Source organism: Myotis yumanensis, unplaced genomic scaffold (genome assembly GCF_028538775.1).
Source record: "Myotis yumanensis isolate MYYU_CA2020_CCGP unplaced genomic scaffold, mMyoYum1.0.hap1 SCAF_1, whole genome shotgun sequence".
Classification (NCBI taxonomy): Eukaryota; Metazoa; Chordata; class Mammalia; order Chiroptera; family Vespertilionidae; genus Myotis; species Myotis yumanensis.
Window position 1 is genome coordinate 133,707,570 of NW_027223752.1, and position 72,089 is coordinate 133,779,658.

The window sequence follows — 72,089 nt, forward strand, 5'->3', positions numbered from 1 at the left end:
GGTGGGCAGCCAAACCTGAGTTCAGTAGCAAGTGGACAAATAAGAATATGAGCATTTTCTTCACCTGCCTTGCCAGGAGCTCCAAATTCTGTCAGAGGTAGACACACTCGAGTCTCCAGCTACCAGGCTCACTGCAGAATTTGTCTTTAGGTGTAGACAACCTAGCCAAAGGGATAGCCCCCCTTTATTTAAGACAAACCATCTTCTACTGAATCAAAGGTGTTGGTGATAGTATACAAGCAGAGTGCTTTAGTCAAATTAGTGATATGGTGTCTATACCTCTTTATCACCACAACCATTCTTTTTCTTCTTCTTTCTCTCCCCCTTCACCACCTCCTCCTTTAAAAACAAACAAACAAACAATTAGTGAGAATCTGTATTTAAATAGAACTCTGAGTAGCATGGCTTCAGGAACATGTTGATAGTCTCTGAGGGTGGCATTTTGGTTCCTGATTCCCCTGGTTAGAATTCAATTGTTCCTGGATTTATTCCTATATTATTTTTTTGTCTCTGTGGAAACATTCATTTAGCGTGTTATGAAAACTTGTTGTCTCTAAATAGATTGGTAACTACTCGAAGGCACATCTTAGCTACCAATGTAATCACTGCAAGGCTTGTCACTGTGCTATGAACAAAGCGTCAAAAGTGTTTGTGGATAACCGAAGAGAAACCAAGATGGCGGCATAGATTAACGCTGGAGTTTGCTGCCTCGAACAACCACTTCAAAAATACAACTAAAAGACGGAACGGACATCATCCAGAACCACAGGAAGGCTGGCTGAATGGAAGTTCTACAACTAGGAGGAACCGAGAATCAGAGGAGGCGCAGTGCTGAAGTAAAATACTAAGGTGCGGAGTGCATGCGGCGCGGGCTGGTGGCTGAGGGCGCGGTTGACTGTTTCAATCCGGAGGGAGCCTCAGACTCAGAGCTCCAGATCCGGGCGAGTCTCTAGGGACCCAGACTCAAACGGGAGAAGCAGGACTGTCTGGCTATGGTCCCTCCGAGGTTTGCAGCGGTTGCTGGGACAGAGAGGCAGGGCCCCTGGGGACGGACTGAGAGCAGCCATAACTGCTCCCTCCTCCGCCCTATTGATCCTGTGGGACCCGCCCCGCCCAAGCCCTGCACAGAGCCATTTGCTGGATAGCCTCAGGCAAAGGCTAGATTAGCACCTCCCTAGAGGACACAAGTTCTTCCACTGCAAACCCAGCTGATTATCACAGCCAGTCGGCCTGGAGGTCAAATCCCTCTAGTATTAACTATAACAATCAAGGCTTAACTACAACAAGACTGCGCACAAAGACCACTAGGGGGTGTACCAAGAAAGCGTAAAAAAATGCGGAGACAAAGAAACAGGACAAAACTATCAAGGGAGGATATTGAGTTCAGAACCACACTTTTGAGGTCTCTCGAGAGGCTTCTAGAGTCTGTCGATAAACTTGATGAGATATACAGGAAATCTAATGAGACCCTCGATGGTGTGATAAAGGACCATCTAGAAAGTAAGCATACACTGACTGAAATAAAGAATATTATACAGACTCCCAACAGCAGACCAGAGGAGGGCAAGAATCAAGTCAAAGATTTGAAATTCGAAGAAGCGAGAAACACCCAACCGGAAAAGCAAAATGAAAAAAGAACCCAAAAATACGAAGATAGTGTAAGGAGCCTCTGGGACAGCTTCAAACGTACCAACATCAGAATTATGGGGGTACCAGAAGATGAGAGAGAGCAAGATATTGAAAACCTATTTGAAGAAATAATGACAGAAAACTTCCCCCACCTGGTGAAAGAAATAGACTTACAGGTCCAGGAAGTGCAGAGAAACCCAAACAAAAGGAATCCAAAGAGGACCACACCAAGACACATCATCATTAAAATGCCAAGAGCAAAAGACAAAGAGAGAATCTTAAAAGCAGCAAGAGAAAGAAACTCAGTTACCTACAAGGGAATACCCATACGACTGTCAGCTGATTTCTCAACAGAAACTTTGCAGGCCAGAAGGGAGTGGCAAGAAATATTCCAAGTGATGAATAGCAAGAACCTACAACCAAGATTACTTTATCCAGCAAAGCTATCATTCAGAATTGAAGGTCAGATAAAGAGCTTCACAGATAAGAAAAGCTAAAGGAGTTCATCACCACCAAACCAGTATTATATGAAATGCTGAAAGGTATCCTTTAAGAAGAGGAAGAAGAAGAAAAAGGTAAAGATACAAATTATGAACAACAAATATGCATCTATCAACAAGTGAATCTAAGAATCAAGTGAATAAATAACCTGATGTACAGAATGAACTGGTGATTATAATAGAATCAGGGGCATAGAAAGGGAATGGACTGACTATTCTTGGGGGGAAAGGGGTGTGGGAGATGCGGGAAGAGACTGGACAAAAATCGTGCACCTATGGATGAGGACAGTGGGTGGGGAGTGAGGGCGGAGGGTGGGGTGGGAGCTGGAAGGAGGGGAGTTATGGGGGGGAAAAGAGGAACAAATGTAATAATCTGAACAATAAAGATTTTAAAGAAGTGTTTGTGATCATTAATATTGTGGTGTGTGAGATGTGCTGGGAAGGGCACAATACATGCCTTTGTGACTATTTGGTGAGTCAATACTTTAACAAATCTTTTTATAAAGTGGTTTTGATGCTTAAAAATTTCCAAACCATCCCCCCCCTCACGCTACCATTTTTTTTCTTTTATACAACTTTCAAAAAATAAGAAGGGCGGAGGAGAGGGGAGGGAGGCTAGCAGCTAATCTATCCTTGGGATCTTTACTTATCTGCCCCAAGAACATGCATCCGAGCTGTGATACTCAGAGATCGTGTATTTATTTGCTCAGTTTGGAGTTATAAATGGAAGCGGGAATTAATAGTTATTGAATCTACCACGAGTGAGATACAATTTTTTTCTCATACCATCCTCATGGCTATTCCATACTGTTGATGCTGGGAAGAGAAGAAGGGAAACTAAGCTCGGTTTCAGGCTGTCAGTGAATAAGCAGGAAGAGAAACACAGTCTGATTTCAAGAGAAGCTCTGCATCTTCCACCCCCCACCCCGCCCCCAACCCCATGCATCCCCCTTTGCATCATTGGGTGGAGCCGCCTGCTACAGTGCTCTTTCCCTTCGCGCTACTCTCCCTGCACAGGCACGGATAACTCTTCACCAAAACTACACCGTGCTGTGTCAATGGTTTCTGGCAGAAGCCACACGCCCAGCCACACCGTCGATCTAACCCAGCCGCCCAGCTCCAGGCTCTGCAGCGGCCTCGCTCGACAGCAACGCAGTTCTGACATTTAAATCCTCAGGTCGCGGGCCGCGGAAACGCTCCTAGGCACCGCCCCCTTCGCAGGGCTCCTATGATTGGGCGAGGCTGAGCCCGGCTGGCCAATGGTGAGGCGACAGCAGCTTCCCGGAAGTGGCGGCGGGGTCCGGCATTCCGCGGCCTCGCGGCAGGCTAGCTGGCGGACCCAGCCCTCCGCGGGTGGCTGGCGCTATGAGTTCCTTCCAGGGGCAGATGGCCGAGTACCCGAGCATCTCCATAGATCGCTTCGACAGGGAGAATCTGAGGGCGCGCGCCTACTTCCTGTCGCACTGCCACAAGGGTGAGCGAGCGCGGCGTGCCGCCCACTCCCTGGGGACCCGGGCTGCGCGGGTTCGGGCCCCCACCCCGGGGAAGTGGCCCGGGAGCTGGAGAGGAGGGACGTCGGGGGCCCGGGGCCTGGAGCGAGGGGCTGCGGGCTTTGGCAGGCCAGGAGGGAGACTAGCAACTGCGCCTCGCCCCAGTCCGGCTCTTCAGCCTCGGAGCTTTCTTTTCTCATCTGTGCATCTGCCGGCTGCGCACTGAACCCAGGCAGTTTGATCTGGAGGCGCTCCTTGCGGCCAGTAGTCAGAGGTTGGCGAGGATTAGCTGGTTCTCCCACCTCCTCGCTACTATGTTAGGAAGGAGAAGGTGATGGAATTCCGCCACACTCCCCAGACATTAACAGGCAGGCACATCTCACCCTGAAATCAAACACCCTGCCAGCAAACTCGCCAACTGCAAGCCATCTCCCCGCCACCCCCACCCCCCAAAAAAACACCACCCCCTCCCTTAGATGGTTTGCCCACATCCAACAGAAAAGGTTCATTTTCGTTTACCTTGTAGATGGCCAGGTCAGTCAACCAGGATGCTAAGATTTCACAGCTGGAGGCGGTTAGGGATGAAGCCTGAAGCTTCAACCCCTAATGATATGGCCTCCAGACTAGACGCTCCAGGCAGGGCAGAGGGTCTCTAAAACATGCTAGCCAGTCTCCAGAGGTGGCATACCGCTCATTTCACAGCCGTTGTCCGTCTTTAATATCTATCATGCTGATTAATGAGTCACTAACTTCACCAACGAAAACAGTTTTAACATCATTATGCTAATTAGCACAGCCTTTGGCCTGGATGAGGGGTGAAGGTGAGCTTGGGTACTCTGGTAGCTGCTGGTAGGAGTGTGGGCTTGCAGAGTAGCTTGAGAAGGATATCCCGCCCACTCCTGAAGGTTGAATCAGGGCATAACAAACATATACACATGCATATTATACGGGGTAATTTTAAAGTAAATTACAGATACTGGGCATTGTCCTTCCTCACCAGTTGGTGTGAAGACCAACTGTTGTCTTGTGTGTGGAATCAGTCAGTCACTTTAATCTGGTGTAAATTGTTGACATTAAATACTTTGGAGAAACACTTCTTTCTTGCACAAAGCCGCCAATTATCTATCTTTTTAAAAAATATATTTTATTGATTTTTTACAGAGAGGAAGGGAGAGGGATAGAGAGTTAGAAACATCGATGAGAGAGAAACATCGATCAGCTGCCTCCTGCACACCTCCTACTGGGGATGTGCCCACAACCAAGGTACATGCCCTTGACCGGAATCGAACCTGGTACCCTTCAGTCCGCAGGCCAACGCTCTATCCACCGAGCCAAACCAGTTAGGGCCAATTATCTATCTTTAATGAGGAAAATCTGAAGCTCCTCTCCATTTGCTAAATAGCTCTGTGAGCCTCTTTAATAAGGGTCTTCTGCTTATTCTTGAGAATAACTTTTTTGGGGTCTTTTTTTTTTTTTTCATTGAGAATCTGCTGCTGGATGCAGATGCCCCTGTTTTTACCTTTTGTGTTAAGTCTCACTGGAGTTTCTGAATGTGTTAGCTGTGATTAAATTATGGCAAAGGGGCTTGCCTTTGGGTTCTCGAATTATGTGTGGGTCTGTTTACTCAACCAGGGGTGTAAACTCATCGAGGGCAAGCACTCAACTTCTGCTTTTGGTGTTTTCCTATGTTGCCTTCTGGTGGTTTTTAACCGTTTTGGGAAAGAGATGTTTTTGAATGTTCTGTGGATCCCCCTCCACCAATTCACATGTTGAAGCCTTTAACCCCAATATGATTGTATTTGGAGATAGGGCATTTAGGAAGTAATAAGGTGAAATGAGGTCCTAAGGGTGGGGTCTTAATTTGAAGAGGAAGAAATCTCTCTCTCTCCCCCCCCCCCCCCCCCACACACACACGGAAAAGTCACGTGAGCAGACAGCAAGAAGGTCTGCAAGCCAGAAAGAGAGGTCTTATTAGAATCCAGCCTTGGACTTCAGCCTCTAGAACTCTGACAAATAAATTTCTGCTGTTTAAACCCCCAGTCTATTGTATTCTGTTATGACAGTCAGGGCTAGTCACCCAGTGTTGGGGAGAACCCCTCTGGAGACAACTTATGATTTATTCTGGTCAAGGAAGGAAGAAAAGGCCCCAGAAAGGAGTCTCTGGGTGCACTTCTAACTGCACAAAGCAGGGCTGTCATAACAGAATACCATAGACTGGGGGGTTTAAACAACAGCCCTTTGGTGCAAATGTTACCTGTGTTTCAATGTCATCTTTCTGTGTCGGTTAATTTGGCAGGCTAATACATAATATCTGATAAAATCTATGAGCCACTTTGCTAGAAAAGTTGCACGTAAACATGTTAATATCACATTTTGATACAATTTGGGGTAGGCGATGATCCACTTGATGCTAGTTTATGGGCCATCTGGAACCCAGTGCTGTACTTGGAGTGGGATAGACTTTACTAACCATCACTGAGGCCTGGAAGAAGGCAGGGGACCCATGGCCTGAGAGAGTCACCCAGTACTGGGGAGGACCCCTTCAGGGGACAACTTATGATGATTTATTCTGGTCAAGGAAGAAAGAAAAGGCCCCACAGAGGAGTCTCTGGGTGCACTTCTAACAGCACAAAGCAAATTCACTCAGGCTCTACTGGCCACTCGTCAGGAAGGGACCTGGAGAGTGGGTGGGGGTCTTGCTAAAACAGCTGGAGAGTGCTGCCTACTGACTTAGTTTCAGAGCAGGAGCAGAGTTCTGAGTCTGCCTCCTTTTTGCCATGACATAAACTCTCTGGAAACCCCAATTACTGAGATGCCTGCCCTCCGTGCACCCGTTGGTCCTAAACACCTGGGCCAGGAGTGATCTGAGAAGATTCACCCTCCAAGGAGGCAGGTGGGTTGTCCTTTGGAGGCACCTGTCCAGTGAAGGCCTGCCACGTGAGGTGTGGTGACTGCCTTGTGTTCACTGGAGTCAACGATCACCACCTATGAACTGAGGCATGTGTGTAGGTGGTAATTAGGATTATTAGAATTTGTTTGATCTAACTAAACAATTTAGAAGTATTTGGTCATTGTTATCTAGGCCTTTGCATGCTCAAGGTCAGAGTCTATTAGAATGCACTCTGTATTGAATGTGCTATTTGGTGTAAATGTTACCTGTGTTTAAATGTCATCTTTCTGTGCCTGTTAATTTGGGAGACTGTGGAACAAGTCTGCGTGGATAGACATAGCCCACTTTTCAACCCAGCAGTCACAGTAGGCGTGAAGATAACACAACTCTTCTTATTCTGGGCTAAGCCTGGAGGATTTCCTAGAGAATTCTGTGGAAGCAAGCTTGAATTTTAAGATGGACTAACTTAAGGGATAAATTGAATGTGTCACAGAGAGCAAGGACTGAGGGTGATTGGATTGAAATGAAAGAAGGGGGTAAAGGAAGTTGCTGGAAGGAGTTCTGAATGAGACCCTGGTCACTCTTTTTCTGTGGCTGTTCAGAGTGATTTAGATTCCGCCCTAAGACTCAGGGAACCATTCTCCTTTTAAATGGCTTCTGATGGCTCAGAGGAAGAGATGGTCAACTTTTAGTGGTTCCTGTCCTATGTTCAGACTGATTCTTCACCTGCAGAAGAGTCAATAGCCTATATGATAAAAGTGAACCTGTCATGTATTTTCTCTTAAAAGGAAGTAAAAAAGAGCAGACAACTGAATTTCCTTGGGCTAAGTAAGACTTTGAAAATATAATGTGTTTATGTTTTTTTATTTTTTTGTTTTTAGATCACATGAAAGGGTTAAGAGCCCCTGCCTTGAAAAGAAGGTTGGAGTGCAGGTAATTTTTTTGCTACTTATTTGTGTATGTGTCTGTCTTTATCCATTTTAATTGAGCCATAAAACCTATACTGAAGAGTACATATGTTATAAGGGTACAATCTGAAGAACTTTTACAAGTGAAGCTTCCACCCAAATCAAGAAATAGAACAGAACCAGTATCCCCGTTCGTCCTCCCAGTCAGCCCCCTCTCCCTAAGGTCACCTCAGTTTTGACTTTTGTCATCATGGGTTAGCTCTGACTTTTGAACTTTAAGTAAATAGAATCATACTGAACAGACTTTTCTCTTTCACTTAACATCTTTGTATGACTCACCCATACTTTTGCGTGCAGCAGCAATCTGTTCGTTTTTATAAGAGAGTGTATGTGTAAGTCGTTGTCTCAGTGTAAGGAATCATATAATATTGTTGGATTTTTCTTAAAGCTGAACTATTGTATTCTTTCCATCAGCCATTCTCTAAATCTAAATTCCAGATTCCCAAGATACCTATTTGGGAAGGGCCCCATTGACTTTTTGACTTTTGAACCAACCAGTGGATGTCAGGCTAAGTGCTATCTGCTAAGGGATATCAATAGTCTATGTTCTTGATAATGACTGTTATATTTATTGAATATTTATATATATTCAGGGCACTGCATGTTTATCAGTTCAGCAGTTCCTTTGAGTGCCTGTGATGAGTCGAGCACTGTGCTGGATGTTGAGGACACAATAGTGAGCAACCCAGATGAAAATCCCTGTCTTCTTGGGGCTGACATCCTCCTTGGAGCCTTTTGATAACCTTTTGAATAAATATTCCTACTATTTAGATATTTTATTATTATTATTATTGTTATAGATATTATTTCTATTTTACAGATGAGGAAACTGAGGAACCAGAGAGGTTAAATTAGTTGCCCAAGGTCACACAGCCAGTAGGTGGCAGGACCAGGATTTCAACCAGGTCTGTCTGATTTTAGAGCCTGTGTATTAGTTACCTATTGCTGTGTAATAAATTACCCTAAAACATAGTGACTTAAACCAACTAATAATGCATTCTCTCAGTTTCTGTGGGTCAGGAATTCATGGGGCACAGTGAGGATGGCTGGTTTCTGCCTGACTGGGGCTGACCTGAAGGCTCATTCTTTCCATGTGTGACACCTGGGCTGAGAAGACTCAAATGCCTAGGGCTTCTTGGGCATGCCTGTGTCCAAAAAAATCTCTTCAGCATATTGTTTCAGGATAGCTGGACTTCTCCTCCTCCTCCCCCTCCCCCCTCTCCCTTCCCTTCCCCCCTCTCTTCCTCCTCCTCTTCCCCCTTCTCCTCCTCCTCTTCCCCCATCCCTCTTCTTCTTCCCCCTTCCTTTCCACCTCCTCCTTCCCTTCCTCCTCCTTCCCTTCCCCCTCATTCCCTTCCTCCTCCTCCTCCTCCTCCTTCTTTTTTTTTTAATGCTCTTCCAAAGACATGTTTATTGATTTTCAGAGAGAGAGGTAGGAAGGGAAAGAGATAGAGAGAGAAAAACATTGATGTGAGAGAGAAACCTCCATTGGTTACCTCTCCTATGCACCCTAACAGGGGATTGAACCTTCAGCCTATGTATGTGCCCTGGCTGTGGAATCGAACCTGCCACCTTTCAGTGCACAGGGCGACACTCCCACCAACTGAGCCATACTGGCCAGGGCAGGATAGCTGGATTCCTTAAATGGAAACTAAGAAAAAAAAAAAAAAAAAAAGAGTGTATGTCCCAGGAGAGAGTTAGCAGGCAGCCATATCGCCCAGAGATCTATCCTCAAAAGTCCTGCAATATTGCTTCCATCATGTTCTGTTGCTTAAGACAGTTACAGAGTCCTACCCAGGTTCAGGGGGAGATTAATATAGAGACCTCCTGTCATTTGAGGAATTTCCATGTCCATTTTGTGAGAAGATTGTATGGATGGGGATATATATTAGTGTGAGCATATTTGGAAAATACGGTCTGCCACAGATTATATTCCTAACCTTTAAGTTATACTGTTGAATTTTTAAAATTTATCATGAAATTGACCTCTGCTCACTTAAAAAACAAACAAAAAACTCTCAAACAAAATAGAATAGACTTATATGAAGCAAAATACAGAAGTCTTCTGTTCCCCCGCCCCCCCCATACACCCTTTCCATTTCCCATTTGATGGTATCTTTCTAGACATACCTGATCATGTACAATAATGCATCTTTAACATAAAATTGATGAGGGCCAACCTTTTGAGGAGATCAGAGGACACTGTTTTTTCTGTCTGCTTCTTCCCCATCCCTTTACACTCTGGATGGGACCAAGATAGTTACTGGGGTGCTGGCATGTTGGGAACTACACTTAACACTTCGTGTGCCAGTTCACATTTTGAATTATTCGAGATGAACTAATATATGATGAAATGTATTATCTAGTCACCAAAATGTCTCATTTTGGATCCTACTGAAGTAGCTTTTTTTCCTTTCTCTTTCAGCTTGAAGGTTTACTTGTACTGTTCGCCTGTTACTAAAGAGTTGTTGTTAACTAGCCCGAAATACAGGTTTTGGGAGAAAAGAATTGTAAGTTTTATTTTTTGAATGATGCCAATTTTTTTTTTTTACCGGGAAATATTTTTTGAGGTAGATAGAACAAAACATTGGAATTATTCAAAGCCAAATTCCTCGCACACTACGTTCATTATAATATTAATATTTAGCCTTTTGTAATTAAGAAGTTTAAAAGAGGTCAACATTTTATATTTCAGTTTGCTTTTCTTATCCCTCAATAGTTTAATCTTGGTTCTTAGTTTTTTTTTTGTGGTTGTTTTTTTTTCTATATTTTATTGATTTTTTACAGAGAGGAAGGGAGAGAGATAGAGAGTTAGAAACATCGATGAGAGAGAAACATCGATCAGCTGCCTCCTGCACATCTCCCACTGGGGATGTGCCCGCAACCCAGGTACATGCCCTTGACCGGAATCGAACCTGGGATCTTTCAGTCCGCAAGTGGCCGCTCTATCCACTGAGCTAAACCGGTTTCGGCGAATCTTGGTTCTTAGTTTTATCTCTTTGAATTTCTGGCTAAGTTGCATTTTAATACTCTAAAGTGTAAAATGGTCATTAACATAATTAATAAATCATTTATTTAGACCATGGGATAGTTTAGGAAAAATAAATAAAACTTGTGGGTTATAATAAAAAATGGTTAAGAAACAGAATAAAAATGGAATGAGTAATTTTGAATCTGGCAGAATAAAATGGATCTAATTAATGGAAGGGAGATACAGTAAAGGGGAGAAAAACAGAAGTATGCTACTTAGAAAATGTGAAGATGCCAGGAAAAGTTTTGTTATAACAATAATTACTATAAATATCAATGGATTTAATTTAATTATTGATCGAAAGACAAATTCTCAGTTGAGGTTAAAAAATAAGAAAGATCCACTAGCCTTTGTCTACAAGAGATATAGTTGAAACAAAAAGGATAAATGCAGGTTAAAATGGGAATAAAAAGGGAAAACCTATACTAAACAGTTAGACTCTAAAAATGCCAGAGTGGCAATTTTTATGTCAAAGAAAGTAGAATTGAAAGGAAAAAAAATTCCTAAGTTTCAAAGAGGATGTTATTTACTGTTAAAAGGAACAATGGGTCAAGAAGATAAGAAGGTACATGCAATTGACAAGGTAACATCAAACCAGATAAAGTAATAATGATCACCCATATTGATTAGAGGAAAAGAACCACAGTAAGTGAATAGAACTAGGGCTCATTATGTGGGTTAAACCCTAAGTAATTGTGGGAACTGGCAGAGAAGTCTGAACAAGTGTCATAATCTGTTTGTTGTTGGACTGCTGACAGCTTTCAATTTCCCCCTCCACACTCTCTGAAAAGCAATGGGGCAAATAGCCTTGGGTGAGGATTCACAACAACAAAAAGATGCATATAAAAATACAGAATACTAAAAGGAAATTAATAACAGCAATGCATTTTTTGACAGTTGTTATAAGGTATTGTATTTGATAATTTAGACAAAGTGGATAGATATCTGGAAAAGTAGGAAAATACCAAATTGAGGCAAGAAAAGTGGAAAACTTGAATAAATCAGTAACCATCCAAGAAATTAAAACAATTTTTAAAGATCTTTTCTTAAATGAAGCCCCAGGCCCAGATAGTTTTATAAATGCATTTGCCAAATATTAGAGAACAAATAATCCCTATACTCGATGAATTGTTATAGGAGTAATAAAAAGATAAGCCACTCAACCCTGCTGCCAAAATCCTATATAATAAAAGCATAGTATGCAAATTTTCCCTTCTACTGGAGTTCTTCCAGGAGTTAAACCAGGGGAAGGGAGGGAGGCCCCAGCAATGGCAGGCGACCAGGGGAAGGGAGGGAAAACCTGGCCGGCAGACAGCAGCCACTAGGTACCCTACAAGTGCATGAATTTTGTGCACTGGGCCTCTAGTCCTATATAATAAAAACCTAATATGCTAAATGTCCAGTCAGCTGGTTGGCCGTTCAGCCAATCAAAGTGTAATATGCTAATGTTATGCTAAGGCCACTCAACCACTCGCTATGACGTGCACTGACCACCAGGGGGCAGGCACTCCGACCAGTAGGTTAGCTTGCTGCTGGGGTCCGGCCGATCGGGACTGAGTGAGATGGGCCAGACACGCCCTGGAGCCCTCCACAGTCCCTCCCGGGCTGGCCAACCTCCCGCATCCCTCTCTGGCCCCAATCGTGCACCGGTGGGGTCCCTAGGCCTGGCCTGTACCCTCTCGCAATCTGGGACCCCTTGGGGAATGTTGGAGAGCCAGTTTTAGCCCAACAGCGGAACCACCGGTCACTATGACGTGCACTGACCACCAGCGGGCAGATGCTCAATGCAGGAGCTGGCCCCCTGGTGGTCAGTGTGCTCCCACAGTGGGAGCGCTGCTCAGCCAGAAGCCGGGCTCACCGCTGGCGAGCGCAGCAGCAGTGGTGGGAGCCTCTCCCACCTCCGTGGCAGCACTAAGCTGTCAGTGGGACATCCCCCGAGGGGTCCCAGACTGCGAGAGGGCATAGACCAGGCTGAGGGACTCCCCCCGAGTGCATGAATTTCGTGCACGGGCCTCTAGTAGATAATAATAGTACATTGGGGGGAAAAGGCCATTGCATATGTAAACATAAAAAGGTGAATAATTATGTTCATTCATTCATCATCTATTTATTGAATGCCTTTCCGTGTCAGCTATTGTTCTAGTAAAATGTGCAAGTACACCTTGGAGCACTCTGTAGCAGCTCAGATATGTGAATTCGGCCAACATATCAGGGATGGATCCACAGTGTTCTGTAGCACAAAACCTAAACACATAGAACACATAACTGTGTTTTACAAAGACTCAGGTTCAAGGGATGAGGAGGTGAAGGGAAGAAGATTGAATTCGTGGAAATACAATGGCTGTCAAAGGAGATATGAGTTTATAAGGCACTTAATATATGTTACCACATTAACCTCAAGAAAGGTATTATTTTAGCTTTATCATGTTTTCAAGACGTTTAAAACATTTATTTTAGTGAATGTTATAGAGAGCCTACAACTTCTTCTCTTAGTCCCCTTTCTATGTTTGAGATGGCAAAGGCCTACAAAGCAATGAAAAACTGTGGAAATATATAATGTGATATATACATGACCTCTTATTTTATTTTAATAGATATCAATTGAAATTGAAACTCCTACCCAGATATCCTTAGTTGATGAAGCATCAGGCGAGGTAACTAAATTTTAAATGTCATGTTTTTGAAAATTAATACTTAGTGCTAAAATGATTATTTACCTTTAGCCTTGATTTTGAATGCTCATTTAACCATAAATAAAAATTATAATAATTGAGTGAGTTTGTGGGAAAGTACACCATGTATAACATACTTATTCTTTACCTCCCAAGGACTGGATATGACTTCTGTCAGAACGACTCCTTTCTAATATTACATGCTAATGATGGGAATGCCAGTTGTTGATATTACTATGGGATGTCATTGTCACATTTAATAAGCTTATTATAAATGTTCAGGATATAAAATGGTGCTTAATATTTTTGCAGCAAATTTATGTATATTGTGATTTTTTTCCTGAATCATTGCATTTTCTTTTTCATCTTTATCTTTTTCTCTTTTCTTTCCCCTACCCCCCTGAATAATTTTCCTATTCTGGAAAAAAAATCTGGTCCAAGTTGATCTATTTATTTTTTGTCCTTAAATTTAGAAGCAGGTGCTTTTGTGTTTGAGTGTATTATTTTAATAATAAATAGGACTATGGACCTACCTTTTATTTGGTGTTTTTTAAAAATATATATTTTTAATGACTTCAGAGAGGAAGGGAGAGGGAGAGAGAGATAAAAACATCCATGATGAGAGAGAATCATTGATTGGCTGCCTCCTGCACACCCCACACTGGGGATCGAGCCTGCAACCGGGGCATGTGCCCTGATCGGGAATCAAACCGTAACCTCCTGGTTCATAGGTTAACACTCAACCACTGAGCCACACTGGCTGGACTTATTTTGCTGTTTTTACCTGAAATTATATCTAGAGCTAGGAGGTATTTTCCTAATATTTGGCAAATCTAGTGAATATTTGTTCCACAGCCCGATTATAACCTGCTTTGTTGACATGGTGAACTCTGAGAGGGGTCCTTTGTTGTGCGACTGTGATCAGACAAGCCCTGACTTTTCACATTTCCTCTTGGAGAGGACCAGGCATTTGAAGCACTCCTCATCAAAGCATCGTCCTGAGGGAGGACTGCACGGCCAGTTTAGGGTGGGTTAAAAGGATGGCCTGAACCTTTCTCAGTGCCAACCTGAGATCAGTTAGCTGACATGTTTTGGACACTTAATCTCATTGCCTTGCTACCTTGTGACATATGTTGGTGAAAGGCTTTCTTAAAATTGGGCCCTAGGCAGCAGATAGCTCTCGTTGAGCAGAATCTTCTGTCCACTCAGGCAGTTTCTTTTCGTGCTCTGTGGCTTTTGTGTGTTGTGTTTCCAGCTCTAACCAGGAGACCCTGTTTTAAAGGGGCCTTGGGAATGAATGAAGTTAGTCTTATGGGAGAAGCTGGTGTGTCCAGAGTTCTGCCCACCATTCCCCCTACTCCGCCCCCACTCTGCCCTGAGGACTGAGAGGCAGTATTGCACATCAGGCTCAGCTCCAACAGGATGGTGTGCAGTATGGTGACTTGGGACCAGGCTACACCACTCACTCTTTCTTTTCTTTTTTCTTTTCTTTTCTTTTCTTTCTTTCTTTTCGTTTTCTTTTCTTTCTTTTCTTTCTTTCTTTCTTTCTTTCTTTCTTTCTTTCTTTCTTTCTTTCTTCCCTCCCTCCCTCCCTCCCTCCCTCCCTCCCTTCCTTCCTTCCTTCCTTTTCTTTCCAAATAACAGCTTTATGAGATATAATTCACATACCTTACAATTCACCCCACTTAAGGTGTACATTTCAATGGTTTTAACTATATTTACAGACATATATCCATCATCATAATCAATTTAGAATATTTTCATCACTCATAAAGAAACCCTGTACCCATTAGCAGTTACTCCCTAATTCTTCCTCCCTTCAGCCCCTGGCAACTACTATTTTACTTGAAATCTCTATAGATTTGCTTATTCTGGAAATTTCATATAAATTGCATCAGACAAATGTGACTTCTTTCACTTTACCTAATGCTTTCAAAGTTTATCCATGTTGTAGTATATATGAGTATTTCATTTCTTTTTATGGCCAAATACTATCCCATTGTATGGATAGACCACATTTTGTTTATTCATTCATCATTTGCTAGACCTGTGGACTGTTTCTTCTCTTTGGCTAGTATGAATAATGCTGCTATGAACATTCATGTACAGGTTTCTGTGTGGACCTAAGTGTTCATTTCTTTTGTGTATGTACACAAGTGTTCATTTGCTGTATCATATTGTAACTCAACGTTTAACTATTTTGTGGCAAGGATTTCACTTGTTTCCAGAGTTTGGAGAGAGAGAGGAAATGAGGAGAAAAGGCACATTCTTAAGAAGTACTTGAATATGTTCTATTAAGGAGAGATTTATTTAGCTGGGTCCTAATGATAACTTATTTTCTTTTTCTTTTTAGAAGGAAGAGATTGTTGTGACTCTCTTACCAGCTGGTCATTGCCCAGGATCAGTTATGTAAGGGAACTCATCTATTTTGCCATTTTATTATATGTAGAATTGTCTAATATTTATAGAAATACATTTTTAAGGTTTAGCAACTAATATGTATAGGGAGATTTGATTATTTTTATGGCACTTTCTTTAATCTTTGTTTCCAAATTGAACTTGGGGGGCTGAGGTGAATATCAAGTTTGAAATGTGGGTTTCTTTATCATGGAAGTCTTCAATAGCTATTTCTCCATTAGTTTTACATTTTCCTATCACATGGATTTTTCTCTCCATGAAAAGGAATGATCTCAATATATAGTTGAGAGTGCTGACATATTTCTGGGGACATCTATTGCAAACTCAATGGAATCTTCGTGTGCCATTTTTTTCTACCCCATGGAATAGGTGGCAGCTGAGTGCCTGGTGTGGTTTAGAGATTATTGAAATTCCATTAACACTAGGTCATAGTGGTGTGTTTGGCAGGAAACATTTGCTGTGGAATTAGTATTTGCTTTATTAGGGTTTTGTATGAGACTGAGAAATCACTAATATATATTTTCTTCACAGGTTTTTATTTCAGGGTGATAATGGAACTGTCTTGTACACAGGAGACTTCAGATTGGCCAAAGGAGAAGCTGCCAGAATGGAGCTTCTGCATTGCGGGGGCAGGTACTGGGCTTTGTGTAAGGCTGCACCATTGGAAAAGTTTTATTGCCCGTTTGCCCCAAATACAAGCCTTTGCTTTTCTTAGAAATCAAACTTGATTGTAATATTTGTAATAGCAAAGCTAATTTTTATTCTTGAAACATTTTTCTTCAACATTCTGTGTGTTAATTGGTGTAGTAGATAAGTGAATTTGTCAAAGTTCACTGAACCATGTGTGCAAAATCTGTATATTTTATTGTATGGAAATCACTTCTCAGCAAAGTTGTTTTAACAAAATACTCCAAATGGAATAGAACATCATGTAAAATAACTGAGGATTTAAACTTTCTAGATGATTATTTCACATTAGCTTAACATCAGTTTTTTTTTCCCCCAGAGTGAAAGACATCCAAAGTGTGTACTTAGATACTACTTTCTGCGATCCCAAATTTTATCAAATTCCTAGTCGAGTAAGTCTCTCTGGAGAAATGGGGTGAGAACCTGGGCATGGCATATTTCTAGTAGAAAGTTTGTGGGATAACAAATCAGGTCATAATTGTTCCCATTGGCATTAATATTTGGGAATATTGGGAATGGAAAGAAAAGATAAGTGTGCTATTCTTTTCTTTTTAATACTTTCATAATCTCAGATTTATTTGTTGTTGAATTTATTGGGGTAACATTGGTTAATAAAATTGTACACGATTTGGGTATACAGTTCTACAACACATTATCTATATTTTGTAATATGTGTTTACCACCCCAAGCCAAGTCTCCTTCCATCATCATTTAATCCCCCCTTACCCTCTTCTTCCTCCCCCCATTCATAACCATACTGTTGTCTGTGTTCATGAGTCTTTTTTTCTTTTCTTAGTGTCTTCACTCTTCTCATGCAGCTCCCAAACCCTGCTCCTCTGACAGCTGTCTGTCTGTCATGAGTTTGTCTCCACTTTGTTAGTTTATTTTGTTCATTAGATTCCACATAGAAGTGAAATCATGTGGTACTTGTTTTTCTCTGAATGGCTTATTTCACTGGGTAAGTGATATTCTTAAAATTGTTAAATGCCTTTTAATAAAACACCCTGCCAGGGAGAGTGTCTGAGTGGAATTTTGGAGCTGGTTCGGAGCTGGATCACTCGGAGTCCATACCATGTTGTGTGGCTGAACTGCAAAGCAGCGTACGGGTATGAGTATCTGTTCACCAACCTTAGTGAAGAATTTGGACTCCAGGTACGGTGGAAGCTTTCTTTTCTGCTGGTCCTTTTCATTCTCCCCACTTCACCTTTCCTCCCCCTCCCAACCCCACCAAAACTGAAAACAAAGATGGAAACAGCCTGTCAATACATACGTGTGGCCCAGGTTGGCAGCCGCTCTGAAGTAACGTCATCTTTATTTATTCATGTCCACATGCGAGGACTTGGCAGTGATCCAGATAGCTGAGAAGCGCCCTTTGGTGAAATGTCCCATAGAGGAAGTATTTTTTCAAAATCCACGGCCCATGAAATAAATTTAGTGATTATGACCAGCATTGTGAATAAGCTTGAACTAGAGAATATTCGAGTATATTGCTTGCAGTCAGAGTAATTATTATTTTATGAACATTTACGGAGGGAATCAGACACAATACACATGTATGTATGTGTATGTGTACTGAGTTACTGTGGAAAACATATTTCTTACTGTGGGTCATGGTAAAACATGTCTAAAACACCTGTCCCAGAACACTGAGTCTCTGTGGACCTGTATCTGATCAGGCTGCGGGTGAGTTTTCCTTCCCTTCCAGATGGTCCAGTGCTGGGCTCTTGGGACTCTGGGCAGAGAACCCGGTGTGTGTGTGGTGAGTGCTGCTGGGCAGGGAGCCCCTTCCTGCTTGTGCCACATGGAGCCTGTGGCTTCTGCTCTTGTCCCCTAAGACAAGGTGGAGTTTTGGTAATGGTGCTGAATAAACGAAGTGCCGGATTACTTGGGTATTTAAGTTCTACCTCGCTTTCTATCTGTTAATATAGATCCCCCAGCTAACTTGTGCAAAGAACTTAAGGATTATATATAATGTAATCTATACTAATATGCTAATCAGGGCGGACGTCTTCCGGACGACCATCTGGATGTCCTTCTGGACAAAGCTGCAGCAGCTGCCTGAGGCTCAGGCAAGCCGCGGATGGCAGCTGCAGCTGTGAGGGCCAGCCCACGGCTCAGGCAGCCGCATCCGGTTGCGAGACCCGAGGCTCAGGCAGCCATGGTAGCCGCCAGTGGCAGCAGCAGCGGGGTGATGGCAGTGCCTTCCCCTGATTGGCCAGGTCGCCTCCGACAGAGGGAGGCCAGACTGCGGCTTAGGCTGGGGGCCAAGGCAGAGGCAGTTAGAGGCGATTAGACTGGCAGGGGGGCAGTTAGGTACAATCAGGCCAGCAGGCAGGCAGAGGCGGTTAGGGGCGATCAGGCAGGCAGGCAGGCAGGCAGGCGAGTGGTTAGGAGCCAGCAGTCCCGGATTGCGAGAGGCATGTCCGTCAGGATTGGGCCCAAATTGGCAGAGTGGTTAGGGGCGATCAGGCAGGCAGGCAGGCAAGTGGTTAGGAGCCAGCAGTCCTGGATTGTGAGAGGGATGTCCGACTGCCGGTTTAGGCCCTGTGGGATCGGGCCTAAACTGGCAGTCGGACATCCCCCGAGGGGTTCCAGATTGGAGAGGGTACAGGTCAGGCTGAGGGAACCCCCACCCCCCACCCCCATGCACAAATTTTGTGCACCAGGCCTCCAGTTTACCAGAATAAAAAGATCCAGTCTTTTTGCATTTGAAATTTTAAAATTCTTCCCTCCCTTCCTGCCTTCATGAGTCTTAACTTCCTAAGTCCTTCTTTCCTTAATTTATTCCTTCCTTAAATCCTTCTGTCCAAATATATTGGTGTAAAGTTGCCAGTTCTCCATTTTAGGAAGGATTTGCATTCATCTGAGATTTTTGGTGTTAAAATTGCCTTTTTTTCCCTTCATAACTATTTTCTTTTATTTATTTTTTTACAACGAGCTGAGCCTTTCAGTGAGGCCATCAAGTAAATATTTTGCATCCACAAAGGGCTGTGTAGCAACACCATTCAGATATAGTAATATACTTAAATCTTATAACAGACATGACCGATTTAAAAAAAAAACTGTTAGAAATATGTGTCTGAATGGAATTAAGGTGCTGCAGACAAAAATAATTCTTGTTGTAATCCTCAAGTGAGAAATCCAGGTTTTTTAAAATTTATTTTTACAGTTGAGAGTATTACAGATGTCCCCCATTTTCCTCCCTTGGCCCCTCTCCATCTGGCTTCTGCCCTATTCCAGGCCTTCACTGAACTGTTGTCTGTGTCCATGGGCTGTGCTTATATGCATGTACATTCTTTGGTTAATCTCTTCTTGATCCCCCCTCCTTAAAATGGCCTTTTAAATTAGAATCACATAAATTATCCACTATTTTCCTCCTCATGTCCTTTCTTGGCAGAATATACCGGTAATAACTATTTACCAGTCTGAGATTTGTTTTGTAAATTTTAGCGGGGTGTTAAATTGAGCAGGCTGGAAGCTTCTGTTCTGTATGCCTTGCAGGGAGAAACCTTGGGCTGAGAAGGGCTTGGGGATGGGGGAGAGCAGCCCTTCTCTGAACCTCAGTCAACCTGCAGGGAGTCCTCTCTTAATCTCTTTTGGGGAATAGAAACCATTTCAGATCAGGATTTTAAAAAGGGAGAGCAGTGAGGCTTTTGACTAGGGAACCTCAACGATGATCTATGGCAACTTTTTCAGGCTTCTTTATTATTGTGAGGATGAAAGTTTCTATATCATTCCCTCCCGCGCGCCCTTCTTTTTTTTTTTTTTTATCTTCTTCTTGGAGAGGCCAGAAAAGCAAATTCATTGTTACTTCTTAGTCCTTAATAAACAGATAGGGAGTGGAATAGGCCACAGGGTAAGTGTTTATGCTTGGATTCTTTTTATACCTGTCTTGGTATTAATTGCCACAGCAATTTGGCATTATTCTAATCTGTTTTGTTCAAAATGACAATACTTTTTTTGGTGCCATTTCATAATCTTTATATCAACTCAGGTACAGTAGGTTCTTGAATAATGTTTCTTTCAATGTTTCATTATAATGTCAATGAGATGCCTTAGGAACTGAACTCTTGTTTTATATCAGCTAGTACCGTGGTCGGCAAACCGCGGCTCACAAGCCACATGCGGCTCTTAGGCTCCTTGAGTGTGGCTCTTCCACAAAATACCACGTGCGGGCGCTCACGTACAATGCGATTGAAACTTCGTGGCTCATGCGCAGAAGTCGGTATTTGTGGAAGAGCCGGTATTTTGTGGAAGAGCCACACTCAAGGGCCCAAAGAGCCGCATGTGACTTGCGAGCCGCGGTTTGCCGACCACTGAGCTAGTCTATGGTAAAAAATGGTTTTGTTATATGTCATTTTGCACAGTTCTAAGAAGCTACTGATGATGTTAAGAACTAGCTAGAAGCTTTAGGTAAAACTAATACATTGGCATTAATACTTTAAAATGTATTAACCTTAAAATTCTAAAGGTGACCAAGGTTTTTTTGTTTTCTCTGCTTCTGTCCTCCCTGTTTTCATCCAGTAAAGAGGTGTGTGGTAAGGGAGGATGGGTCCCTGCTTCCTAGTCCAGCTCTCTTCCCCCTGCCAAGTATGTTGTGTGCCTATGTTCATGAGTGATTCTTTTTTTGTTTTGTTAATCCTTACCCGAGAATACATTTTTTTCCCCACTGATATTTAGAGAGAGTGGAAGAGTGGAAGGGAGGGTGAGAGACAAAGAGAGAAACATTGATTGAGAGAGACACATCGATTGGTTGCCTCCCGCACGTGCCCCAACTGGGGCTGGAGATTGGGCCTGCAACCAAGATACGTACCTTTGACCAGATTCGAACCTGACCATTCAGTCCAAGGGCCAATGCTCTATCCACTGAGCAAAACTGGCTAGGGCACATTCTTGATTGCTTTTATCTGCTGCATTCACTGCTGTATACCCAATCTATAATAATAAAAGCATAATATGCCAATTAGACCAGATGCCCTTCCAGACTACCTTCCAGAGGAAGCCGGGGCTGCAAGGGAAGCCCAGGTCCTGGGTGCCAGAGGGAAGCCCGTGCTGGCAGCGGGGGGAAGGAAGGCCTACTCTTGCACGAATTTCATGCATTTAGAATAAAGCTTGATATATAGTAGGTGTACAATAGATATTAATTGAATGACTCAGTGGACCGAAGGACTGAAATCCACCAATTGAATCTCCAGAATTTTTTCTTACCACGAACAATAGGTTGTAACACTGACTGGTGGGAAAATGACCTTTGTCCTTTGCCTGTTGACATCCTGACAGAATCCTGATGTGCACTGAAATGCCAAAAACTAGGTTTCAAGAAAGAGGAGTTCCATAACTGGATGATTTATCCCTGCATAATTACTCTTGAGTAATGTATTTGCAGGAATTATAGTTCAAATAATTTTCTTATATAATTTTCCTCAGGTCCATGTGAATAAATTAGACATGTTTCGAAACATGCCTGACATTCTCCACCATCTTACCACAGACCGCAGCACTCAGATCCATGCTTGTCGCCATCCAAAGGTACAGAGTAAATTGCCTTTTATAGTGCTTTTATTTACTTATACATTTTAAAATAATTCTTTATTGTTGAAAGTATTACATTTGTCCTCTTTTTTCCCCCATTGACACCCTTCAGCCTGCCCCCGTCCCCTGCCCCAGGCCCTCACCTCTGCATTGTCTGTGCCCATGGGTTATGCATATATGCATACAAGGTCCTTGGTTGATTACCTCCCACCCAAACACCCTCCCCTGCCTTCCCTCTGAGATTCCACACTCTGAGATTCCACACTCCGTTCCATGCTTCAATGTCTCTGGAACCACTCCGTTCATTAGTTTATTTTTTTACCTATATTCCACATGTGATACTTGTCTTTCTCTGACTAACTTATTTTCCTTAGCATGGTACTCTCCAAGTCCCTCCATGCTGTCTCAAAGGGTACAAGATTCTTCTTTTTTACTGCTGCATAGTACTCCATGGTATAAATGTACCATAGCTTTTTTATCCACTCATCTACTGATGGGCACTTGGGCTGTTTCCAGATCTTAGCTATTGTAAATTGTGCTGCTATGAACATAGGGGTACTTACATTCTTTCTGATTGGTATTTCGGGTTTCTTAGGATATATTCCTAGAAGTGGGATCACTGGGTCAAATGGTAGTTCCATATTTAATTTTTTGAGGAAACTTCATACTGTTTTCCATAATGGCTACACTAGTGTGCATTCCCACCAGTAGTGTACTGGGGTTCCCTTTTCTCCACATCCACGCCAGCATTTGTCATTTGTTAATTTGTTGATGGTAGCCATTCTGATAGGTGTGAGGTGATACCTCATTGTTGTTTTAATTTGCATCTCTCTGATGATCAATGACTTTGAGCATTTTTTTATAAATGCTCAAAGTCATTGATCATTGTATGTTGGTCATTGTATGTTCTCTTTGGAGAAGTGTGTCTATTTAGGTCCTTTGCCCATTTTTTAATTGGATTGTCTGTCTTCCTTCTGTTAAGTTGTATGAGTTCCTTATATATTTTGGATATTAACCCTTTATCAGATGTATCATAGTCAAATATATTCTCCCATGCAGTGGGCTCCCTTTTCGCTTTCTTGATGGTTTCTTTGGCTGTGCAGAAGCTTTTTATTTTGATGTATCCCATTTATTTATTTTCTCCTTAGTTTTCTTTGCCCTAGGAGATGTATTTGTAAACATATTGCTACGAGAGATATCTAAGATTTTGCTACCTATGGTTTCTTCTAGGATTTTTATGGTTTCCCATCTTACATTTAAGTCTTTTATCCATTTTGAGTTTATTCTTGTGTATGGTCTAAGTTGGTGGTCTAGTTTCATTTTTTTGCATGTATCTGTCCAATTTTCCCAACACCATTTATTGAAGAGACTGTCTTGACTTCATTGTATGTTCTTGCCTACTTTGTCAAATATTAATTGAGCATAATGACTTGAATCAATTTGTTCTGTTCCATTGATCTATATACCTGTTCTTGTGCCAGTACCAAGCAGTTTTTATTACAGTGGCTTTGTAGTATAACTTGAAATCTGGTATTGTGGTTCCTCCAACTTTCTTGTTCTTTCTCAAGATTGCTGTGGCTATTTGAGGTCGTTTTTGGTTTTATATAAATTTTGGGGATATTTGTTCTGGATCTGTGAGATATGTTGTTGGTATTTTAATAGGGATTGCACTGAATCTGTAGATTGCCTTGGGTAGTATGGACATTTTAATGATGTTGATTCTACAAATCCATGAACATGGTATATTCTTCACTTGTTTATATCTTCTTCTGTCTCTTTCTTCCAATATCCTGTAGTTTTCCAATACAGTATTTTGCCTCCTTGGTTAAGTTTATTCCTAAGTATTTTAATTTTTTTTTTTTGTTGCAATGGTAAAAGGGATTGCTTGTTTAGTTTCTCTTTCTGAGAAGTCATTATTGGGGTATAAAAAAGCCATTGATTTTTGTGTGTTGATTTTGTATCCTGCTACATTGCCAAATTCATTTATTAAATCTAGTAGCTTTTTGGTGGAGGCTTTAGGGTTTCTGTGTACAATATCATGTCAAATGCAAATAATGAGTGTTTTACTTCTTCCTTTCCAATTTGGATGCCTTTTATTTCTTCTTTTGTCTGCTCACTGTGGCTAGGACTTCCAGTACTATTTTAAATAAGAGTGGTGAAAGCGGACATCCCTGTCTTATTCCTGTTCTTAATGGAAATGGTTTTAGTCTTTGCCCATTGGATATGATGTTCACTGTAGGTTTATCATATATGGCCTTCTATTTCTACTTTGCTGAGAGTTTTTGTCAAAAATGAGTGTTGGATTTTTTTCTAACACTTTTTCTGCATCTATTGATATGGTCATTGATTTTTTTCTTTCAATTTGTTTCTTTCAATTTATCATGTTTATTGATTTGCAAATATTGTACCAACCTTGCACCTTTGGAATAAATCCCACTTGATCATGGTGTATGATCTTTTTAATATATTGCTGGATCTGATTTGATATTTTGTTGAGGATTTTAGTATCTATCTTCATCAGGGATATTGGCCTGTAATTCTCTTTCTTTGTAGTGTTTATCTGGTTTTGGAATTAGGGTAATGCTAGCCTCATATAAAGTGCTTGGAAGTGTTCCTTCCTCTTGGATTTTTTTGAATAGTTTGAGGAGTATAGGTGTTAGTTCTTCTTTGAATGTTTGGTCAAACTCCCCAAACTGTCCAAACCCAGGCTTTTGTTTGCTGGGAGTTTTTTATTACTGCTTCTGTTTCATCTGTTGTTATTGACCTGTTCAGGTTTTCTGATTCAGTTTTAGGAGATTGTAGTTTTCTAGGAATTTGTCCATTTCATCCACATTGTCCAGCTTGTTGGCATATAGTTCATAATATTTTCTTACAATCCTTTGTATTTCTGTGGTGTCAAGTGGTTACTTCTTCACTTTTGTTTTTGATTTTATTTATTTGGGTCCTCTTTCTATGTTTCTTGATGAGTCTGGCTAATGGTTCATCAATTTTGTTTATCTTTTCAAAGAACCAGCTCTTGGTTTCATTGATTTTTTTGTATTTTTTTTTTTAGTCTCTATGTCATTTATTTCGGCTCTAATCTTTATTCTTTCCTTCCTTCTACTTACTTTGGGCTTTCCTTCTTATTCTCTTTGTAGTTCTTCAAGTTGTAGAGTTAGTTTATTGTTGCTTTTTTATTTTTTGAGGTAGGCTGGTAGTGCTATGAACTTCCCTCTCGGGACTGTTTTTGCTGTGTCCCAGAGATTTTGGGTTGTTGTGTGTTCATTTTCACTTGTTTCCAGGATGTGTTTTTTATTTCTTGTTCTCGTTGCTAACCCATTCATTGTTTAATAACATGCTATTTAGTCTCCATGTGTTTGAATGTTTTTACTGTAGTTGATTTCTAATTTCATTCCACTGTAATCTGAGAAGATGCTTGATATGATTTCAATCATCTTTTTAAAAAATATTTGTATTGATTTCAGAGAGAAATGGAGAGGGAGAGGGAGAGAGAAACATCAGTGATGAGAGAGAATCATTGATCGGCTGCCTCTGCACACCCCCTACTGGGGATTAAGCCTGCAACCCAGACATGTGCCCTGGATCAGAATCAAACCCGGGACCCTTCAGTCCACAGTCCGACACTCTGTCCACTGAGCCAAACCTGCTAGGACGATTTCAATCTTCTTGAAATTGTAGAGACTTGTTTTGTGTCCTAACATGTGGTCTATCTTTGTGAATGATCCATGTGCACTTGAGAACAATGTATATTCTGCAGCTTTGGGGTGAAATGTTCTATAAATGTCAATTAAGTCCATCTGATCCAGTGTGTCCTTTAGAGTCACTATTTCCTTGTTAAGTTTTTGTCTGGAAGATCTACCCAGTGAAGTGAGCAGGGTGTTAAAGTCCCCTACTATGACTATATTGTCGATCTCCGTTAAAGTCCTCTAGAACAGCGGTTCTCAACCTGTGGGTCGCGACCCCTAAAAAATACATCCTGCATATCAGATATTTACATTACAACTCATAACAGTAGCAAAATTACATTTATGAAGTAGCAACAAAAATAATTTTATGGTTGGGGGTCACCACAACATGAGGAACTGTATTATAGGGTCGCGACATTAGGAAGGTTGAGAACCACTGCTCTAGAAGTTTTTTTTTATATATTTAGGTGCTCCTCTATTGGGTGCATAGATTTTTACCAGGGTTATATTCTCTTGTTAAATCAATCCCGTTAGTATTATGTAGTGACCTTTGTTGTCTCTTGTGATTGCCTTCATTTTGAGGTCTTTTTTGTCTGATATGAGTATTGCTACTCTGGTTATTTTTTCTTTTCATTTGCATGGAAAATTTTTTTCTATCCCTTCACTCATCCTGTGTATGTCTTTTGTTTTGAGGTGGGTTTCTTGTAGACAGCATATAATTGGATCATGTTTTTATATCCATTCAGCTACTCTACACCTTTTGATTGGAACATTTAATCCATTTACATTTAAGGTTATTATTGATAGGTATTTATTTATTGCCATTTTAATTCTGTATGCCTAGATTTCTCTATTTCTTCTTCTCATTACAGCAGTCCCTTTAGCATTTCTTGTAATGGTGGCTTGGTGATATACTGCTTTAGCCTTTTTTTTGTTGTCTGGGAAGCTCTTTATTTGACCGTCTATTTTGAATGATAGCCTTGCTGGATATAATCATCACGGTCTCAGATCCTTGCTTTCCATTACCTTGAGTACTTCTTGCCATTTCCTTCTGGCCTGTAGGGTTTATGATGAGAAATCAGGTGTCAGCCTTATGAGGCTCCTTTGGAGGTAATAGTTTGCTTTTCTCTTGCTGTCTTTAAGATCCTCTCTTTGTCTTTAATTTTTGGCATTTTAATTGTGATGTGTCTGGGTGTGGGCCTGTTTGTGTTCTTCTTGCTTGGGGTTCTCTGTGCCTCCTGGACTTGTGTGACTTTTTCCTTTATCAGGTTAGGGAAGTTTTCTGCCATTATTTCTTCAAACACGTTCTGTATCTCTCTCCTTTTCTGACTCTTCTGGCACACATGCTATTTGAATATTATTACATTTCACATTGTCTCACAGCTCCCTTAAGCTATCCTCCTGTTTTTTAATTGTTTTTTTTTCTTTTTGGTTCTCCAATTGAGTGATTTTTTTTTAACACAGTCTTCTAATTCACTGATTTGACCCTCAGCTTCCCATTATCTGCTGTGTATTCCTCCCAATGTGTCTTTATTTGTGCTGTGTCGTTCTTTATTTCTGTTTTCATAGTTACTACATTTTTTCTCATGCTGTTGAGCATCTTTACCATCATTATTCTGAACTTTGTATCAGATAAATTTCTTATCTCCATTTCATTTATCTCTTCTTCTGGAGAATTCTCTTGTTCTTTCATTTGGGGGTTATTTCATTGTCTCCTCATTTTGGCTGCCTGTTTGGGTTTGTGACTGTGTATTAGGTAGATCTGCTACATGTATCATTCTCTAGTGTGGGACAGTGTTAAACACTGCTTATGACTAATTAGATCAGGCAAAGATTCAAAGCCTCAGGAGCATGCTCTGTCTACAGACTGATAGAATTTTGTCTTGAATTACCCTCAGGCAATCATCCACAGGTATGGCAAGAGTTTTTTTTCAATAGGGTAGGGCAATTGCTTCTGCCTGGAGGCTAATTGTTATTCTCAGTCTCTTAACACAGTGGTCGGCAAACTATGGTTCGCGAGCCACATGCGGCTGTTTGGCCCCTTGAGTGTGTCTCTTCCACAGAATACTGACTTCTGTGCATGGGCCACGAAGTTTCAGTTGCACTGTACATGCGCGCCCGCACGTGGTATTTTGTGGAAGAGCCACACTCAAGGGGCCAAACAGCCGCATGTGGCTCACGAACCGCAGTTTGCCGACCACTATCTTAACACATTGCGGACGGATCATGAGAATTCTCGCTTCATATTACACAGTGTTTTACAAAGTATCATACTTTAAAAAGATATTAGCTTGTAAGAACATGTAATAAATAATTTTAAAATGCAATGGATATTTAATTTTAGAGCATGCCTTTAACATTTATGTAAAACGTTTTTTGTATTTGTTCAATAGAAGCTTATCTGGCCACTGGGTAAAGCTAGCAAAAAAATTACTGGTCTGCAATGTGTTAATGGGCCTAACAACTCTCCACTGTGGGGCAAGGTGTTTTCCAATAGGGTGGATCAACTGTCTTCCCCCCAGGCAATGTCGCCTGTATAGCAAATGTCCATGAGAAAGACGACGTCCAGAGTGTGAGGAATGACTCAGCACAGGAAACCCGGGTGTCTGCCCTTTGAGCTCTAACTCCAGGGCCCCCAGTCCTGGCTTCTGCTCACCCAGCTGCATTACACTCTGCCCTACCTTTGTCAGCGCACAAGATGGGTGGCTCCACAAGGAATTGTGTGTGTTGGCCCTTTAAGCGTGTGCCTTGAGTTTCCAGCCGTCTCTCCCTGTCAGACAGCAACCCTGCTGCTTTTCACAGCTAGATGTTATGTGGCTACCCTTCTCAGTTCTGGTGCTCTCTGCTGTGGGGCCCTGGGTGGGGATTAGACCCCAGAGTTCTCAGTGGTAACCCCCCACAGTTGAGATATCTCTCCAGACCTTCAGTTGCTGTCTGTGGGCACCCATCAACCCTTTTGCAGTGGTATTTATGATTAAAATTTTTCTCTAAATTTTAAAGTATCTTAGCATTCAAATGCTGAGTACTTTTTATTTTAGTAAAAGCTGCCTCTATATATTTAGTTAATAACCATGATAGCAGTCTTGGTTTCATTGGCCAAAAATCTAATGTGAAGTTGCTCTGCCCTAAAATAAAGCATAATTAAATTTTTAAAATTCTTTTAAAAAATATGATCTTAATGATTTTTAGAGAGAGAGGAAGAGAGAGGGATAGATAGAAACATTGATGAGAGAGAGCATCAGTCAATCGGCTGCCTCCTGCACATCTCTTACTGGGGATTGAGCCCATAACCCTGGCATGTGCCCTGACTGGGAATCTAACCAGTTACCTCTTGGTTCCTGGGTTGACCTCTAACCACTGAGCCACAAAAGTTAGGGGGGAAAAAAGCTTCTCCACAGAATGGAATATTCTTCAGACTATTGTAGGAGAGCTATAAGAAATTACTTTGATGATAGGTAGACTGCATGTTATAATTTGCATTCATGAGTTTTTCTTTAAATTTTTATTTATTGATTTATTAAAGGGAGGGAGGGAGGGGAAGAGAGAGGGGGAAAAACATCAGTTTGTTGTTCCAGTTATTTATGCATTCATTGGTTGATTCTTATATATGCCCTGACTGGAGATCAAACGCAGGACCGTGCTCTAACCAACTGAGCTAACCAGCCAGGGCAGTTTATTTCATCATTTTGTTTGTGTATATATGCATATACATATACACAGCCAGAGAATTCGTGGATGAATAGAAAAATGTAGATACACACCGAAACTCCTTTTTCTGTTGGACTTAGTCTTTGGTCCCCTAACATCCCATAAATCTTTTAATTGGCCAATTTCTTTTTTCACTCTGAGTTTTCTCACATCCCACAAAGTAGCTTAATTTGTAACTGCTACACCTGTAATTTTCCACACGGCTACTTGCTTTGAAGAACTTCTAGCAGCTTAGATTTCTTAAGTTACATAATGTCACAAATATTGAGCAGAGCACAGCTCACAGAGCCCAGCTCACAGAGCCCTGTGACATCTAATACAAAGCCTCAGAGGAAGCAGCAGTAAAGGCACTGGATGGCCCTTGCTGGTTTGGCTCAGTGGATAGAGTGTCAGCCTGCAGACTCAAGGGTCCCAGGTTCGATTCCAGTCAAGGGCATGTACCTTGGTTGCGGGCACATCCCCAGTAGGGAGTGTGCAGGAGGCAGCTGATTGATGTTTCTCTCTCATGGATGTTTCTAACTCTCTACCCCTCTCCCTTCCTCTCTGTAAAAAATCAATAAAATATATTTAAAAATAAAAAATAAAGGCACTGGATGATGTGTGATCCGAATGGAGTGCATGTGGTTTTGAAGAATCCTGATCTAAAATAATGTCTTTGGGACAATAGTTCCATTGTTTTTCAACCTTTTAACACATTGTTTGCGGGTAGTTTTAATTGTGCAATTTTTTGCGCAAATGGTAACATTCAGTAAAATTATGATAACTTTAGTTTTACATATTTTTTTTCAATGAAACTTTTTGTGATTTACTATAAAATGTATACTGAATTATTTTTCTTAAATTTTAAACAGACAAATACTGGAAAACTCACTGGAAATTGAAATAAAAGTAATAAAATATGTAGAAATTCCGATTTATTGAAAATATTTTGAAAAGAAGGACAAAACGTATAAATACGTTTCCCACATACAATGTGTTAAAAACACTTTTTTTTCCCAACTTTATTTTGAAAAATTTAAAAACTATAAAGTCATGAGACTGGATTCACCAGTTTGTTAACACTTTGCCACATTTGCACTCTCGCCCCCCATCTCTCTCCCTCCCTCCCTTCCTCTCTTTCTGTACCAGCACTGCCTCACTCCACCTCCAACCCATTTGAGAGTCAGTTGCAGACTTTATGGTACTTTACCCTAAACCTTCAGCATGTATCATTGGAGAAAAGATTCTTGTATAACTACAATACGCTTCCCACACTCACAACATTTAACACGGTTATGATACGACTAGAGGCCCGGTGCATGAAAATTCATGCACTGGAGGGGGCGTTCCCTCAGCCCGGCCTGCCCCCTCTCACAGTCCAGGAGCCCTCAGGGGTGGGAGGCAACCTGGCGATCAGGGGAAGGTGATGCCCTCATCACACCTCTGCTGCTGCCACTGCTGGCAGCACAAGCCTCAGCCGGCCCTGGTTACCTGAGCCTTGGGCACCACTGGACGGCTGGGCAACCGCCATCCGAGGCTTGCCTGTGCCTCAGGCCAGCCATGGGCACCTGGGAGGCTGAGGGGACTGGGAGATTCCAGAGACAGGTGTGCGGGGCACGCCCAGCCTTACCGTGCACCTGCTGCCCTGGTGGGGCTGAGGGGACTGGGTGCCGCCATCTTTGAGGGCGTGGCAGTCAATTAGCATATTCCCTCCTTATTGGCTGTGGGCGCTGCCATCTTTGCGATGGTGTAAGGGTCAATTAGCATATTCCCTCTTTATTAGATAGGATTGGGTATTGTATGGTCTATACAGTATTCAGTTTTCCTCAATTGTCCATTAGTATCCTTTATAGCTTGTGAAGTATGGGCAGGGCATCTAGGATTTAATGAAGAATCATTAAAGATGCCTCTTTAGTCTCATTTAATGTAGATCACATCTCCAACATTTTGCTTTTCTTCCATCACACTGATATTTTGGAGATTCCAAGCCAGTTTTTTTTGTAGGAAGTTCCTCACTTTGGAATTAGCTGATTGTTTCCTCATGTCTCCATTTATTATTTTCATGTCTGAAAACTTGTCTACTTCTTTTGTTATTGAGACCCTGCCTGCAAAAAAAAACTGCTTTTCTATATTTTTAAATTTTTATTTTTATTTTATTTTTTATTTTTTTTAGGCAGAGGAATATTTTCAATGGAATAAGTTACCTTGTGGAATTACTTCCAAAAATAGAATTTCGCTCCACACAATCAGCATTAAGCCATCCACAATGTGGTTTGGAGAAAGAACCAGAAAAACAAATGTAATTGTGAGGTAAGAAAGCACTGTCATATGTCTTCTGAGAGAAATCCTGCTTTGAGGTAAATTGTCTGATTGATTTTAGTTTAAATGCAATCTAGTGTAAGCCTAAGAAGAGGATATGTTATAATTGTGGAAAATAACTTCTGAAATTTAAACTAAAGAGAAGCTGATTCCAAACCTGTCTCATGGCTAATACCATCAGTCAGTATTTCCTGAGGCCCAGCTAGTTGGGTAGATAAGATGGTTAGAAACTGAGAGTATCTTGCTTGGCAAGGTGGTGGTAATGGATTGATATCGGAGGAAACAGAGTCCTTAGTGAAATACAGGAGTACCATAATGATCATCATTTTGGGGCAACATTTCCTTAATATTAGCTGTTCAGAATTCTACAGATATTTATATTTCTGGAAAGAGTCCCTTTGTGTTCCAGGAATAAATTCTTTTTTAAAATTTTTTAAATTTAATTTTATTGTTTAAAGTTCTTAATTATAACTTATTTTTACTGGAATAGTCTAATGGAAAAGCTTGAAATTAAGAACTTAGCTTAGTTTTGATAAATGGCCTTTTAATTCTGTGTTTTCATTTCCCTTTAGGACTGGAGAGAGTTCATACAGAGCTTGTTTTTCTTTTCACTCCTCCTACAGTGAGGTAAGAGGATCCCATATACCCATAACCCTGTTGAAAACTGCTCAGCAGCCTTCATGATTGTGAGCAAGTCTCCTTGAAGACTTGGTGTGGCTTTTCCTAAAGAGATGCAGGGAGCCCTAGCCAGTTTGGCTCAGTGGATAGAGCGTCAGCCTGCGAACTGAAAGGTCCCAGGTTCGATTCCGGTCAAGGGCACATGCCCAGGTTGTGGGCTCGATCCCCAGTGGGGGGTTTGCAGGAGGCAGCTGATCAATGATTCTCTCTCATCATTGATGTTTCTATCTCTCTCTCTTTCTCTCTCTCTTCTTCTTCTCTGAAATCAATAAAAATATATTTTAAAAAAAGAAACGCAGGGAAAATATCTCAGTAGATGAGTACATTTACTAAGTACAAAGGAAATTGCTGTTATTACCTGTTTTCAGCCTAAACATTGAAGGCTGTATGTATGATTAAGGTTTTCTTCCCGACTTGCTTCCTAAATATAATTTAACTTCCCCATTTCAGTTGTATTGTTCATCTGTCATAAAAAAAAAATCGTAAACATTATTTGAAGGAGTACTACAGATAAAACCTCATTATAGGCAGCCTTAATTTCCAGATTCTTGGGCTCTTCCAAAATTTGATTGTATTAAAAAGCCACTTAAAAAATACCCCTTGAATCTTCAGCAATGGGGAAGAACAAAAATGATTGAGCTATAGACCTTGTCTTTAAGAAGGATATAGTATACTACAACTACCCAGTTTTAGGAGGGCTTAAAATGGTTTAGTTATGGTACTTTTTATATAGAAAGTTGACCAGCTAGAATGGGAACTTGATATATGTAATTTATTTGCAAAATCCTCATGCATTTCCAAAGTAAATGCTAGCTAGCATTTAACAAGAGATTCAGTAATTTCATGTGTTGGAGAAAAGCAATATAAAAGCAGGCTTTCTATGACACTTTAAGTGATATATAATTTTAGTTTTACCATTTCTGCACTTAAAAATCCATTTCCTTGATAACTGTTGTTTTTGTATTTGGGATACATGGATACAGCTCTGCAGCAGTGAGCCGTGGACGTGTTAATGATTTGAACAGGTGGATTCTTTCAGGACTCCAGGTAGTGGCATTCTTATCATGTCAGCCATATTATAAATAATTCTTCATATTATCAAAATATCACAATGACATCTCTATTAAATAACTGACCTTAACTTCCAGGTACAAATAGGTTATCTGAGAGTAGCTTGGAAATAATTCATTTTGGTGGTATATAATTTGTTTTCTTCATCGATTTCTTCTGAATCTTAGGTTGTTGTCAAAGTCCCTTCCTGATTATTTGTCCTTGGTGTAGCATCTCACTCAGCATCAGAGTCCCTTTCTCTTGATTGACAAAGTACCCTTTCTGTGTCAGCCACAGGGAGGGCATCTCATCAGGGGAAAAGGACAGGGTAGGTCTTATTTTTTCAATCAGATCTACTTCTGTCTTATGTCTCTTCAGTATAGTTAGTAGCCACATTGGGAAGCATAAGCCTTCATGGGACTTTATAAAATTACCTCCCATTAAGGATGTATTTCTCTGCAACTTGAGTAGACGATTGACACACTTCATCTCTTCCCATTCTCCTTAAATCAGAGCCAGTTATTAAGCACATAGTGGGATTACTCTGAGCTCTGCTTAGTCATCTTCTTTCATAGTATTTGATGAGAGACAGGCTTTCCTGAAAATTGGTTTAATTAATATGCCTATATCCTATACACTGAGTGGCCAGATTATTATAACCACCTGAAGCAGGTTGTTTACCACAACAGAAGTGATTTTTTTCTGAAGATATGGGTAAACAACGAGATTTAACAGCCTTTGAACGTGGGACACACACACACACACACACTCTGAGTGGCCAGATTATTATGACCACCCCATCAGTACTTCGTTGGGCCACCTTTTGCCTTCAATACTGCAGCGATTCTTCTTGGCATTGACTCCACGAGATGTTGAAAGGTGATGCAAGGAATCTGACACCATTCCTGATGAATAGCACTGTCCAGTTCTGTGAGATTTGATGGTTGTGGAACCAGCTGCCTGATGGCTTTTTTAACTTCGTCCCACACATGCTCAATTTGATTGAGATCTGGTGATTGTGGGGGCCACCTACGCAAGGTAAAGTCTCCCTCATGTTCTTGAAACCACTCCTGCACAATACGAGCACCGTGGCATGACACATTGTCTTGATCAGCAACGATACTTAGGTATGTTGTGCTATTCAGACATTTATAATGATCTGGTCCTCTAGCAACTTCAGCGGGAAATTATAGCTAATTGCCTACAAACGTCAGGTGGTCATAATAATCTGGCCACTCAGTGTATATTAAGAAGTGTTATGTCCTCTTTTTTGTTGTTATTTTTTTTCTTTTTAATTAAATCTTTATTATTGAAAGTATTGCATATGTCCTGCCTTTCCCCCCATTAATTCTTTCTAGCCACCCCCACCTCTCACCACAGGCCTTCACCACCTTATTGTCTGTGCCCATGGGTTGTATATATATGCATACAAGTTCTTTGGTTGATCTCTTCCCACCCACCCACCCCCACCTTCCCTCTGAGATTCTGCAGTCTGTTCTATGTCTCTGGATGTATTCTGTTCATCAGTTTATTTTGTTCATTAGATTCCACATATGTTCATGAGATCATGTGATACTTATCTTTCTCTGACTGGCTTATTTTGCTTAGCATAATACTCTCTAGGTCCCTCTATGCCAGTGATGGTGAACCTATGACACGCGTGTCAGAGGTGACACGCGAACTCATTTTTTTGGTTGATTTTTCTTTGTTAAATGGCATTTAAATATATAAAATAAATATCAAAAATATTAAGTCTTTGTTTTACTATGGTTGCAAATATCAAAAAATTTCTATATGTGACATGGCACCAGAGTTGTTAGGGTTTTCAAAATGCTGACACGCCAAGCTCAAAAGGTTCGCCATCACTGCGCTATGCTGTCTCAGAGTAAGAGATCCTTCTTTTTTACTGCTGCATAGTGATGTAAATGTACCACAGCTTTTTTATCCACTCATCTACTGATGGGCACTTGGGCTTTTTCCAAATATTAGCTATTTTAAATTGTGCTGCTATGAACATAGGGGCACATACATTCTTTCTGATTGGTGTTTCAGGTTTTTTAGACTATATTCCTAGAAGTGGAATCACTGGGTCAAATGGCAGTTCCATATTTAATTTTTTGAAGACACTCCATACTGTTTTCCATAATGGCTGTACCAGTTTGCATTCCTACCAGCAGTGTACTAGGGTTCCTTTTTCTCCACATCCTCACCAGCACTTGTCATTTGTTGATGATAGCCATTCTGACCAGTGTAGGTGATACTGTTTTAATTTGCATCTCTCTGATAATCAGCTACTTTGAGCATTTTTTCATCTGTCTCTTGGCCCTCTATGTTTGCTTTGGAAAATTGCCTATTTAGGTCCTTTGCCCATTTTTAAATTAAATTGTTTATCTTCCTTTTAAGTTGTATGAGTTCCTTATATAGTTTGGATATTAAATTTTATCAGATGTATCATTGCCAAATACGTTCTCCCATACATTGGGCCCCCTTTTCATTTTGTTGATGGTTTGGTTGTCTTCTTGATGTAGTGTCCCCTTTATCATTATAAGATGTCCATTTTTGTCTTTTGTTATTTTGAAATCTATTTTGTCAGACATAAGTATGGCTACACTTCCTTTTCTATGGATGTTATTTGCTTGGAGAATCATTTTCCACCCTTTCACTTTGAGTCTAACTTTGTCTTTGCAGCTTAGATGTGTCTCCTGCAGACAGCATATATTTGGGGTTGTTGTTTTTTTAAATTAGATTGCTACATTGTGCCTCTTTATTGGTGAATTTAGTCCATTTATATTTAGGGTAATTATTGATTTATGAGGACTTCCTTTTGCCTTTTGTGTTCAGGTGGCTTTGCCTCCATTTGTTCTTTTCCTTTGTGTTTCTGTCTTTTGTTTTTGTTTGCTGTTATTCCATACTTCTTTCCTGTTTCCTTCTTTGGAAGTTATATGTCTCAATTTGTGCTTTTTGTGTGTGTTTACCATTAGGTTTATGAAAAAGAAAGCTTCATGTATACTGTAGTCTTTTTTCATTTGAATGCATCTGATCTCCATCCTCCTTTGCAAAATTCGGATCTTTATCCCCTCCCCTTTTGTTTTTGTTACCACAAATTATCCCTGTTTATGCTTTAAGTTTGCTGTTGATCTTACTCATAGTTTTGTGACCTTTCGTCTTTGTTTCATTAGAATAACCCCTTTGAATATTTCCTGCAATGGAGGTTTTCTGGTTATAAATTCCCTCAGTTCCTGTATATCTGGAAAATTCTTTATTTCTCCTTCATATTTAAAGGATAACTTTGCTGGACATATTATTCTTGGCTGGTAATTTCTCTCAATAGTTTGAATATTTGGTTGCACTCTCTTCTGGCTTGTAGAGTTTGTGCTGATAAGTCTGATGATAATCTAATGGGCTTTCCATTATTTGTTACTTTCTTCTTTTTCTTGGCTGCCTTGAAAATTCTTTCTTTGCCATTAGTTTTTGACAGTTTTAATACAATGTGCCTTGGAGAAGGTCTCTGGATTGAGGTAACTAGTTATTCTGTTTGCTTCTTGTACTTGAGGATTGAGCTCTTTCCATAGGTTTAGTAAGTTCTCATCAACTATTTGCTCAAATAGCCCCTCTGTTCCCTTTTCCCTCTTTTCTTCTAATTCTTATATTGCTTTTTCTGATAGAGCCAGATAGTTCTTATAGATTTCTTTCATTTTATTTTATTCCTCAGATCTCTCTCTTCTTCCCTCTGCATCATTTCTAGATTTCTATCTTTGCTATCACTAATTCTTTCCTCCATTTGGTCAGCTCTATTTCCTATGCTCTCTAATTTACTCTTGCTTTGAGTTCTTAATCTCCAGAATGTTTTTCTTTTCTCTAATCCTTATTCGAGGATATTTTCTTCAATGCTTTTAGAGAGAGTGGAAGGGAGAGGGGAGGAGAGAAACGTTGATGGAAGGGAGGCACATTAGTTGCCTCCTACATGCACCCCTACCGGGCCAGGGATCGAGCCTGCAACCAAGGTATGTGCCCTTGACCGGGAATCGAATCTGTGACCTTTCGGTGCGTGGGCCAATTCTCTAAGCACTGAGCAACCGGCCAGGCCAGTTTCTTCTTAAAGGTTTCAACCTTTTTGGTAAAGTACACATTTTATTAATTTGTTTTCTGAGTTCATTAAATTGCCTGTATATTTTCAGAACTGCAACCTTGAATTCGGTCATTTCTATATCATATTCCATGTGTTTAACTATGCTTTCTGGAGATTTTTTATTTTTCTTTCTGAGCTGCCTTGCTACCTTGGTTATTCATGGTATTTGAGGGATTCCTTCTCTATCTAAGCATCTATGTATTAGTGGTACATCTCTAGATTACTATGAAGAGGTCTTTCTCTTATTTTCCAGTAAGTGGCACTGAATCACAAGTTCTTTAGTTGTGTGAAACCCCAATGTTGACTCCTCCCGCATCTCTGACTGCCATCAGTGTAGTGGCAATGTGCGGGTGTGGGGTTGACTGGTGGAACCCACTGTCTTTTTTGTTTTACCCTCCTGGTAATGGCACCCTTGGACCTTCATGGGGTACCCCCTTTGTCCTGACCAGGGACCAGTCACAGAGTACACCCTTTGCTCAGGGGAAATATTTATTCTGTAGTACAAGCATGTCAAACTCAAAGGCTAACATGGGCCAAATAAACAAGGTTTGTTTATGTAGGCCACACAAAACCAAAAGCTTCAATTTTCATAGAAAAGTAGGTTTATTTCAATAGAGACATGCTGAGTACAAAAGGCTGAAATAAATGAGTAATATTTAACATAAAATAATAGAACATTTTAATAAAAATTAATATTTTTTCTTGAACATTAACTTACCAGACACTGAATAACTACACAAATAAGCATAATGCAAATTAACCTATTTTTCTTGTTCTCCAAAAGCTAAATATTTCCTGTTGCGCACACAAACAAGTCAGTACAAGACTAATGACGTGGCAATCAGCTGCTAAAATATGCGCTGCTAGTATTAGTGGAGACAAATGGTGTCCCTGCATGTAAGGCACGTAAGGGAAATGAATGCAACATGATTATAGTAATCAATCATTAGCGAACATTGTAGTTCATTATTAATAACTAGAGGCCCAGTGCATGAAATTCATGCACGGGAAGGGGTGGTCCCCTCAACCCAGCCTGCACCCTCTCCAATCCAGGACATCCCTCTCACAATCCGGGACCACTGGCTCCTAAATGCTCACCTGCCTGCCTGCCCCTAACTGCCCCCCCTGCTGGCCTGGTCACCCCCAACCGCCCCCCTGCTGGCCTAGTTGCCCCCCCAGCCGGCCTGGTCACACCCAACTGCCCCACCCAGCCGGCCTGGTTGCCCTAACTGCCCTCCCACCCCCGCCAGCCTGGTCACTTCTCACTGCCCCCCTCTGCCAGCCTGGTCACCCCTCACTGCCCCCTCTGCAAGCCTGGTCACCCCATGCAGCCTGCTGCTCAGTCGTTTGGTCACCCCTCACTAACCTCCCTGCCGACCTGGTCGCCCCATGCAGCCTGTTTGGTTGTCCGTTCAGTTGCAATGGTCACTTAGACTTTTATATATATACTAGAGGCCTGGTGCACAAAAATTTGTGCACTCGGGGGGGAAGGAGGTCCCTCAGCCCGGCCTGTGCCCTCTCGCAGTCTGGGACCCCTCAGGAGATAACGACCTGCTGGCTTAGGCCTGCTCCTGGGTGGCAGAGGGAAGGCCCAATCCCTAGGTGCAGCCCCTGGTCAGGCTCAGAGCAGGGCTGATTGGGGGGTTGGGGCACCGCCCCCTATCACACTCAAGGCAGGGTCAATGGGGAGGTTGCGGCGCCACCCCCTGTGATGCACAGAGCAGGGCCAATCAGGGGGTTGGGGCACTGCCCCTGTCACTCACAGAGCAGGGCCAATCAGGGGGTTGGGGCGCTGCCCCCTGTCACACACAGAGCAGGGCCCATCAGGGGGTTGGGGAGCTCCTCCCTGTCACTCACAGAGTAGGGCCGATAGGGGAGTTGGGGCACCGCCCCCTGTCACACACATAGCTGGGCGGATCAGGGGGTTGGGGCGCTGCACCCTGTCACACTCAGGGCAGGGCCAATGGGGAGGTTATGGCTCTACCCTGTCAAACACAGAGCAAGGCCCGTGGAGGGGGGTTGGGGCGCCGCACCCTGTCACACACAGAGCAGGGCCGATCAGGGGGTTGGGCCGCCACCACTGTCACACTCAGGGCAGGGCCGATGGAGAGGTTATGGCTCTACCCTGTCACACACAGAGCAGGGCCCATAGGTGCGGCGGGGGGGACGGGGGGGTTGGGGCGCCGCACCCTGTCACACACAGAGCAGGGCCGATCAGGGGATTGGGGAGCTCCCCGCTATCAGGCACAGAGCAGGGCCTGTGGGGGGGGTGGGATGGGGTGCCGCACCCTGTCACGAACAGAGCAGGGTGGATAGGGAAGTTGTCGCCCCGCCCCCTGTCACACACAGAGCCGCAGGGCGATCAGGGTGTTTGGGTGCTGCCCCCTGTCACACTGATTCCGGTGCCGGGAGCCTCGCTGCTCCGCTGATCCCGGTGCTGGGAGGCATATTATCCTTTTACTATATAGGATAGAGGCCTGGTGCATGGGTGGGGGCCGGCTGGTTTGCCCTGAAGGGTGTCCTGGATCAGGGTGGGGGTCCCCACTGGGGTGCCTGGCCAGTCTGGGTGAGGGGCTGAGGGCTGTTTTCCAGGTGGAGAGTGACTAAAGCTCCCAACCGCTCCTTGTTTTCTTTTTTTTTTTTTTCTGGGCCAGCTTTAGCTCTGAGGCCTCGCTGCTGAAAACATCGATACAATGTTGCTAAAGCCGGGCTGAATGAAAGCCGGTTTCTGGTGTTTTGTTTATCTTCTTATTTGCAACATAGTACATAGTTGCTTAGAGTTGTAGCTCAGAGGCTGGCTAGTGAGGTGGGGAACGTTGGAGTTCGCAGCAAGCAAGCCTCATGTTCGCTTCCAGCTGCCTGGCTGCCGGCCGCCATCTTGGCTGACAGTTAATTTGCATATACTCACTGATTAGCCAATGGGAAGGGTAGCAGTCGTATGCCAATTACCATGTTTCTCTTTTATTAGTGTAGACTAGGGGCCTGGTGCACAAAATTCGTGCACGGGGAAGGAGGGGTCCCTCAGCCCGATCTGCACCCTCTCCAATCTGGGAGCCCTCAGGGGATGTCCTACTGACGGCTTAGACCTGCTCCCCATGGTCCTCTGCTCTCTGTGGACCTGCCTGCTTGACGCCACTGTAGGCCCTGGTGTCTGCTCTCTGTAGGGGACTGCCTGTCCTTCGCCGCTGGGGTCAGGGGCAAGCAGCGCCCTGCTGTCTTCTCTCTGGCTCGCCACCGCAGGGGCAAGCAGGGCCCTGGTGTCTGCTCTCTGTGGGGCCCTGCAAGGGACTGCTTGCCCCTCGCTGCCACGGACAGTGGCAAGCAGGGCCCTGCTGTCTGCTCACTCGCTGCAGGGGACGTTCCCGCCCCGTTCCTGGCTGCTTGGGTGTGCGCCAGCTTGGAGTGCCTGGGTCCTGGGGATGTTCCCACCCCAACCCCGGCCGCTTGGCACCTGCAAGCGTAGGCCCGGCATTCCGGACTTCGGCTGCTCTGGGCCTATGGACGGGCCTACAGGCTCAGAGCGGCCTGGCTCCAGAGGACGCCTGTCCCTGTGACAGGGCTGTGGCCAGTTTCCCCTCAGCTCCCAGGCCCTTTGGCGGGTTTTCCCTCAGCTCCCAGGCACTGTGGCGGGTTTCCCCTCCCGCTCCCAGGCGCTGTGGCGGGTTTCCCCTCAGCTCCCAGGCGCTGTGGCGGGTTTCCCCTCAGCTCCCAGGCGCTGTGGCGGGTTTCCCCTCCCGCTCCCAGGCCCTTTGGCGGGTTTCCCCTCCCGCTCCCAGGCGCTGCCCATTCCCCTCCGAGCCACTGCCCCTCCTCGCAGCCGCTGTGGCTGGGCTTGCCCTCCCACCTCCCACCTCCGCAGCCTTGGCTCCGTTTCTGTCCTCGAGGCCTCTACTTAGCTCCCTTCTGTACCGCTTGGCCTCCATGTTGTCCTCAGTCTTCCCTCGCAACTGGTATATGCAAATTAACCGCCATCTTTTAGCTTCTATAATTGAAACATTATATCTTTTGGAGCTGTTGCTTCAGGAGCTCAGAGCCAGGCGGCAGCAGGCGGGGAACCTTGGCTTCCTTCGTCACTGGAGCAAGCAAGCCTCATGTTCTGCTTCAAGTTGCCTGGCTGCCGGCCGCCATCTTGGCTGACAGTTAATTTGCATATCGCCCCGATTAGCCAATGGGAAGGGTAGCGGTCGTACGCTAATTACCATGTTTCTCTTTTATTAGTGTAGATAGATTATGTATAACAGGATATTGTAAAAATTAAGCTACAAAATTTTTAGTAAAATGTTTCTTACATACCGTTATATTGGCTGGGCTGCAAAAATATTCGTTGTGGGTCGCATGCATGGGCTGCAAGTTTGACATGCTTGATATAGTACCAGTTTTTGTGTTTGCAGATAACGTGTTCTGCAACCCAACACCAAGGGAGGTGAGTTCTGGGAGGTTACAGAGCGGCAGGGCTCCGTGGCTTTTTTTCTCTGTCTGAATTGCCAACCATCCAATAAACACAGCAGTACCCTAGTGCTGTGTCCTTGCCCAAGTCTCTGCTCACTTCTGTGGGAATGCCCACTGAATCTCTGGTCCTCCTGGCTGAAGGAAGTGCCAGCCAAAACAGGCACTTCCCCTCTCCAGGCTGAATCCTGTTGTGAGCTCCCAGCTGCAGGGCTGAGCCCATGGCTAGTCTGAGCCCTTATCATCCCCCCTCCCCCATTTGTTCCCACTTGCCCACCTTTAGGTGCAGATCTATCATATGTGCCTGTATGTTGAGTAGGGAATCCTTTGTTGAGTTATAGCTGTTTAAATTGTTGAAATTTCAAGGGGATCTCTCTCACTGCCATTCCTCTGATGTTACTCAAGAAGTATAATTCTGAGACATTGTGTCTTACGTATAATCTAACTTGAAGGGGATGTGTTAATGAGTGCCTGACCTTATATGAGGACACCAAGGTCATGAAAAATACAGAATCATTTTTTTGTTTTGTTAATCCTCACCCAAATATATTTTTTCCATCGATTTTTAGACATAGTGGAAGGGAGGGAGGAAGAGAAAGAAACATCAGTGTGAGAGAGACATATTGATTGGTTGCTTCCCGCATGCGCCCCTTGAAGGAAAATCAAACCCATGACCCTTTGGTGTGCCAACCAGCCAGAGCAATACAGAATCTTTGAATCCCATTAATCAGTGATTGTTAGTTCTTACTGTGGAACAGAACCACCTGAAGAATACAGAATCCCAGGCCCCACTGACACTTAGTGTTAAAAGGATCTTTGGGCTGAGGCCTACGGATTGGGAATTTCTTTTTCCCAAGAGATCCCCAGGTGAGCTCCATATGCTGCAAGCATTGAGAACCATAGCCATGATTTTTCTGCTTCTTTCCCCTGGCCTCCATTTATTTGCCTCTCACACCCAGATTTTTCACTGTTGAGATAATTGATCCATTTTATTTTCCTTCTTCTAGATTAAAGATTTCTTGAGCTATATCAGCCCTGTGAATGCATATCCAAATGTAATTCCAATGGGCACAACTGTGGATAAGGTTATAGAAATGTAAGTTGTTGCTATTTATGGAACTTATGTTATTGAATGGGATGGGTCCAGAGAATAGTTTCTATCATGAGAACAGGGGCAGGACTTAAAGTGATTGTGGCTGTGAATGAGTGTCTGGGTGGGAGCATAATGACTTTAAGTAGGTATGTTATATATTACCTTAAAGGTTTCTGGGAATTGGCATATAGAAGCAGACAGTGTAAGGCCTCAAAAAAGGGCAGGACACCCTCAAATCTTATTTCTGTGCCCTTTTGTATTTCATCTTCACTGAGTATTAGCTTTCAGCCTCTAGAACAACAGTTCTCAACCTGTGGGTCACGACCCCTTTGGCGGTCGAACGACCCTTTCACAGGGGTTGCTTAAGACCATCCTGCATATCAGATGTTTACATTACAATTCATAACAGTAGCAACATTACAGTTATGGAGTAGCAACAGAAATAATTTTATGGTTGGGTCACAATATGAGGAACTGTATTTAAAGGGCCAGAAGGTTGAGAACCACTGCTCTAGAAGGAAGTGATTAAATGTGTGAGATTCTCGCAAGAGATAAGTAGGCAGGGAAGGGAAAACAGCTTGCTATATTGCACTGAAAGCCAGAGGTGTCACTGTATTAAGTTTTTTAGAATAGGGACCTGCTTTTCTGCAGTGCAAGAAAGGATGAGTTTTGCTTTCCCTCAACCCTACAATTAGACACTCACCAGATTGTATGAGCACTTTATTATATTGAAATGATTTTTAATTATTGGATATTTTCGGGGTTTGTTTTGTTTTTACTGATGTTAGAGACAGGAGAGGGAAACATTGATTGGTTGCCTCCTGTAGACACCCCGCCTAGGGCTCGAACCTGCAATGTGGGTATGTGCCCTGACCAGGAATTGATCCCATGACCTTTAGGTATGTAGATGACACTCTCACCAAGTGAGCCTCACTGGCCAGGGCTGCTTTTCTTTTCAATTTTTAAAAGTAGTTATTTACCCCATGGTCATATTTTTATAATCCCTATAAATGATGCTTGCATTCCAGCAGCTTTCCCAGCAGGAAAAATAAATTATTCATATTCATTTCAGCTTAAAGCCTTTATGCCGATCTTCCCAAAACACTGAGCCAAAGTACAAACCACTTGGACAACTGAAGAGAGCTAGAACAACTCACCTAGACTCTGGTAAGAATGATGACCCTGGGGTCAGAAGTGTGGGTTTCCTGTAAGACTGCTCTGGTGAGAGTTAAATTGGGTAGAGTTAGGCCTGGGACTCACTGTCACTTAAACTTATCACATGGTCTAAGGACGTGCTTAGCTTTCCCATCTTCAGTCTGTAAAACCAGGCGTTCCATCTCCTTCACGGTTTAAAACAAGTGCCAAAGAGAACTATCCCTGTATTGAATGTTCTCAGCTTTCTGGAAATGTGCCCCACGGTTTGTATAGGCCATAAGGAAAGGCTGTGCTATTAATTCTTGAACATTTACTGCTATCATTTTTTATCAGACTGATTGGTAGAGCTTATATAAATGGATTTTCCCTATACTTTTCTACCTTCTTTCATTGCTACTTTCACTTTCCAGTGAAGATTAGAGAAAAAAGAAACAAATAAAATTGAAGTGAACAATAATTCAAAAACTCTTACACTAGTGGCCCAACCAAAAATCAAGCATCATTTGGTAGGTACATAAAAGATACAAATTATTAAGTTCACAAAAAATTTGAAAGATTTCTATTTCCAGTTAAGGAAGTAACGGGCTACATTGAAACTCTCATCTGAAACAACTGAAAGCAACACAAAATATAAGAGACTGGACATCAGGCAATGAAGGACAGTGACACCTGAGAAAGGTGAAACAGCCCTAAGATTGCCCTAGCTTACTGCTTTTCAGGCAAAAGGGTACACCAAGATAGAGCCTATCAGCACCCCTGACTTGAGGAAATATACCTGGGAATTTGAGGAAACCAAGGTGGCTAGGGTTCCCAGAGGAGAAAGCAGTACGGAGTTGCTGCTCCCAACAGCTACACGGAGCCCCCTGAGTATTCAGCATACTGATCAGTGCTTACTTGTGATGCAGTGCGTCCCCTGAGGCCTGGGAAAGAATCACTCTAAACAGAGAAAGGAAATAGTGCCTATTCCCAACAGCCAGAGTGGAACACCATAATTTACAGGTTGTTTTACTGTAAGAATACTGAGGACCTTATCTCAGTGGTGGGGAAAATTACAAAGATAAAAAGCAATATACAAAAAGTGCAAACTTTACAAGTCCCTTAACCACACACCAGAAAAAAGCTCAAGAATATTTTTAGAAATCCAAAAATATACAGAATTTAATAAGGTCAAGTTCAGCATGTATGGCAATACAATAAAAAATTATCAGACATGCAGAAAGGTGGGGGAAATACATCTTATACTAAAGAAGAAAGAGTAATTCTTTCCTTATTCATTTATATAAATATCCACCAAACTCAAAGGGGTGGATATTGAATATGTTTAAAAAGCAACATTTTGTAGGCACCAATGAGAACAGACAGTAGTAATTGTAGTGTAAGAGTAGTGTCCTAAAGTTCTCCAGTTGTGTAAGACTCTTAGTTGTTGGACTGGGCAAAAAGGACACTTTGGGGTTTATGGCAAGGGCTGTGTACTAAGTAGTGTGAGAGTATTTAAGAGATCTAACAAATATAAGATTGTATAGTTGTATACAGGCTGAAAGCACCTTGGATCACTGTATATACATGATTGCACACATACATACCTATATATATAAAAGCCTAAGCGACTGTTAAAATTGAATGACTGGTCGACCAGTCGCTATGATGTGTACTGACCACCAGGGGGAAGACACTCAATGCAGGAGCTGCCACCTGGTGGTCAGTGCACTCCGGCAGCCCCTCCCCCCAGCCGGTCAGCCAACCCCCCAGGGTCCCTCCCTGCAGCCAGCCAGCCCCTAATAGGCTTCAATTGCCTGCCAGGCCGAGGGACCCCACCTGTGCACGATTTCATGCACCGGGCCTCTAACACACACACACACACACACACACACACACACACACACTAATAAGTTTTTGTTATTCAAAAATGCCAATTTAATGGCTATATACTTTGTCATTATACATTTCGGTTATTTCTAACTTCTCAGTTTTACAGATAACAGAACAATACTATATGTTGTCTATTTCAATTTTCTCATTATATTGGGTGACATTTTAGAAATTTAAGTGCTTAATACATATTGCCAGTTTTCTTCCAGTACGATTATACCAATTGACATACATGTTATCTATGAATTATTTGACATTTGTCCCTTTGTTAAATTAGGGTTGAGGTGTATCAATTTGTAAACACTATTTAGGATTTCAACACTTTCATATTTATCGTGATATTTTTGTAGTGTTATGTCTTTCCAGTTTTATATAAATGTAAATTTATATTATTTTAACAGAATGAATACAGATGTATACAGGTGAGTTAATGTGAAAATGTTTTCACAGATTAAAGTATTTTAGAGTTGAAACATATCATGATGCTGGTATAGAAAGAGATCCTGAAGACCATGAAACTGTACAACTTAAAGATGATACAAAAAGATAGAGTTGGCACAGTAGTGGAAGAGAGCTAAAACGTGTAATCCATGGCTTAAAATAAAACCATGCTGCCCAGCCAGTGTGGCTCAGTGGTTGAGCTTCAACTTATGAACCAGAAGGTTACAGTTTGATTCCAGGTCAGGGCACATGCCTGGGTTTCAGGCTCAATTCCCAGTAGGGGGTGTGCAGAAGGCAGCCAATCAATGATTCTCTCTCATCATCAGTGTTTCTATCTCCCTCTCCCTCTCTGAAGTCAATAAAAATATTTTCAAAAAATTAAAGGTGGAACCAAGCTGGCGGCATAGTAATGCCTGTACTTGCTGCCTCCCACAACCATATCAAAATTACAACTAAAATACAGAACAACTATCATCCAGAACCATGGGAAAGCTGGCTGAGTGGAAGTACTACAACTAGAGAGGTAAAGAAGAAAGCACATTGAGACTGGTAGGTGTGGAGGCTCAGAACAGGCTGGTCTGGCACCCGGATGTGTCTCTTTTTAATCAGGAGGGAGACAGCCTCTGCAGAGGCCACCCAGAGGAGCAAGGGGTCCCAACCCCACACCAGACCCCCAGCCCAGGGTTCCAGAGCTCAGGAAAGAAGTCACTATGGGCAGGAAGAACTATGCGCTGTAAAAACCAGTGTGGATTGGGTCTGAGTGACACACAGGCTGCTAGAGACCCAGCTGCTCCTCTTAAAAGACTGGCACCATGAACTGAATTTACAAGCTCCCGCTTTCTCTGAGCTCCAGTGCCAGGTGAGGCTCTTGGGGACCCAGACAGATACAGGGAGAAACTGGACTGTCTGGCATCAGGGCAGGAACATGGAGGTGGCTTTCTTCCAGACGGAGGTGCTCGCAGCAATTGTTCCCATGCCGGGACTTCCCCTGTGCAGGGCTGACTGGCAGACATTTCTGTTCTCTCCACCCTGGAGATTCACTGAGATCCCGCCCCACCTAATTTACAACCCCACCCAAGCTGTGCGCAGCGGCTTTTGCATATGAACGGCCTTTCCTTTCTCAGCCTAAAATCTGTCAAGCTGCAGCTGGGTCAGGGAGCTCCAAAGCTATCAATAAAAGGCCCAAGACCAGCACCAGCCTGCCCTGCTTCACAGCTGGGCTTCATCTGGGCACTTCCAAACCCGATACAAAGAGGAGAAATCTGCAGATCTCTCTGTAGCTCCTGCTGGGTGGCCCCAGGCAATGCTGACTTTGCACCTCCCTGGAGACCCAAGAGCCAATGTACCCAGTGGTCAGTGTGAGACCATTCAGATTACAACTCTTCACATCCATAAGCGACTCACTCAAAGGGCAGAATCAGTGAGCACCAAAGCCCCACTGAAGCAAGTCTTGCGCCATAAAGCTGTCTCCTGCACAGCATCTCTCCCACTGTAGTTGCAGCTGGTCCCCACAGCCAGTTGGCCTGGAGGTCAATTCCTCCCACTGACACCAACAACAATCAAGTCAACTACAACAAGACTGTGCACACAGCCCACAAAAGGGTGCACCAAGTGTGTCCACCTCAGGTGATTGGGGAGGCTGAGCCACTGGGCCCTATAGGACACCTACTACACAAGGCCACTCTATCAACTGAAGGAGACTTAGCAGCTACCCAGTACATAGAAACAAACACAGGGAAGCAGCCAAAATTTAGAGACAGAGAAACATGTCACAAATGAAAGAAATGGAAGAAAGCAAACTACTGGATATAGAGTTCAAAACCACAGTTATAAGGTTATTCAAGAATCTTCTAGAAACCTCTGAGGAACTTAGTGAGACCTTCAAGGATCTTAGTGAGAATGCCAAAAAAAATGGTAAAGGACCAATCAGAAATTTTAAGCATACACTGAATGAAATAAAGCAGGGGTCCTCAAACTACGGCCCGCGGGCCACATGCAAATACAAACATTGTATTTGTTCCCGTTTTTTGTTTTTGTTTTTTACTTCAAAATAAGATATGTGCAGTGTGCATAGGAATTTGTTCATAGTTTTTTTTTGAACTATAGTCCGGCCCTCCAATGGTCTGTGGGACAGTGAACTGGCCCCCTGTTTAAAAAGTTTGAGGACCCCTGAAATAAAGAATAACATACAGGAATTCAACAGTAGACTAGAGGATCCGAAGAATCAAGTCAATGATTTGAAATATGAGGAAGCAAAAAACACCCAACCAGAAATGAAAAAAGAATCCAAAAATATGAAGATAGTGTAAGGAGCCTCTGGGACAATTTCAAGCATACCAACATCCGAATTATGAGGGTGCCAGAATTAGAGCGAGAGCAAGATATTGAAAACCTATTTGAAGAAATAATGACAGAAAACTTCCCCCACCTGGTGAAAGAAATAGACTTACAAGTCCAGGAAGCACAGAGAACCCCATACAAGAGGAATCCAAAGAGGACCACACCAAGACACATCATAATTAAAATGCCAAGGGCAAAAGACAAAGAGAATCTTAAAAGCAGCAAAACAAAAACAGTTACTTACCTACATGGGAATACCCATACAACTGTCAGCTTATTTCTCAACAGAAACTTTGCAGACCAGAAAGTAGCAAGAAATATTCAAAGTGATGAATAGCAAGAAACTACAACCAAGAATACTCTACCCAGCAAAGCTATCATTTAGAATTGAAAGTCAGATAAAGAGCTTCACAGACAAGAAAAAGCTAAAGGAGTTCATCACCACCAAGCCAGTATTATATGAAATGCTGAAGGGTATTCTTTAAGAAGAGGAAGAAGAAAAAAGTAAAGATAAAAAATTATGAATAACAAAGTGACAACAAATACATATCTATCAACAAGTGAATCTAAAAATCAAATGAATAAAAATCTGATGAACAGAATAAACTGGTGAATGGAATAGAATCAGGGGCATGGAAATGGAACAGACTAACAATTCTCAGAGGGAAAGGGGTGTGGGGGGTGTGGGATGAGATTAGACAAAGATCTTATATTCATGTATGCAGTTCTATGGACACAGACAATAGGGTGGCAAGGGCCTGGCGTGGTGTGGGAACCGGGTATTGGGGAGCTATTGGGGGGGGGCGAGAGGGACACCTGTAATAATCTCAACAATAAAGATTAAAATTTTAAAAATTTTAAAATCCATGCCTTGTAGACTGATGATTCCATATACCATAGGTATACATCTCAGTCACCTTAAGTCCTTTAGAAAAGAAGGATAAAATAAATAGTTGCTTGTTTAAACAATTTTTAATCAGAACACAGGACTTTAGGAATTGGGTTTGATACCTGGCTCTCTGCCTATCTATTTTATTTTATTTTTAAAAGATTTTTAAGGAGAGAGGGAGAGAGAGAGAGTGGAACATTAATTGACTGTCTCCTGCATGCCCCCTACTAGGGATTGAGCCTGCAACCTGGGTATTAGCCTTGACTGGGAATCAACTGGCAACCCTTTGTTGATTGGGATGATGCCCAACCAACTGAGCCACACTGGCTCACCTGTTTCTTGACCTATGCATATTCACATACCTTCTCTGGGCCTATCTCCTCATTGGTAAAATGAGAGCTGGATGAGGGTCTCTGTGATCCATCTTTTTGGTGGCTTTGCAAACTGTAGTTTTTAGCTATATCCTTTATCACTGGGAAAATAGTTATCTTTTTAAGTAGTAGGTGGTTATAAGTTAACACCAGATTCAGCGCTAGAACAAAAAATAGTCTCATGACCGTACATGTAGTTTATTTAGTATTTTGGTTAAAGTTTATCAAATCTGTGTTTTCCCCCTAGTACAGCAGTCGCCAACCTTTCGGAGCTCTGGTTGGCGACCACTGCTCTAGTATATATCACAGCCTTGTGAACTAGCCAGCTCTGGTTCTATAACAATAGATGTTTACCGCTCAGAGTTCTGTCTAAGATCAAGGTTCTGGCAGATTCAGTTCTTGGTGAGATGCCTCTTCCTGGCCTGTAGACAGATGCCTTCTCACTGTGTGCTCACAGGTCTTTCCTTTGTACATGGGCATTGAGAAATCTGTCTCTTTCACAAGGATACTAATCCTATCGTGTGGGTCCATCCTCAGGAGCTCATCTAAACTTCATTATCATCCTACCTCTAATACCATCACATTGGGGTTAGAGCTTCAAATTATGACTTTTGGGAGAACACATTCAGCTCATAACAAGCACAAAGTAGGTATCAATAAAATGTTTATAGCAGGAAAACCTTAGAAAATAATGAACTGTTGTCATTATATTAAATCAGCCAACTTGAGCATCTAGTATTTACAAACCTCTCTTCTAGTGTGAGTGGTTCACTAACCTGGCTGATGATTAGAATCAGCTGTGGAACTTAAAAAAAAAAAAAAAAGCAAAAATCAAATGATTGGGTCCTCCCTTAAGGAATTCAATAGGTCTGGAATGAGATATAGGAAGCTGTGTTTTTCAAAGTTCTCCAGATGATGATCAACCAGGTGTGAAAACCACTAATACAGGCATTGTGACCTTAATTTGGGGAATACAGGTCTATATTCTCAATTCACTGTCTGACATTATAAGCTGAAGAGTGGTAAATTGTTCAGAGTATCCCAAGAATAAGGGGCCTTTTAATTGCTCTTGGAAGAGTAAACTCCCAATTATTTGCAATTCCATGAATTAAAAACATAGCTAAATGTTACTAATTGGCATTCTGTGTTTCTTCTAAACCCTTTTTTTTTGTCCCCCCAGAGGAGGAGGAGGAGGAGGAAAATGACCTCTTTGATGATCCTCTGCCAGTACCTTTAAGGCACAAAGTTCCAAACCAGCAAACTCATCACCCTGAGGTATTTCCAATGACTGAAGTATCACAAAACCAGCCTGAAAATCTGAGACAAAGCACAGGATGCATCAAAGCAAAGAGCATGAAAACCTCTCTTTGGGCAAACTTTATAGACTGTGAAGAATCCAACAGTGAAAGTGAAGAAGAATTACCAATCCCAGCCTCAGGTCAAGGAGATCCGAGCCCTCCACACCAGCAAAAGACTGATGTGGAAGTACCACAGTGGGACGTATTCTTTAAAAGAAATGACGACACAGACTGCAGTTTGGAAAACTTCCCTTCCTCCACAGAGGCAGGGGGTTCTCAGTCACCAAAGCTTTTCAGTGACTCTGATGGCGAGTCAACTCACATCTCTTCTCAGAATTCCTCTCAGTCTACACACATCTCAGAACAAGGAAGTCAAGGCTGGGACAGCCAGTCTGACACTGTTTTGTTATCTTCCCAAGAGAGAAACGGGGGGGATAGTTCTTCCATGAACAAAGGTAGCTACAGACCAAGAGTCAAAGAGAATCTTCCTGGCTCTCAGATGGAACAAAATGTACTTTTCCCAAAGGATACTTACTCTGAAGATGTAAATGTAGTTTCTAGTGCTGGAGAACCAACCACTGTAAGCAGTGGGAAACACATACCTCAGGAAAGAAAGTTGCTAACTCTTAGCACCAATGCAGATTCACAGAGCTCCTCTGATTTTGAAATTCCCGCAACTCCAGAAGCTGAGCTACCTAAACAAGAGCATTTACAGTATTTATATGAGAAGCTGGCAACAGGTGAAAGCATAGTTCTTAAAAAAAGAAAAAGCTCCCTTTTAGATACTTAAGAATTCATTCTAGGGCCACCACTGAAAAAACCTTATATATACAAAGAAGTAATAGTCAAAATCTTAAGTCAAAATGCACATATAACCTAAAGGAAGGCAATAAGAAGAAACAGGAACAAAAAATAGAGGGGAAAAAACGTAAGATGTGGGAGGACTAAATCCAAACAGATAAATAATTAAATTAAAATGGTCTAAACACACCAATGAAAAGATAGGAAAAAATAAAACATAACCCAAGTATATGCTGTCTATAAGCAACTCACTTCACATGATATAGGTTGGTTAAAAGTAAAAGGATGAAAGATATACCATGTAAACACTACTCAATAGACAGGTGGAGTGACTATAAAAGGTGCAGTTCACCAAGAAGATACAATTTTAAATGTGTATGTACTTAACAACAGCTTCAAAATATGCAGGCATACCTTGGAGCTATTGCAGGTTAGTTCCAGACCACTGCAACAAAGCAAGTCACATGACATTTCTGGTTTCCTAGTGTACATAAAAGTTATGTTTACATTATACCGTGACCTATTATGTAATAGCATTATGTCTAAAAAAAACAAAAACCAGCATACCTTACTTTAAAAATACGTTATTGCTAAAAAAAAAAAAAAAAATGCTAACTATTGTCCGAGCCTTCAAGTTGTAACCCTTTTGCTGGTGGAGGGTCTTGCTTTGACGTTAATGAGCATGTACTATTTAAGTGCAATAATATGAGGTATGCCTGTACAAAGGAGAAGCAACTGAAAGGAGAGACAAACCAGTGCACAATTATAGCTGGGACTTCAGCATTCCTTTCACAGTAACAATTAGCTTACAGAAAATCAGCAAGGATAGAGAAGACATGAATAGCACCTATCAATCAACTGGATTCAATTGATACTCAATCCAACAATAGAATACATGCTTTTCAAGAATATATGGGACATTCACCAAGACAGATCATATCCTGGGTCATTGGAATACTTAAAATTGAAAGAATAAACCTGGCTATTGTTATAAACTGAGGGTTATAGGAAAATTCAGCCCTGAACTTACCTCAAAAGATGTTACACCACTTAAAACAATTAAATGCCAAAAGTATATACATGTGTTCTGTGAGTCATTCAACTTTTCTAAAGTCCACCAATAGGATATGCTTTTGCAGTTACATGTGTATTTAATAACATTTTAATGAACATTAATAAGCACTTTGGTATGCTGACATTTTTTAGATTAGGGCAGCAAAAGCAGAGATTTCACTTAAAACTAGTTTAAATCGAGTCTCTAAAACAATTTGCAGATTAGTTACACTAACAATGATACACATTATCACCATGCTGCAAGATAAATAGATCAACAATAAGTATTGGGTCCACCAGACTAATTAGGGTTACAAGACTTAGAGTTAGTGGGAGAGGAAAATAAACGGAGTACTCAGAGGAAGCAATGCTAAGAGGACCCACGAAGCCAGCCCTCTTATTTCTCCAGAAGGGTATGTGTTAGGACAGTGATGGCGAACCTATGACACGCGTGTCAGAGGTGACACGCGAACTCATTTTTTTGGTTGATTTCTCTTTGTTAAATGGCATTTAAATATATAAAATAAATATCAAAAATATAAATCTTTGTTTTACTATGGTTGCAAATATCAAAAAATTTCTATATGTGACACGGCACCAGAGTTAAGTTAGGGTTTTTCAAAATGCTGACACGCCGAGCTCAAAAGGTTCACCATCACTGTGTTAGGACAGATTTGCCCGTCCATTTACATGGGGGAAAAACTGCACAGTGACTTCACATTTCAGTTAAACTGGCACAAGAGGAGGGATGAGGGGAAGAAACTGATGGGATAGGGCTGAGCGTAAGGGCCTGGTCATTTCTGATTGGTCTTTGAGGAAATGTTGGGTCACGATTTTAGAGAAGTGTCTATTCTAAATTATTCAGCAGTAAGTTTTATTAATATGTATGCCCATGGGGAGTGGTCTGAGCACAGTAAGAAACCTGGGGCAAAGGAATTAAGAAAGATACAAGGGGTTTTAAGGGATCACTGGCCCATTTTTTCTAGCTTGGCTGCTGCTCTAAGCTTTGGATGAAATACATTCTACAGACTTATATGAGGGGCAGCATTAGAGTCACTGTAAGTCATTTCATTTTGTCCACCTCCCATCTGAGTACTGTTTCCTAAATTCCAAGTGAGTATAAAGTCTCTGGAAAGAACCAATGAGGATTGCAAATCATTGGTTGAATATCTGGTCATAATTATAATAGGTCCATTACTGAAACCCAGAGACTTCATATTTTATTTATAGCTCTAAAAATTATAATTCATTCTCATAAATCATGCAATCGAATATACACATTTATATATGCTGACATTTAAACACTTCATCTTAATAGTGTAGCTTGTGATCCAAGAGGGGGGTGGGTGTTCAAAACATGCCTGTAAACATTATTCTGAATATATTCTTAGTCAGCATTTTAAAATCACACCATCCATGTAATAGTATATACTGCCAAATTTTTATTGTTTTATATGTGAGTCTGGCATAATAAATGCTGACTAAATGAATTTAAGGACTAAGAGCACTAGAACAGTTTTGATCAAAATACTTGTAGTGATCACAAAAGATGTTAAAGTACAGCTTTATACAGTTGACCCTTGAACATGGGACCCCCAAGTTCAAACCTGTGTTGCTCAAGGGTCACTGTATAAACCTGTAATTTAAACATCAGTACAGGTTTATACACTGTACTTAAGGTACAGAATAATTACAGCTAATACATATGGTGCTTTCTCTGTGATAATGCTTAATTCTTTCACACACTGTGTATTAACTCCTATAATCCTCACAACACCCTTTGAAGTATGTAAATACATTCATTATTCCTATTCACAGATGAGGAGGCTGAGGCACAGAGAGGTTGGTTTACATAGCTAGTAAAGGTTGAAGCCAGGACTCAAATACAGGCAATTCAGGCCCCAGAGTCCATGCTCTTAATCACTATGCAATAAGGCCCCTCAAAAAGAGAATAACAGTGAACAGGATTATTTATAGTGACTACTTGATTTTTTACTCCAAGAACTATAAAGTACTAGAAAGGCAAAAAAGTTTCAAAATGCCAAGATACGTCACAGAAGAAATCCAGTGGCTAGCCCCATTTGCCTTAGAGATGAATCCAAGGCTTAGAAGTTTGTCTAAACTCATAGTAGAAATTGATTTTTTTTAAAAGTATGCCTGAAGATGTTAATTAAATATAGGTATAGTTTACTGGGTGATCTTGGGGATGTTAATATTACTTAATCAGTCTAAACCTACTTCCTTTGGTGTACTATGGGGGTGACAGTACCAAACTCATAGATTTATGAGTACATAGTATAAAGACCTAAGACTTGCTCAAGGAATATTTCTTAGCTCTAATTCTAAAATTCCTTTGCAGTTCTAGGCAGTATTTAGTGAAACTAGTTTAAATACCTGGTGATAATAATGCTCGAACAATTTTGAGAAATATCCATTCACATTATGCTAAGTTTAATATCCAAATCCATGAACCATGACAACGATAAACTTTTTAAAAGGAAATCTAACATGGAAAGGAATGGTATATAAACCTTTGGTTAACCTCAACAGCAGGTAGTCAGGAATACATCAGTATTTTTCTATCCTTTTTGTAGCCAGGAAAAGACAGTCATATATTCAGAAACAAAGCTAACCCATGATAAATAGAAAATCAAATGTCTACATTTATTTGCTAAAGAAAAACTATTGAAATATAAGAAAAATAAGTGTTGTATAGATTTTGCATATATGGAAAAATCCTGAGATTACCAATTGTGTATCACAATCTTCATATGCAGAAACCGAAAACAATGGTTTTAACAGTACTTCTACAGTGGATTAACTGACAGTTTAAACTTGATCTAAATACTACCTCTGAATATTTGCTTTATATTGAGAGAAAAAATTATGACAACTTAGGAAACTAATGTAAAGAAGCTAAATGTTGATTTTTCTACTAATATTCAGCTTTTTAATAACGTAAGGGTAACACAGGTAATTAAAATCTCAAAGGCCCATTGAATTTCTATTAATAACAATACAGTTGACTGAAAATAGCCATTTTCCCTTTGCCCTCCTGTTTTATATTTTTAACACAAAAAGACAAGATTAAGTAGGCAGTGAAACAGACTTTTAAAAAATGAAAATCACATCTTTAAACTTACCAATTATAATTCAAAGAATGCTTGGCCAAGGGGAACAACCTGTAAAATCAATGATGCTCTCTCAACACTGATACCATGTCAGTATTTTTTTTTCACACCTTCTGCAAATTTTGGTTAGCAAATATACTCTGAAGTTCTAAACATGTAAACAGTTTACCCTGTATTATGAAAGAGCAAAGTCCTAATAACAATATAATAATGAAATGTAGCTTTTCCCAAAAAAAGAGGTTAGGGATTAGGAAGATATTTTAAATACAAATATTTTTTTAAAAAAGAAAGTATTTGAAATGCTGCATTCTTGAAGTCAGTTCAATTTTACTAAAGCTTATTTTAGGCCATTAAAGCCTAGGGCAATGAGCTTAGAAATACCAAGAGCTAGACTTATTTGCTGCCTTTACTTTTATGTTGAACACCATGATTAGAAAACCCAGAATCACAAAGAAAACCCAGATTAAAAAACCCAGAATCAGAAAGAGATGAAAACATAGTTTTGAGGTTTTACTATTCAGGAAAATAAACAAAACCAACAATGAATATATTCCATTTTAGGCTTCACAGTTCAAGTAATAAATGGTCTCATAATTCAGGCACACTTTGGCCAAGCCAAGTTTAGCTTTGTCACATTTTAAAAATTCACATATAAAATAGGTATCAGTTCAAAATATAGATTATTTTTAAAGAAGAGCTTGCAGGAAATATAAAAATAGTTAAATTTGGTAGAAAGGAAATGTTCAAAACAGCCTGATACTCAGAAAGTGTATGTTGATGTTATATTAAGTACAGCTGCTCTCAGGAGTATCTTGTTTTACTGTTTGGACCAGAAGTACTCACATGAATCTCCAATTCATGTCTTTGAAAAGGACCCTGAAAGCACCCCATTTCCCGGGCCTGGTACTCCAACAAAAACCTCCTGGTCCCAGTGCTGTGTCATTTCCAAGAGGCATTAATGGTCAACTATTCTAGAATTTTAGAGCTCTTGGGAGATTTTTATTCTATAGGATTGTGGTTCAAACATATACCCTTCAAATAATGGTCTAAATTGCTTCAAAATATGAAATAAAGCTGTAATTAACTTTTTTCACATTTAATTTTAGACCTTAAATTTCAGTATCATTAAGATATCAATATTTTAATGAAAGAAGTAGAAAACAGGGTATAATTCAGTATCACCTATCTGTCTCCAATACAAGTACAATATTTATAGTAATAAATAGGTAAACAAGAATGACAACATAACAACAAAAATAGAACTTTACTAGTTCTCTAAATTCAAGGTATATGGCAAATTGAATGTTTGATCTTAGTGATCGTGACATTATCAGTTTAACACTTAAACACCGAAGGAGGCATTTCTCTGTTCACACAGACTTCTTAAGTATGTATATGCTGACCTGTAGTAGTTTTCCTTTCTTGTTTGGTATCTAACCACTAATTAGATATATTTCAAATTGGTCTATGTGGCCTTGTGTTCCTCTCTTCAGAAGCATCAATGATGCATTTTGGCCAATAGTTTGAAACAGGAATTGTAAATTAACACAGAGTATAATCTTCATAATATGAAAAGAGTCCCAAATATTTATTTTTTAAAATGTTAACATTAGAAAAAAACAAAACTACATTTATCCTCAGCTCTATTTCCTGAAAATTCAGTTGAGGTAACCTCTGCAAGTCACAGCTCCACATTTGCACACAGTTCTGACTCTCTTTTTGGCTGGGCCGTAGTCAATAGAGTCTGAAGATATATCTCCAGAACCTGAATATGTAGAGAAAGAAATACAGGAGAAAGATAGTTAAGACAATTCAGAATGAGTTTCAAATTTTCAGCGTTAAATAAATGTGAATATTCAGAGAAAAATCATTATGAATTGTCTTGAAAGGATGGTGTAGGCTAATAAGAGGTAAAGTTTATGTTATTAGTCCATATTTATGAGAATGGATTTCTGAAATGATGAAACTTTCTGGGAAAATCCAATACACAATTATTCATTTTCATACATTTAAGAGCCATAAATAAAATCAAGTAGTAACAATATGTAAAAGCCATCATGCTTAGAAAAACAATGGAAAGAAATCACTTATAGTATCACAATAAAGTAAATAGAACTAAATGTTCTTTTTAAAAGCCAAATTCCAGTAGGAATGGAATAAGTTCATGTGTGATTTAAATCAATTTTCAATCTTTCAATTTTCTTTACTAAGAATATCCATTTCAAAAAACAAAAGAAAAAGAAAAAATCCATCTCTTAGTAAAGATTCAGAAATGTAAGCTTACAATTTTTTAAATACAAGTAGTACTGAGAAAAGATGTTAAAATAAGTAGGCTTCCATAATGGAAATTCTGAAAAAAGCAGTTGGCAATGTGATGTAGAAGAAATAACATTACTCAGCTCAAGGTCAGGCAGACCTGGATTCCAGTTTTAGCTGTCAGGTTAGCTTTGAGACCTTGAGTAAAAAGACAGACTTATAGCTTCAATGTTTTCATCTTTAATATTGGTTCAGATGATCTAGTTTTTTCCTATTCTTGAACAGATTCTTCATACTAAAACTTAACACCAACAAAACTGTACTTGAAAATCATACCTTTCATTTGATAATCAAAAGTGAGCTCTTCTCCAGCATTTATGGTTCTCGTAGAAAATAATGCTATTCGGGGAAGACGAGTATCGAGGTTATCAATGAAAACATTGAACACCTGAAGATTTGGGTCACACTAAAAAAGAATGTTAGAACCCATTAAGTAAAAATTACGTGAATGAACTCTTCTACATCCATATAAAATTTTTTATTGCCCAGAGTATTTGTTTTCTTAAGATGTCCTGGAAATTGATTATTTGGAGGTCTCTGAGATATGAATATGTAAAAATACTGTTTTCAAACTTATAGAAAATTTCAGACATACATTAGAGAAAATAATATAAGTCCACATTAATCCACTATGCAGCTTCAAAAATTATCAACATTTTTGCAATCTTGTTTCATCTATTCCTGACTTTTTAATTTTTCTGGAAAATGTTACTGCAAATCCCAGATAACATTATCAGTTCACCTGTTAATATCTCACTCAGTAAGGCATATTTAAAGAATTAGAACAACTGCATTTAATAAATCAAGTCAGTACTGTAGAACTCAAATTTCTTATTGCATGGGGTTTCATTAAACTCTTGCTTGGAATTGTTTGATTATATTGAGAACTCTACACTAAATTCTGGAATATGTAATATTGGAGATATGGAGTATCTCAAATTTATTATTAAGAACAAAATTAAAGTAAAAATTTAAGTCAGAAAAGAAGGGAGTCAGAGGGTCTCTGGCATTTCATTATTAGCCATAAATTAGCTTCTTGGTGTAAAATCCATCAAAAGTTTAACACGGTCTACTTCCTTATATGGTCAGCTATATAACTTACTCTCTGAGATACATTTCCTTGCAATCTATAAAATGGAGAAGTCAATCTCACAAGACTAATACTTAAGAATACTAACTTAGCCCTAACCGGTTTGGCTCCGTGGATAGAGCGTCAGCCTGCGGACTCAAGGGTCCCAGGTTCGATTCCGGTCAAGGGCATGTACCTTGGTTGCGGGCACATCCCCAGTAAGGAAGTGTGCAGGAGGCAGCTGATCGATGTTTCTAACTCTCTATCCCTCTCCCTTCCTCTCTGTAAAAAAATCAATAAAATATATTTTAAAAAATAAAAATAAAAATCATTGTTCTCCTTTTAAAAAAAAATACTAACTTATAATTTAGAAAAATAGCCCTAAATACTATTTCAACACTCTACAAATTTGTAAATCTTATAAAAATGTTAACATGTTTACATTTTAAGAGAATACAACTATCTTTAGTTATATATCCAAAAATTTAGCTGTGTTAACCTCTATATAATTGTATGTTTCTTAAACTTTCTACTTCCTACCTTTTAACTCCTCTGCTCATTAATTTCCTCCTCTATGAGGATAATAACTATCTTATAAAGTTGTTGGAAAGTTTAAGTGAAGTAACACATGTAAAGACTTGCAAAATGCATGGTATTTGCATTTTGAATTTTCCAAATGAATTTTTCTAATACAGTGATAATCCCATGCCTTAACAGAAGAAGCCCTTGTACTAAAATACTTTGGAAATATTAAAAGGGTCTGTGGTTCAAAGTTAATTATTCTCTCAACTATGGAAAACCATTAAACATAGTACTAATTAGTTCTGCCTATACTTTCCGTATTTCTTACACTGTGATTCACAAAATGAGACACATTTCCATATCGAGCTGCATCCACTGTGAATTCATCAGATTCATAATCCAGATCAAAGAGATATGTGATTCCTTTGTTATCATATAACTGCCCCCGTCTTTCAGCTTCTTCACTTGTGATTACCTAAAAATTAAAAAACTATAGTATATTATATAGATACTGCTGAAGTGAAGAAACTCTCATCCATAAGTCTATTAATTAACATAGTAGTGTCTACAATGTTTAAAAATAGTGTCATCAAAATATACATTCACACAAATGACTCTAGAAGAGCTAGACAAATAAAGGCGGGAAAACAAAGGGAGTAGAAATGATGGTGCAAAGAATTATGACTGTTTAAATAGGAATTAGGACCATTTAACAATGAAGCTGAAACCATGTACTACTTTCATTCTAATCTATTGAGAGGTTCAAAAACCGACATAACTATAGCTCTTTGTAGGACATAACAGAATCCAAAGCACTAAGTTTACAAGTATATGTGCTCTAAAGGTATATTTTTCTTATAACTAATCTGTGTGCAGTTACAAAGGGAAATTTATTAAAAATATAGGAGAGAAGGTATGTTAAATTTGCAGTCAATTGTATAGAAAGTTTCATTTTATAGGAATAGGTTGTTTTTATGAAATTCGGCAGCTCAAAACAATCACTTACAGTTCTGCTCTTAACAAGACAGCTTTACCACATGCTTAGCTTAAGAAACAAAATATGTCACCCTTCAGTGGTCGGCAAACTGCGGCTCACAAGCCACATGCAGCTCTTTGGCCCCATCGAGTGTGGCTCTTCCACAAAATACCGACTTCTGAGCATGGGCCACGAAGTTTCAATCGCACTGTACGTGCGCGCCCGCACGTGGTATTTTGTTGGAAAGTTTAAGTGAAGTAACATATGTAAAGGCTTGCAAAATGCATGGTATTTGCATTTTGAATTTTCCAAATGAATTTTTCTAATACAGTGATAATCCCATGCCTTAATAGAAGAAGCCCTTGTACTAAAATACTTTGGAAATATTAAAAGGGTCTGTGGTTCAAAGTTAATTATTCTCTCAACTATGGAAAACCATTAAACACAGTACTAATTAGTTCTGTGGAGAATTGATTTCTGAAATTATGAAATCAAGGTCAGCATGTGTGCAGGAGGCAACCAATCGATGTATCTCTCACATCGATGTATCTCTCTCCCTCCCTCCCACTCTCTCTCAAAATCAATGAAATTAAGTACCATGTCCGTAACCGGTTTGGCTCAGTGGATAGAGTGTCGGCCTGCGGACTGAAGGGTCCCAGGTTCAATTCCGGTCAAGGGCATGTACCTTGGCAGCTGACCGATGTTTCTCTCTCATCGATGTTTCTAACTCTCTATCCCTCTTCCTTCCTCTCTGTAAAAAAATCAATAAAATATATATTTTTAAAAAAAAGAAATTAAGTACCATGCCCAAGGTCACACAGTAGTAAAGAAGAGTCAGGATTCAAAACCAAGGCTCAAAAAAAAAAAAAAAGTCTGTGGTGATATATAGTGTCAACCAAATTTAGCTGCTGTGCTTATTAAGCCAAAAAAAGAGAATAATTGAATTATAAAAGATTTAGTATCCTAAATAGTGATTTATAATAATCTGCCATTGTCTAAAAATATAAAAATCAATATAGGGATCCAATGTAATCTCAAAATCAGGTGATCCAATTCAAAACAACTCTTAAAATATCAGATTTGACAGCCCAGATATGCAGTCATATTCGTATTTTTCTAGTCACAGCTTAACCCACCATTCAGTTTGAGGAAGTGTAGCAGTGGTGAAGTGCACTGATTTTAAAGCAAGGTACTTAATTTCTCTGTGCCTCAGTTTCCTTGCCTATAACAATGGAGATGATACCACTACCTCAGAGTTGAGAGAATTAATGTGTTAATATATAGGGTGCTTAGAAGAGTAAGTGGCACATGGGAAATAATACTTTTGCATATATACACATTATATGTATAAAAATAAATTTGTTTAGTATTTGGTCAAATGAATGCAGTAAATTATAACTTAAAAGTTTCAAAGTCAGCATGTATCTAGATCTCATTTTCTTCTTAGAAATTAGTGTAAAAATAGTTGTCATATTTTAAACTTTACAAATGTCACTTACATTGACAAATATCAAACACATATAAATGAGTATTTGTTGACAGATGACTGTATTTCATTTGTCAATGTACATATATATTTTTGTTTATTCAAGTTTATATTTATAACTATGCTAGTGATTCAACTCCAAACAACTGTGGACCCTTCTTTTAAATGTAAAATTTCTGCATATTTGCAAATGATAATATCAAAATTTATCAAATATTTGTTACTGAGATAAAAAAGTAACTTTTTAAAAGTGTAAACCGTTCACACACATCATATTTGCTGTGTGATAAGTTGAACGTACCTCTCCAACATATTCCATGACAAAACTCATTCTTTTAATCTTCACAAGGGTTTTTACACCCCAGCCACAGCCATTGCTAGTTCGAAAGATGCAAAGTGAATACTGTGTGCCTTTCTGTACAATCCTATTGGGACAATCGGGTCCACACTGGCATCTTGAGTTGCATTCATAAATAGGGGTACCAGGTGGGATTTTAATTTGCTGGTTTTTATTATAAGCCAAAAGAACTCCAGCTTCAGCAGGACAACATTTCTCAAAGAAGCAATCTGTGCATGAACAACCAAAGGTAGCTTCATTTACTAAGCTGATTCCAGGAGTAGGTTTGTATTCATTAATGTAGTAGAAGTCTGAAGGTGGGCCCTCTAAGTCAACAGTATTTTCAACAAAAATCATTCCTGTATGATTTTTTCTTCTGTTGAGTTCATCTTGCCATCTTTGCAGAGCTATCCTTTGTTTAGCCTTCTTTACAATGTATTCAGCAATGGCAGGTTTCAAAGCTTTGTTATTGTTTAGAGTTATTGCTTTGCCTTTCTTTACCTGAGATAAATAATTATGCTTGTCATTAGAGAATTGCTGAAGTAGTAACGGGCACTTGAGATTTTGCAAAGGTTCCCAAGTATTTGTAGAATCTGGCCATCCTTTCCATTTTACAAGATAATATTCCATATCCTTAAAATACAAAAGAAAACACAAATCAGATTATGTCAGTCCCAATTATTTAAAGTAATTTAATATTGGAAAGAGTAAGGTATGCCCTAGCTGGTTTGGCTCAGCGGATAGAGCCTCGCCTGCTGACTGAAGGGTCCCAGGTTCGATTCCAGTCAAGGGCACATGCCCGGATTTCAGGCTCGATCCCCAGTAGGGGGCGTGCAGGAGGCAGCCGATCAATGATTCTCTGTCATTATTGATGTTTCTATCTCTCTCCCTCTCCCTTCCTCTCTGAAATCAATAAAAATATATTAAAAAAAGAGAGTAAGGTATCCATTATTATTTTATTTAAAGTTCAGAATATATAATCACAGATTTCTAGCAATTGATGTACAGATCATAAAAATAAAACTATTTTTCTGTATATTACATTAAAACCTTTATAGAATTTGATGTGGCAGAATATGCTTGACCATAGGCAAAAGAATTGCACCTACAGAAAAAGTACAGAAATTCATTAATATTTTACCGAATGGTGATTAAACTAAACAAAAACTATTCATCCTTATCATGCAAATGGCTAGTCCCCAAACTAACCTAGATTAGAGGCTTACTTGGCCAGCACAGATATAGGTATCCTCTAAAATCTGTAACCTAATATTTTAAATTAGATACGAGGCAAGTTTTTTTTCTCAATGTCATGGGCACATAAAGCCTAGATGTTCTAAAGATACACTATCCAATAGTCATTAGCCACATACAGCTACTGAGAACCTGAAATGTGGCTAAGTCCAAATTGAATTGTGCTTTAAGTGTAATACACACTGAATTTCAGACTTAGCACACAAAAATGTAAAACATTTTTTAACTTTTTAAAAATATTGATTACTCATTGAAATATTTTGGATTTACTGGATTAAATATATTATTGAAGGCAATTTCACTTGTTTCCTTTTATTTTAATGTGGTTACTAGAAAATTTAAAATTACACGTATGTAGGCCAAATTATATTTCTATTGGACAGCATGATTCCAGAGAATTCTTATCTTTGATTCAATCATGACTGGATTAGGTAGTAGACATTCAAACTACCAACGATCAAATATTTTTATTTATCCCTCAGACTACTGTTGACCACCATGGTACCTGGAATCTTGCCTCCCTATCCCAGTGACCTGACTATGTTTTCTTCCCTTAAATTTGGATGGTCAAGTGTGTATAATAAAAAAATTCTGAAGTCTCTCAACTTTTTTCTTTGTCGTCTGGAGTAACCAACATATATCTATGTGCCATCAGGTAAAATGCCTTCTAAAACATAAAAGTTATTAAACTGCATTGTATAGTTTTTAATTACAGTATTTTAATTCATAGATATTGATAAAAACTTAATTGTGCTACATTTATTTTTCCCTGAAACTTTTAATAAAGTTTTTATTATAAAGTAAGGATGCCCATGAAACTGTTTTATGATTCATAATTTAATAATGCCAAATAACCTCGAAGGTCTAGGAAATGTGGTATTAGACATATTAAGGAGGCACGAATCGGGCTGAGGAGCACTGAGGCAGCTTTGAAGGAGTAGTCACCTAGGTAGTGAGTGCACTTATTTTCTCCCCACTGTTTTCATCTCAATGTTTTATTATATTTCTATTCAATAGACAGTAATGCTTGTGAATTAAAATAACTTTGCTTCTTTAAAAAAATGGTCAAAATGCTTTCTGTTTAAAAAAAAAAAAAGGTTAAATTATGGTGTGAGGATATGCACAAAACTGTACTTCCATAGATATCTATAATGTGATTCCAGAAAGAAAAAAAAAAAGGCCTAGACATATATTTGTTATCAATCTGGTTCACTAAAATGTAACATGGATTTCTCCCTCCTGTTAGGTAACTTCTAAAATTTGGGATTATTGTTAGCAGGTATCTGCTCAGCAACAATGAGACCCACTTGGCAGTATCTAACATCTATTTCCCTTAATTATTAAAGTTTTAACTTTTCTGATTCCAGAACAAAGCAATACAACCTTGCTTATTTTCTTTTCCTGTTACAGCTTTTCCTACTATAGCCCTGGGTTGTGCCAAAAGTTGCCAGAAAACAGTGAAAGAAACAGAAACACTGGCTTCAAATCAGATGATCAAGCTAAATTTATCATTCAACAAAATTAAAAACATCATAACACTGAAGTTTGCTTCCAAAACAATGAGTAACTTGCATTTTTAATGACTAAGCTTTGTATTTAGTAACACTGGTACCTATTTAATTTATGAATAGTAAAGATGCTTATAAAACATTAGTGTCTTTGACAAGTAATATGCAATTTTTACTTTGTAGACTTTTGTCTTTTATATGCATATTTTTTAAATCCAAAAAAGATATTTCCATTTTGAAAACTAACTTTAAACAGAAAAAAGACCAGTTTGACTTAACAAATTCAATTAATTCAATACCTTAAAATTCCAAATAAAAGCCAAAAAGTTTATGTCTGATATATCAGTATCTTATTCATTCTGATATACAATCAACTCTTGATTACTCACAGAAATAAAATACAGTCATAATAATGATCTACAAATTACTCCTGTATAATTTGAATTGCATCATATGAATTTTTTCTTAAAGACATTTCTACTCCATTATGTTTGTTATAGGTTAAATTCATTCATTGACCTATGAACCAGGAGGTCACAGTTCAATTCCCGATCAGAGCATATGCCTCGGTTGTGGCTCGATCCCTGGTGAGGGGTGTTCAGGATGCAGCTGATCAATGATTCTCTCTCATCATTGATGTTTCTTTCTATCTCTCCCTCTCCCTTCCTCTCTGAAATCAATAAAATATATTTTTTAAAAATTCATTCAAATATTTTAGTATCTATAATAATTAGTATGTGAAAACTTGGTCACTAGAGGGTGTGATGAAATGTAAGGTAATACTAACTTCAGGAATAAAATATCATTGGTAAAAGAAGGCAATAATATGTAAAATAAGTAATAATAATGCAAAACAGTACAATTTTAACCACAAAACCAAAAAGACAATATATACCACTAGAACAGAAAGAGGGAAATTAATATAGGTCAATCAGAAAAGGACACAGAGGAAGTAGAACAAACTTCAACTGTGAAAGACTAATAGGATTTGTTGTGTAGGGAACAGGGCAGGCAGGCTGAAAAACACAAGCAAAAGCCTAAAACTAAGATTTGCATGAAGTATCCAGAAAACATGAAGAGATGAATTTGGCTGGTTTTTAAGTTCAGATATTAAAGAGATAGATAAAACTGTAATGGCAAGGCAATAGAAATTTAACATAGCCTTGGACACTTAAGGCATCTGAACTTTTATTATAGGCTAATGTTCTTTATAATTCTTAGAAACCCTGGTGTTTCTGTGGGGAGTTTCATTAAATACATATACACTTAATTCCATATTGTTTATCAGGAATCATTTTACCAATCTTCTAATTGCTAAGCCAACAATTCTTCAGTTCTCATCGTCTTGACAATTCTCTGTGGGCTTTGATATCACGATTCTCTCTACACTCTTGTTCCTCTTCTGCCTTCTTTGCTGAGACCATTATCCCTCCCCATCACTTGAAAGGAATGCAGATACTAAGGGCTCTGTCCTTAGCCGCTCTTCACACTACCCCTTCTGACAATTTGAAGAAGCTATGGACCTTTACTTAACAAAAGTCACATGTAACATTTTGGATAATTTTAGGATATTTGGATTTCAAGTAAAGAATTCCTGCTCTAAATACTCTCTCTGGGCAATGTCACCAGTTCAAAGCTTTTAATTATATGCTGATAAGTCCCAAAGTTTTATATGCAACCCAATATTCCTATAGCCTACTGGATGTCCAACAGGTTTTTAAATCAATCTATCCACATGGAACTTGTCATTGTCCTTCCCAAACAGATTATTTCTGTTCTGTATTCCCCATCAAGAGGAATCTTACCCACCTGCCTAGTTACACAAGTTGCAAACCAGGAGGTCAATCTCGATCCTCAATCCAATCCACCATCAAATGTATTTAGATACTTGTTCCTGTCCATCTCTATTACCTATGGTTACTTCAGGCTTTCAATTCTTGCTTGGATTATTCCATTAACCTCCTAACTGGTTTCCCTGACTCGACTGGTAACACTGCAATCCATCTTTCTTTACTAAAGTGTAGAGGTTTTTTTAAATAACACAAATCTGCTCTACCAGTCATTGTTAGATGCTTACTTAAACAGTTTAAAGGCTTCCCTCTGCCAAAACAATTTTTATACTCTATTATAAACAAAGACCATTCTTGACTGGGTCTCTGATGCCTCTTTGCCTCAATCTTCCATTATAGCCTCATGCACATACCACCCTCTGGCCACACTGAACTGCTGCTAAGTACTTGAACATAACAGGCCTTTTCATACCCTTCTGTTTTTTACAGAGAGGAAGGGAGAGGGATAGAGAGTTAGAAACATCAATGAGAGAGAAACATCGATCAGCTGCCTCCTGCACACCCCCCACTGGGGACATGCCCACAACCAAGGTACATGCCCTTGACTGGAATCGAACCTGGGACCCTTTGGTCTGCAGGCTGATGCTCTATCCACTGAGCCAAACCGGTCAGGGCTCCCTTCTGTTTTTTATACACAAAATTCTCTAATTAGAATGGCCTCTTCCATTTGCCTAATGAATACTGGCTTATTTCAGTTTAATCTTTTATGTGGCGAAAAACCTATTCATCTATAAAACTCAGCTCAAATGTCATCTCTTCAATGAAATCTTTCCCGCTTCTCTTGCTCAAGGAGGACTGAACACTGCCAACCCCCTGTGTTCCCATTTCTAATCTAAACTATAAGCCATTTGTAGGAAGAAATGAAACCTTATTCTTTGTAGCCCCAGAACCAAGCACAATTGCCTACTACCTCTTAGACTATGACTAAATATTTCTGAATGTCTAACAAAAAATGACTACCAAAATGTATGCAAGATAAAATTTACAATAGTAATTATATGAATCCTTAAAATACAAGCTGTTAAACTTAACCTGGAGATAGTTAATTCATCGTTTTTCAATATTGTTCTGAAATCCACTGTCTATAGCCAGTAAGTGGTAGCAAGCACAAAAACTTTAAAAAATATGTATTCTAGCCCTAGCTGGTTTGGCTCAGTGGATAGAGCATCGGACTGCGGACTGAAGGGTCCCGGGTTCGATTCCAGTCAAGAGCACATGCCAGGGTTGCAGCTCAATCCCCAGTGGGGGGCATGCAGGAGGCAGCCGAATTGATGTTTCTGTCTCTCTCTCCTTTCCTTTCTGAAATCCCACTGAATGTATGATCAGACAGTGGAGAAAACAGGAAGAACAACTACTTAAGATGCCAAAAAAAAAGAAGGCCTTAAGAGGAAAACCAGCAAAATGTTTCAAATATTGATTTCTTAATTTGGGATTGGAAAAGTGGGGAGTGTCTTATACATAGTGGTGTTTTATACATGGAAAAATGTGGTATAATGGTCAATAGAAAGTCACTGGATTTTCATGCCAGCAACCGACAGGGAGCAGGAATGTGAGAGCTGGTTAGAGGCCGAAGACTAACAAAAATGAACAAAATGTTTTTGGAAAGTCCTTTCTTAGAGCTCTGTTTTCCTGATCTCTAAAATTTGAATTTCAGTCCAATGATTTCTATGTTATTCCAGTTCTTAACAAACCATTCTAAGTGCAATCAGCCTTTTAGAAATATTCTATTGTTAGATGTGGAATATTCTGTTAGTATGCACCATGTAGTAGTACAGTGGTGGTTCTAGAGACACAAAATTACCTGGATACTTTAAGAAGGCAATCTCTTTCTTAATATTTGCTTATTAAGGGAGAAGCCCCACCAATGTACATGGGAGTTCTGATTCTTCACTGATGAGCTAAGTATGTTAATAAAGAGTACCCATAGTTTTATCAGAAATTTTTCTGTATGAAGGAGTGACATGGCTAGAAAATGGTGCGGAAAAATCACACAGCACTGAGACTGACTACCTCAATTTACATCCTATAAGTTCAACTGGACCCAATATGAACTCATAATAGTAACCACCCTGTTCACCTAGTTAGCATTCTTTCCATTCCCTAAGTTGGCTATTTCAGACTTTCTCCACTTTGCTCGAGGTCCCATACTACTACTTCCTGTTTTTTTCAGTAGCACATGAACTTTGTTCCTAATGCAGAGAGAAAATAGAAACCACCAGGCAGAAATTCCCTTAATTTCCACACTTCCATGGACATATAACTAGAGAAGAGGGTGGATGCAGATACAACAAAAGAGATATACTTCCTCCATCAATTATCCCTTCTTTCCTGTGTCTTCAGCTTCTCCCTTTCTATGGTTCTCACTAGCATTTAAACCTCCTTCATTTTTAAAAAGCAAAATTAAACTAAACATGCTTTGAGATATAAATGCTTAAATATGTAAGGGATCCCTAAAAGACATGATAAATTACTAAAAGTTGAAAGACTGGAGACCAATGTTACAGGGGTATAAGATTTCCTTTCAGTATATGACCTTTTATAACTTTCAATTTTTAAAATCACATGCATGTATTACCTACTCAGATTTTTTTAAATAAAAAAATTAAATTTATAAACACCCTTATACCTTACATTGCCCTTCCTCCTTTTCTTCGAAGCTGGAATTCTTTAAAGAATTGTCCATACTATTTTACACTTTCTCATCTCCAATTTATTCTTTAATTCATTCTATTTTGGTTTCTTCTACCCAAGCCACAGACACTGCTCTAAGGGCATCAATACGTACTTTACAATCTTTGGCCCACTGGTCACTATTCTATTTTGCTGACATTACCTCTTTCACAGGCTTCCATGATTTAATCTTCTGGTTTTCTTCCTACCTTTCTTACTAGTTTGTCTCAATCTTTAGTAGTTCTTCCTGTGACTTCTCTCTTACTGCTCCTCAGTCCTTGTTTTTCTCCTTACATTTTTTTGGGGGGGCGGGGGGGCTTGGATTACTATAATAGCCTCTTACTACTCTCAGTTCATTCATGGCACAATAGCCAGAGTAATATTTTCAATATATCCATCATATCATGTCACCCCCCTGCTCAAAACTGTTTCCCTATTCTTCTTTTTTTAAATATATTTTTATTGATTTCAGAGAAGCGAGAGGGAGAGAGAGATAGAAACATTAATGAAAGAGAATCATTGATCGGCTGCCTCCTGCATGCCCCCTACTGGGGACAAGCCCGCAACCCCGGCATGTGCCCTCGACCGGAATCAAACCTGGGACCCTTCAGTCCGCAGGCTGACGCTCTAGCCACTGAGCCAAACCGGCTAGAGCTCCCTATTATTCAAAATTCTCTTTTTGGCCTGTAAGGTGTGCTACATTTCTGGGTCCAGCCTATCTTTCCAGCCTCATTTCAATCCCTCTTGCTAACTATATCACACTCACACTTTGTATTCCTTGAAGAAGTCAGGTTCTCTTCTGCCTCAAGACCCTTCTCTACTTGTTTTTTCATTCTTTGGCAGTAAGTTTAAACATCAGTTCCTCATGGACACCTGCCCAGTGTTTGTAGGGTAAGTTAGATCCTTCTGTTACATTAGCACTGACCTCAACTGTAACTAAGTACTCTGTACAAGGATAGTAAAGGTTTCTACCTTCACTAAAAGAGAAACTCCATGATATCAGGGACCATACCTCTGTATCATTTATTGCTGAGATCACTAGTGCCTAACATATGATGTGGTAGATGGCCAATACATATCTGTTGAGTTAATGAATGGGTAACTGTATCTATCCCTACGGTTTCAATTACTCATTTTTTGCCAGTTACTTCAAGATCTATGTTTCCAGTTAGTTCTCACTCTTTATTAGAACCACATTTCCAACAATCATCTCACACTTAAATGCTTTCAACCTTCTTCTTCACCAAACCTAGTCCTCCTATCCTAACCCTCCTATAGTCCTGGGTCTTGGTGAACAGTATTATTATCTACACAACTGCAAGTCAGAAACCCATGTTTTTCTAGATGTGGAACCCTCACTGCCAAGTCCCCACCCAACTCCCTGACCACTAAACCACAGAGTTGTAAATTTCATAACCTTGGTAATTTAAAAAAATCACCTACTTCTCTTCATTTCCATTGTTATTACTTTAGTTCAAGCATCATCATTTCTTCCTTTCTTTCTTTTTTGTTAATACTCACCTGAGAATATTTTTCTCATTGATTTTTAGAGAGAGTGGAAAGGGGGGGAGAAACAGACAGAGAGAAACATTGATATGAGACACATCGATCGCTGCTTCCCGCCCCATGCACCCCAACCAGAACCGGGACTGGAACCTGCAACTCAATTATGTTCCCTTGACCTAGAATTGAACCCTTTAGTGCCCAGGTCAAGGCTCTAACCACTGGGAAACACTGGCGAGGGGTAATCACCATCATTTCTTGTGTGGATTACTGCAACAGCCTTTCAGAAGGTGTTAGGTAGTGCGTGTGTCATTTCCCTTCCTGCCAATCCATTTTCCTCATTGC

The 72,089-nt window shown here is 40.2% G+C and overlaps 2 protein-coding genes across 4 annotated transcripts in view; one reads left to right on the forward strand and one right to left on the reverse strand.

The window, feature by feature from the left end:
- Nucleotides 1-3,465: 3,465 nt before the first annotated feature.
- DCLRE1C (DNA cross-link repair 1C) lies at nt 3,466-53,146 on the forward strand. 2 transcript variants are annotated; one of them, XM_070431986.1, is made up of 14 exons: nt 3,466-3,603; nt 7,391-7,442; nt 9,903-9,987; nt 13,103-13,162; nt 15,534-15,589; nt 16,130-16,231; nt 16,605-16,677; nt 17,297-17,437; nt 17,991-18,044; nt 31,364-31,500; nt 32,082-32,136; nt 42,820-42,908; nt 43,978-44,072; nt 51,151-53,146. In XM_070431986.1, the coding sequence occupies exons 1-14, from the start codon at nt 3,495-3,497 to the stop codon at nt 52,056-52,058; spliced, it is 2,016 nt and encodes a 671-aa protein (XP_070288087.1). In that variant the 5' UTR covers nt 3,466-3,494; the 3' UTR covers nt 52,059-53,146. The 2 variants fall into 2 exon arrangements, with proteins under 2 accessions (XP_070288087.1, XP_070288081.1); XM_070431980.1 differs by lacking the exon at nt 17,991-18,044 and adding an exon at nt 21,713-21,814.
- Nucleotides 53,147-57,498: 4,352 nt separating this feature from the next.
- Nucleotides 57,499-72,089, reverse strand: part of SUV39H2 (SUV39H2 histone lysine methyltransferase) — a 35,158-nt gene continuing 20,567 nt past the window's right edge. For both annotated transcript variants that reach the window (XM_070431996.1, XM_070432006.1), the window contains 4 exons: nt 62,924-63,592; nt 60,489-60,635; nt 58,846-58,975; nt 57,499-58,018 (listed from right to left, as the gene is read on the reverse strand). In XM_070431996.1, coding sequence (XP_070288097.1) covers nt 57,912-58,018; nt 58,846-58,975; nt 60,489-60,635; nt 62,924-63,592 — 1,053 coding nt within the window. In that variant the 3' untranslated portion in view covers nt 57,499-57,911. The remainder of the gene's footprint in view (nt 58,019-58,845; nt 58,976-60,488; nt 60,636-62,923; nt 63,593-72,089) is intronic.

Excerpts from the sequence above, each read along its gene's own strand:
- DCLRE1C (XM_070431980.1), top strand. The coding sequence starts at position 3,495 with ATGAGTTCCTTCCAGGGGCAGATGGCCGAGTACCCGAGCATCTCCATA. Across the intron at positions 3,604-7,390 it reads CCTGTCGCACTGCCACAAGG|ATCACATGAAAGGGTTAAGA; the intron begins GTGAGCGAGCGC and ends TTTTGTTTTTAG. Across the intron at positions 7,443-9,902 it reads AAAAGAAGGTTGGAGTGCAG|CTTGAAGGTTTACTTGTACT; the intron begins GTAATTTTTTTG and ends TTTCTCTTTCAG.